This window comes from Carassius gibelio, chromosome A13 (assembly GCF_023724105.1).
Source record: "Carassius gibelio isolate Cgi1373 ecotype wild population from Czech Republic chromosome A13, carGib1.2-hapl.c, whole genome shotgun sequence".
Taxonomy (NCBI): domain Eukaryota; kingdom Metazoa; phylum Chordata; class Actinopteri; order Cypriniformes; family Cyprinidae; genus Carassius; species Carassius gibelio.
In genome coordinates this window covers 6,136,027-6,189,243 of record NC_068383.1, presented here as the reverse complement: position 1 = coordinate 6,189,243, position 53,217 = coordinate 6,136,027, and the positions used below count along the sequence as shown (strand labels likewise).

General features: G+C 36.0%; 3 protein-coding genes and 1 long non-coding RNA gene across 5 annotated transcripts; 2 read left to right on the top strand and 2 right to left on the bottom strand.

Annotated features, from left to right (window-relative positions):
• Nucleotides 1–3,415: 3,415 nt before the first annotated feature.
• Nucleotides 3,416–16,520, bottom strand: LOC128025975 (uncharacterized). The gene is made up of 16 exons (XM_052612620.1): nucleotides 16,281–16,520; nucleotides 12,636–12,709; nucleotides 11,141–11,221; nucleotides 10,877–10,933; nucleotides 9,196–9,387; nucleotides 8,960–9,085; nucleotides 8,246–8,294; nucleotides 7,584–7,674; nucleotides 7,360–7,501; nucleotides 7,152–7,256; nucleotides 6,524–6,602; nucleotides 6,101–6,134; nucleotides 5,902–5,976; nucleotides 5,706–5,808; nucleotides 5,458–5,561; nucleotides 3,416–5,313 (listed from the first exon to the last, which is right to left on the bottom strand). The coding sequence occupies exons 1-16, from the start codon at nucleotides 16,333–16,335 to the stop codon at nucleotides 5,187–5,189; spliced, it is 1,494 nt and encodes a 497-aa protein (XP_052468580.1). The 5' UTR covers nucleotides 16,336–16,520; the 3' UTR covers nucleotides 3,416–5,186.
• A 673-nt stretch (nucleotides 16,521–17,193) lies between these two features.
• LOC128025973 (pyridine nucleotide-disulfide oxidoreductase domain-containing protein 2) lies at nucleotides 17,194–25,698 on the bottom strand. 2 transcript variants are annotated; one of them, XM_052612617.1, is made up of 16 exons: nucleotides 25,518–25,698; nucleotides 24,297–24,316; nucleotides 24,116–24,209; nucleotides 23,826–23,899; nucleotides 23,380–23,535; nucleotides 23,054–23,207; nucleotides 22,843–22,904; nucleotides 21,969–22,066; nucleotides 21,740–21,881; nucleotides 21,483–21,617; nucleotides 21,051–21,123; nucleotides 19,781–19,937; nucleotides 19,457–19,611; nucleotides 18,311–18,417; nucleotides 18,011–18,131; nucleotides 17,194–17,848 (listed from the first exon to the last, which is right to left on the bottom strand). In XM_052612617.1, exons 1-16 carry the CDS (start codon nucleotides 25,633–25,635, stop codon nucleotides 17,778–17,780), a joined length of 1,737 nt encoding a protein of 578 aa, XP_052468577.1. In that variant the 5' UTR covers nucleotides 25,636–25,698; the 3' UTR covers nucleotides 17,194–17,777. The 2 variants fall into 2 exon arrangements, with proteins under 2 accessions (XP_052468577.1, XP_052468578.1); XM_052612618.1 differs by lacking the exons at nucleotides 24,116–24,209; nucleotides 24,297–24,316; nucleotides 25,518–25,698 and having other exon boundaries at nucleotides 23,380–23,578; nucleotides 23,826–23,898.
• A 5,126-nt stretch (nucleotides 25,699–30,824) lies between these two features.
• On the top strand, nucleotides 30,825–37,790 carry LOC128025972 (mitoferrin-2-like). Its single transcript, XM_052612616.1, has 4 exons — nucleotides 30,825–31,332; nucleotides 34,416–34,644; nucleotides 35,547–35,603; nucleotides 36,514–37,790. The coding sequence occupies exons 1-4, from the start codon at nucleotides 30,967–30,969 to the stop codon at nucleotides 37,050–37,052; spliced, it is 1,191 nt and encodes a 396-aa protein (XP_052468576.1). The 5' UTR covers nucleotides 30,825–30,966; the 3' UTR covers nucleotides 37,053–37,790.
• Nucleotides 37,791–42,198: 4,408 nt separating this feature from the next.
• Nucleotides 42,199–46,429, top strand: LOC128025971 (uncharacterized). Its single transcript, XR_008186307.1, has 3 exons — nucleotides 42,199–42,822; nucleotides 44,478–44,582; nucleotides 45,985–46,429. It is a non-coding gene; the product is annotated as an uncharacterized LOC128025971 (long non-coding RNA).
• The last annotated feature ends 6,788 nt before the right edge of the window (nucleotides 46,430–53,217 follow it).

The following is a 53,217-nucleotide window of genomic DNA, read 5'->3' as shown; positions in this document are numbered from 1 at the left end:
GTGGGCTGCACCTCAGCAACAATTACCATAACTTCCATGTACAGATTTAGAAATAAACAAAAGAAAAATTGTAAAACGTTAGGGGGAAAATGCTGTACCATCTTGCGAGAATATTTAAGTTTCCTCAGTCACTTAACCTCTGTTGTACATGTATTCATTGTGAATAGAAAACTAGCAATTAAGTTGTTTTTGTGCCAAAGTTGGTGTGACCGTGTGCTTGAATGCAGGTCCCTCCCACTGGGTAAACCAAGACAGGAAGGGGGATCCTGTTAGAGCAGCTAATAAAAGAGAAACCTTGCAAAATGACTGAAAGAGAGAGGAAAAACTGCCAAAAATATACATATAGCACCTCAAATCAACAAGACTGCCATTACTACCAATATACATTATGTGACTCATGGGTGGCATTCTTGACATTCACTATACCAGCCAAAAAAATTGGACACACCTAATCATTCCTTGTTATTACGGTTTTTCCACATTTTATAATAATGGTACAGTCATCTACAATGCTAACTGAATTATGTAATGACAATAAAAAAATAAAAATAAAAAAGTCAACCCCCTTTATCAGAGCTTCTATAGCTTTACTCACTCAGGATTCAATTTAATGAGTAATTATGAAATAGTCAGAGTGAGAGTCAGATTGTGAATTATAAAGTCATATGTACAATTTAAGTCACATTTTGGGATATAGAGATGCAGTTGCAATTGTGAAATAAAAAAAAAAACAGATTAGTAAATATAAAGTTAGAATTTGACAAGATTTTTTTAAAGAAATTAACATACAAGTTTGGGGACAATAAGGTATGTACGTATGTATTTAAATTTTGATTTAATTTTCATCAAATTAATTGATTTTAATGGATTTTATTTATTTTTATTAATACTTTATTAATTAATTATTTTAATTTACTCTGCAAGGATACTCAGCAAATGATCAAAAGTGACAAAATATTTCTATTAAAAAATGCTGATTTTTTTTTTTTTATTCATTAAAGAATTTTTTTTTAAATTCCATGATTTTCAAAGAAATAAATAAAATACAAAAATCACAGAAATAAATCATATTTTAAAATGTATTAGTAAAAAAAAATTAAAAAACTACTGTTTTTACTGTATTTTGATCAAATAGATGCAGCCTTGGGGAGCGTTCTTTAAATAAATACATATTTTACAAATCCAAGGCATCATTAGCTGAGAACACAAGTGACAACTTCAGCAAGATGATGGTTCTTCAGCAAGTGTATCTAATGGATGTAGACGAAAAGTCCTCACTGGCTGTGTGTGTGTGTGTGTGTAAAGGAAAGGCACAGGCTCTTATGTGGTGGGGCGCTGCCTCGGCTTTGTAATTACCCAGCGAGACCGGGCTCTGCCCTTAGCCACAATTTGCGGTGCCATGAAATAAATACATGCTCTTCAACAATAAACAACTGCCTTTTCAAATTATAGCACCTCCTCCGGTTTACCCCACCATCACCTCCTGTTTTCGCTCTCTTTGCATGAGTTGCGAGTTTCATAACGCAGGCCATTATAGAACAGCCCCGCATATCCATAAAGGGCAGCACAGTCTGAGAAAATACTACCATTGTTTTCACAAAAAAGCAAACAAAAAAAAGCTCTTTATGCTGCATTTTTTTTATACTGCCAGAAAACAGAGTAAAGCAGTGAATTACAATTTAGTAATTATACTTGTATAATCCAAGTTTAACAAGAAAAAAGTTGTGGCAGGAGGTGGGACTTTATTTTACATTTAATGCATTTATTTATTTAAAAATATATTTAACAGCAAAAGCCTAATTCAACAAAAAGAATAGTTTAATAAAAATAGCTGCAAATGTATCACCCTCTGGCCACCCAAGACATGATGAGTTTTTTTCTCCATCAGAACAGATTTGGGGAAATGTACCATTACATAACTTGCTCATCAATGGATCCTCTGCAGTGAATGAATGGGTGGTGTCAGAATGAAAGTCCAAACAGCTGATCAAAACCTCCCAGTGTTTCACAATAATCCATAAGTAGCCTAATCCACATAACCCCAAATCAGATCCATAATCAAGGCATTTTAACTCTAAACTGTGGTGAAATGTCCATCCCCTTGTTCTCTCACATTTTCACTTGTAGACAGTGCTTGTTCAGTGCATATTTCTCTCCTGATTCAGACGTGACAACTTTTTCACTATAGAGAGAGCATTGTTATGGATAGAGGAATACATTTTTTTTTGCGAAAGCAACTGTCTGAAATAAAATAAAAAAAACATCATAAAAACAGGATTTGTTTCTTACAAACACACAGCTTTTTGCTTCACTAGATGTTAATTGATGGACTGGAGTTGGGTGGAATATTGTGGAACACTGTGAGGTTTTTATCAGCAGTTTGGACTCTCAATCTAACGGCACCCATTCAACTGCAGAGGATCCATTGGTGAGCAAGTGATTTAATGCTAAACTTCTCCAAATCTGTTCCGATGAAGAAACAAACTCATCTACATCTTGGATGCCCTGAGGGTGAGAACATTTTAGCAAATTATAATTTGTGGGTGTACTATTCCTTTAAATGTTTTAATGTTCAATAAAATGTCAATTCAGTGTACACATTTACTGGAAAGGGCTGACTTAAGTCACAACAGCTGTTTTATCAATAGATTTTCCTAAACAATACATACAGGCCAGAAACCACTGGCTCTAGGCCACAATAGCAGGCTGGAAGTCCTACACGCTCTGATAGAGTGAAGGCTTGCTTACATATCCAGCAGTATTTTCCCTGAATCTCATACTCGGTGTGCCATGTGCTCTTCATTTGGGATGCCTGCTCACACTAACCACAGGTCACTTTCAAGTACTGCTGATGAAAGAAGAATTTTGTGATGGTTCAGTTATTTTGGATGTCTATAGCCTGATGCTCTCAAGACATACTAGATATTTGTACAAATTATAGAAACGTTAATATTCAGTTACATTATATTAAGTCTGTTTATGCTGAAATTATGGAGTTTAGTTTACTATTAGGCATACTAGTGAATTTATTGTGAATCCTCTGAAAGAAGGCCATCTAGTGTCAGTTGACATATACACTTGAATTTAGACTTTATTCAAGGAAAACGGAAAAGGATTCTGGCTGCACTGTGAAACATTAGCACAATTTAAAAAGATAACTGTTTTCAGCAAAATCTTTCTAATATGCTGTATATATATATATATATATATATATATATATATAATAAAATCTCACTGACCCCAAACTTTTAAATGGTATTTTATATTTTTAAAGGCATTTATTTTGGCATCAAAAAGCCAAAAGATCAATGCTAAATAACTATTTTTTCAAGAAAACTAGACAGTAAGCTAGTATTCCAATACAAACTCAGCCTTACAGTGAATAGCACCAAAAAAGAAAAGCGGATGAGGAAAATAAAGTTTCTATACATTTATTAATGACTTTTTCCCAAAGCGGTGCTAAATAAAAGTAAAAATACATTTTGAAAAGAATACGGAGCATGAATGTGACAAAAGTGTGAACGATTACAGAAGAAATATCTAATGAAATTTGACAATCACTGCAAAAAGAGAGAAATTTCTACATGTGAGTGATGAATGAATGACTGAACTATTAAGGGCTCTTTGAGGAAGTGAAGAATTGTTCAAATAAGTCACTTCCCCTTTGTTCATGGAGGACCTCAGCTTAAATATTAATGCTAAAACAACCGATCTGATAAGAAAGCAAATATTTTCAATGCACTCTGGACTGTCACATAGAGTCAAAAGAACCCCAACTAAACTAAAGGCCCTAGTGTGTCTACAGCATAAAACTGAGGAAAAGACATTAACAGACACAGCGTAAATAGTTTAATGTTGAAAAATAGCAATGTGTTTGTCTTTGGTACACTAGGTTAACATTAGTGTTTCTTTGGTTTTCAAATGCACTGAAACGAGAGTACCGCTTGATGAACTCATTATCATACCAATAATAACTTAAACAAAAAATGTGCATGCTGTTCTACAAGAAGATGTCATGAGGTGTCCTTCTTATCCACTAAACCCAGAGCAAGAACGTTAAATAAAAGAGGAAATGATGATCAACTTTGCGCTGACGGCATGAAAAGTGCCAAAGCAAGAGTTCCCTGTGTCTCGGAACTCTTGCATAAGAAAACCACAAGATTTTCTGCATTTTGAGAAGCAGCATGACATGATCGATGACCGAAAACGGTGTTTGTGATCACTTTGTGTCAAACTATTATTCCACGTTCATATTTATAGATAAATGTAAATAATATCTAAATGGCATTGGCATGCCATTGGAAAATACAATGAAAAAAATAAAATACTGATGACCACAGATCATCAATACCTTCAGCGACAAAATTTTGACCACCTAAGAACATCCACTCATCTTAGGTGAGGAGGAAAAAAAAACAACATCCATCATGTTTTTCACTCGAGGAACAGCCTAAAGCTCACTATCTGATACGGTAAAGTGCAAGACAGCTAGAAAAATCTAAACGAAGAACTGAAAATCATTTATCAAGAGACTTAATTTCTTTTAAAGCTTCAAATTATTGCGCACAGCCCTTTGCAATACTGATATGCCCTCAAATGTCTCACATTTCGAGGCGCTTGAGAGAACTTGCTGGAAAAGTCCAATTAAAAAATCTGAAGGAATGACTAGATTGAGTGGAATCAAAGCTAAACACACAAGTCAAACTAAATAAACTCTTTTTTTCCCTGAATGCCTTTTCTCTTTCTCAATGTAAAATCCACATATGGCACAGTATTATTCTTTGGTATGATCCTCCCAATCCAAATTTTAAGGGTTTGTGACCTCAAGTACAGAACTGAAGTCATTCTCTTGGGATGAACTCAAATGTCAGATCAGATCTACGGCTCTTCTTTGGGTTGGTAGTGTTGGCACAGGAAGAGAGAAGAGGGCATACGATATGAGAGGCCGTGTAAACCTCAGCAGGCGGCGATGCGGTGCACTCTGCACCACCCAAACCTTACCTCAAAAGAGTCCTGTCTGCTTTAAAACCCTGTGAGGTTCGGAGTCTGACAGTGAAGAACTCTGACCTCAAGAGAGCTGTTGTAAGACTCTGATCCACAATACTAGTCCTGACCTACAGTTAATCAAAGTGAAGTTTACAGTCCCTACAGTCATGGAGTCATCTCCCAAAGAGGCTGGCGTCGACTCAAGGTTGCCAATCTTTTCCTCGATGATCGGGAATGTGCTTAAAGCGACACCTATCTCCAAAATGACAGCCGGTGGTCCTCCAAAAGTAACACTCATCTTCGTTGACAGGACCTCTGCGTCTTGGCCTGGAATAACCACGAATTTGTTTGGACATCCGTGTCTCTTTTAAAAAACATTTGTTTTTTTTTATAGAAGACAATAAGTGCTGTTGATAACATCAAAAGCAAGCACCATTACTTCTCTCATTAACAACAAAGAGACTGAATTACCCAGCAGCCCCTGCAGGTTGTTGAATTGCAGGTGACGGCAGGACTCTCTGAATCCGTCGATCTGGATATCGAATCACTAGTCGGGTATTCTCAATAAAATGTCCCTGAGAAGAGTGCGTGTTAATACATAAATATATATTAATTCTTTTATATATATATCACATCTTTATAAAACAAAAGATACTTGATTAATAATGATAACAATAACAACAACAATAATACTTAATTATCATCAAGGTTACCCTTACATGGAGTTTCTCCATCGCACGGGAGGCCATGTTGGCATTCTTAAAGTTAACAAACGCACAGAAACGTTCGTGCAGAACCCGAATGCTGTCAATTTCTCCATAGCTGGCAAACATCAACAAAAATGAAAACACAAGTCATTGCAAATCGTTTTAGAACTCCAATTTTGTAAAAGGACAATGTGGATTCGAATCTCACATTTTGAAGAGGTCCCGCAGATGTTTCTCTGTCAGTTCTGTGGTCACGTTTCCCACCCACAAGGAATTGCAAGGACTTGTGAAAGAGAGGGGGAAAGACAGAAAGGTAAATATGGATACAGAATTAATTGGAGAGAGCAACATTTCAAAAATAAATAAATGCAAAGATTTAAACTGAAATTAGTTAAATGATGGCTTACCCTGGCTGGAGGAGAGCACAGTCCTGATTTGAAGCTGTATAATAAACATCAAAAATTAGCCATGAGAAATGAATTGAGTGTGGCGAATTATCAAAAGGGTGTTATGCACAATAAAGCAGAGTTTAGATGTTTATGTTGGCAGAGAAAGATCATGTGACACTGGAGACTGGAGTAATGGTGCTGAAAATTCAGCTCTGCATCAGGAATGTATTTTATATATTTAAAATATATAAAATCAGAAATCAGTTCTTTAAAATAAAATTTCTGTGTTCATTGTTTTGTGTGTTACAAAACAACTTCTACTGTAATTCAAGATTGTGGTCAAGAATAACTTCCGATGTTTCTAATGTAAATCAGTGTATCAAGAGCACCCTCGTGTGGCTCAATATAAAATTAGGCAAAATGAAAAAGGGCTCTGCTTACCCTTGGCTGCAACAACATCCTGCACGGTGTTGTATTTTTCCAGCAACTGAATACTCTGTTCCTCATCATATCCAAGCTCCTAATAATGAGAACACCTTTTTCATCACTACACAACTTGCATTGTCTGCAAAGTGACTAAATGTAAATTACAGGCCACAAATTATATTTCGGTGTATACATTTTAATGGATTGCAATATTTTTGCTTCCAAATAAGTATTTTTTTAAAGCTGACCCCGTTCTAAACTAAAATACTTCACTCAAACATGAAATTATTCTCATTCTATTGTTATTCAAAACTTGTTTGACTTTCTTCTGTGAAAAAAAAAAAAAGGAGATCCTTGGCATGTCTGAGCTGCTTTTATTCCAACCAAGGTTCTGTAGCTCCAAAAATATGGGTGAATCATGGCCGAGTGTCATTTTTTCCCACTGATCTTTCATTAAAAAGAAAACAAGATTTGTAAAAACCCTGCAGAGGCTTTGTACGAAGCAATTTTGTCCATTCTGAACGTACTAATTTTATGAGCACGTTCTATAGTTTGTTCTCTGGTCCTCGATCCCATAACCTTGTCTTTGCTAACTTTGTCCATGCTCTACTAATTTAACTAAAGTGAGAAATCCTGTCCTTACCATAAGTTGTTGCACCTTACAGTACAAGAGGTCATTGACTGCTTCTTCACAGTCTTGGTCCAGATTTAGCACCTGTTCCATGGCTTTCTCAGCTTCACAGTACCTCTATTACAAACAAACCCACATACAGATTCACTGATACACAGCTATACGCAGATTTCCTCCATGCACAGGAAGAAAAACACATAAATATGCCACTGGTCCATACCTTAAGTCCCATTAGTGCACTTCCGCTACGGTAATAGCCTTTAGGCCAATTGGGAGCCAATTGGATGGACTTCTCAGCATCTGCGAGGGCCAGAGGATACTGCTCCAGACAACAGTAGCAGTAGGAGCGATTTCCAAAAAACCTGATTTCCAAAAATAAGTCAATTAATAACAACAAAAAAAGAAAGATATGTGGATATGATTTCACACATATCAGTGCATCACCTGTAGTCTTTCGGGTCACACGTGATGGCCTCTGTAAACAGACTAAGAGCTTGCGTGTACTGACCCTCCTGAACAAACCGAATCCCTTTTTCTGGAGTGAAGAAAAAGGAGGACTCATATGGAAGAGATTATGGAAGAAAAATAATGACATATGTCTTTGAAACAAAAAAGCATGTTGTGTTGCAGTAACTGACAAAATAATGCACTGCATTAAAGGTGCTTAAATTTGAATGCCTTGTAATTTCAAAAGACATTTGTCTTTATTTTTCTTGTGTATGTGTATAGGTAAAGAATAACAGGACAAATGTTTGACTATGATATTCCTGTTTAAAAACAGTGTGAAACTTAAATGTGAAAGCTTGTGGTTTACTAAAGCATTTGAAATATTGCTAAAAAACAGATCATCTAAAAATGAAACTCAGTTCATTAATTCTCTTTCAAGTCTTTCCAAACCAACTTCTTTTTGAAGTACATCCTGAAATACATTTCCAATAATGAATGTGGACAAGTCTTCTGAAGCCAAATTATGAAATTTAAGTTTGGAACAATGACCATTTTAACGTTAGGGTGAACTACAAAACACACACACACACACACACTAGACATTCCTCCCTTCTCTGTATCAGAAAGAAATGTATCAGAAAGAAAGACATTTTACACACCTACTAGTAAGGCACTTCTTTTAGTGTTAGCATCTGATAAGCCAATGACCTGTATATAAAAAAAAAAACATTATTTTATATTACTGGAATATGACAATAGTACACTACCATAGTACACTGCTTTGAAAGAAGTTTCTTATGCTCGCCAAGGCTGCATTTTTTTTGTTACTGGGGACACATTATTATTAAATATTTGATCAATTTAAGGCATCCTTGATTACATTCATTTTTTTAAAAAATTTACTATTACCTATTTTTGAATTGTAGTGCACACTAAATGTAGCCAAGAAAAACCAAACAAACTAAAATGTGAAAGACACACAGAAGTACTTTTCACAACAAAAAATTACATGTAGGAGATGCAGGAAGAAGTCATGTGCAAAACTACACACAGAAGTTATATATAAAAAAAACGTGTTTACATTCAACATGTTCTAAAAGCACAAAACAATTGACCTCGGCGCATAAAGGCAATATCTATAGTAAAGTGAAACATGCAATCCATCAGGACAGTTGCAGTACTACCAGCTGAAAGGAAAAGAAGCCGTCATATAAGCCCAAAGTGACAGCACCAACAGATTTATGAACTATGTTAATAACCAAGAATCCCAACGTTCAGCATTTATGGGCTCCACCTTTACCACACAAGAGTATGGGAAGCTGGCACATGGTAACAGACCACAGGACATTATATAAACCATTACAAAAACTCACTTCTCCTGGTCTGCTTTCATTTTCCTTGTTCTCTTTCGACTTGTGAGCTCCTTTACTTTTAGCTTTGGGTCGAATATGACTGACGGCATTGGCAACAAAAGCACTATTCACATCCCACCCCGGGTCCTAAAGATGAAGAAACAGTGTCAAAGTAAGTCATTTAAACAATTAAACATTCAAATCGAAACTCTCAGCATCCATCAGCGGGAACAGTATAGTTGGCTCAGTTTTCGTACCTCCTCACTAGACCGGGCCGTCGGCTGCCGGTTGCTTTTGTTCCCTGATGCCAGTGGAGCTTCAGATGAACTTTTACCTAAAGGAGTAACTGGCTTCTCTTCCACCTTTGAAAGGCCTATAGCTTCCACCTCCTCTGGCTCAGACTCCTCAGACTCGTCAAGTTCAGAATCAGCTCCGCCATTCTCCTCCCCCTGAAAACAAATATATACACATTTTAATAATTATTGTTTGTTTTTATTGCTACACCAGCATCTATGGCTATTTTCATGGAAAATCTATGTAAATTAAAAGAAATAAATAGGATTATAATACAATAGTAATAAAAAAACAACAACTAGCAACCAACAAGAGAGTAAAGACTTTTACACTGTTACAAATAAATATTTCAAAGGAAGCTGAATTAGAATGATTTCTTAAGGATCATGTGACTTTGAAATAATGGCAGCGGAACATTCAGCTTTGGCATCACAGGAATAAATTACATTTCCGAAGATATTCAAATAGAAAACTATTTTTATTTGAAATGGTCATAATATAAAAAAAATATTACTATTTTACTGTATTTTTGATCAAATAAATGCATTTTTAGACCGTGTGTGTGCAACAAAAACAACTATTTTTAACATGCTTTCTTAAATACCCAATAAATATGGTTGTAAGTGACATTTCTGAACATGATGCACTGATTTGTAGCAATTAGGGGTGGACAATATAACCAAAATCTTATTTTATTGCATGATCAATTTTATATCTCATTAACTATATATAACACGATATAGTTTTTTTTATTATTATTATTAAAAATAAGACAAATAAGCAAAGTACAAGCAAAATAGAACAAATAAATATGAAACAAACTTAATTTATTTAGCTTCAGTAGGCTAGGTTTAACTTAGTAATATTACAGAATAAAGTGTATAAATAAAACACTGCATAATCTTCACTGCATCAATCAAACATGAACCGATTCTTACTAAAAATCCAGTGATTTAGTCAAATGCAGTGAATCATTAACATTAATAATGACAGACAGAAGCAGGTAAATAATGGTGCTGTCCCTTTAAGACAAGCTGAATTTGTCCAATATACTGAAACACATCCGCTTTTCACACAACTGTTTATGTTCATTTAACACATAACCGACTGCGTTTACGTGAACACTCCACACGACGAGCATTTTGACAATTGTGTGTGTCAAGCATCATGAAACATGAAAGAGATCTGTTTTTGCGAACACACGCTGTCTGAGAGAGGGGCTTTCAGTACGCAAGCTTCGGCTGTGTGCTAGCCGCACGAGCAGCAGATTGAGTTCTTTTTCACTGCTTATTGTGCTTAATAATTTGATTAAACATCATGCACTTCCCAAATTGGTGATTGCATGCTGTCTGGGAAAGGTGCTTCCTGAGTGTGTGTGTGTGTGTGTGTTTGTCAGTCAGAGAGAGCACCACACAGAGTTCATTTTCACTGCTTATTGTACTTAACACTATCAAGTGCGTCACACTTTTTATTTTCTCACTCATGCATGTTTCCTTGTCACTCAAATGTGTATATAACCTTTAAGTAGTACTCTCACGCAGATATATTTGCATACCGGGGAATACACAATATAGAAAACTCTCTAATGATATTCTGTCTAAGCCCTCTCACACCATCCTGAGCCTTAAACTAGTTTCAATTTACCTGTTCAGTACTTTCATCCTTTTTACCCCGCTCTAGTTTCTTTCGCTGACGATGACGCTAAAAAAATAAAAATAAAAAGACAAATTAAAATGTATGTTTGGCAGCAACACAATGCATGTAATAAAATCTACTTAGGGCTCTATTTAGGGCTCTGTTCACAATAAGAAAAAAACACAATGCTCAATAGATCTACCCTGACAGTCAGCTCTAGGTTAAAGTGGATTTATTCTTGTACATAGTGTGTTAAAGTTCAACTCCTCTCACCTTCCTCTTGGCTTTCCGCCTCTCTGCTTTCCGTCTGGCCCTCTCTTCCTCACTGAGACCCTCCTCACCAATTAAGACATCCTGTAAAGCACAAATGTAATATTATCAGCACATGCAGGTACTGCTTTCAGAAGAGAAAAAATATTGTGCAAAATAGCAGCAAACAGTGCAGCAAGTCCCTTATTTAAGAGGTTTAAGAAGGTAATCCTACTGTACCCTATTCAAAATAGATTTCTTTAATTATATTTGATTAAAACAGTTACAAAACCACTGTGGAGGATTTTGGCCTCTATAAATCCATATGCAGATTGATAATATACAAGTGAATGTCTTGCTCATTCTGTGAATGGTTAACCATTTCAAATGCAAATCAAAGCTTAGGGTATATCTTTTTACCATTTAGTTTAGTTTTAGTTAGCTTAAAGACGACCGCAGTGAAAAACGTTTGGGTTAGAACAGAAGACATCTCTTACACTCTCTAATGTTACTCACTGAAAGAATGCACACTATCAAGGGCCGATAATGTTTCAGCATGAATGTGAAACATTCACCAAAATAATACACCATGTAACTTGGAACAAAAGAGCCTCAAAGCAGCTGCACAGTATATGCTGGGAGTATCTCTGTTTGGAGCACACTGACCTGACCTTAACCCAACTGATATGTTGAGGTATGACTAGAAGATAATGTTCATGCACTAACAAAAACACCAAAGACCCAAAGATATCTACTATGGCCCAACGAAATATGGACACCTAAAGCCATACTTCATCAGTATCAGTGGCTTTCCATTACACACAAATATTATTGGCATCTGGAAAAGCTGAATCTATTGATTTCTCTGAACAGTTTTTTTTTTTTTTTTTTTTACTCATTTGTACTATTGATTTTGACCAACTGGTGATTTTTAGTAGATAATAGAAGCGAGTTTACCTCAATATGCAAAAAAAAAAAAAAAAAAAAAGGTTTTAACTGTATGTATTTACTTCCATCAAATGTTTGGGGTTGATACGATTTTTAAAGATTCTTATGCTCATAAAGGCTGCACTGATTTGATCAAAAATACAGTGAAAACAGTAATACTGTGAAATATTATTATAATTTAAAGTAACGGATTCTTTTTAAATATATTTTTTAAAGTTATTTATTCATGTGATGCCAAAGCTGAATTTGTCACATGATTGTTCAGAAATCACTTTTTTGCCAATGTTGAAAACAGCTATGCCACTTAATATTTTGGTGGAAAGTCAACAACTAATCAAAGATTTTAGCATTAAAAGTTTCTTTAGTGGCTTTAAAAGTGTATAAATAAACTTAAACTTTATACAGTATACTCTCTAAGGTTATTGTGCAGAAATTGTGCAGGAATAGTTGCCATAGTAGTTAAAAAACCTTAATTAAATAAATTTCACACTTTATTTTCAGATTTAATTTCTGACATCTGCAAGCAGCTGGTTCAAAAACCAGCTAGAACTTATACCCACTGTTCTTGTACCTGTGAGAGTGTGTGGTCATTCTGCTCGGGGAGGGCACCCGTGTCCATCTCCTCTGGCCTCTCATCACTGGAGCCTGTGGAAAGATAAGAGAGAGAAAACAATCAATAAAGTCCAGTTCAAGCCAAGAGAATCAGTCAAGCATTAGTCAACATCACACTCTGTGAACAGAGTTAAAACGTTCAATAAGGCAGAAATGTAAAACACAAGCCAATTGTTTTGTATTAGAACAGTCAAATCACAACATTTACCATTTCCTATAGTCCATCCCAAAGCCATACATTTGTGACAACACTTTAAAACTGCCAGAAAGTCATTGCAATCAGAGTGCTACAATTACAAACCCATGAAACTTTCACAATCAAGTCTGGGTTTTACTTCTAGATCTGCATTAGTTTCTCTACTGTACAGAAATTCAAGGTCTATGTCAAGGGTGTCAAACTCAAATCCTGGAGGGCCAGAGGCCGACAGAGTTTAGATTCAACCCTAATTAAACACACCTCATCCGACTAATCAAGTCCTTCAGGCTTATTTGAAAGCTATATGGTATGTGTGTTGGAACAGGATTGGAACAGAACTCTACAGGGCTCCGGCCCTCCGGGAATTGAATTTGACACCCCTGGTCTATGTTAGAAAATTTTAAACTTGATTTTAAATTCACATCACCTTTGCCAAAAAGGACCAAAATCCAGGGCAAACTGAGTTATCAGTGAGAAGAAAACTGCACTCATAAATTAGTCAACAAACATGGAACCCAAAGTCCTTGCAAGATTGTAATTCAACTGTCAGAAAGCCTAAAGTTTCCTTTGCAGTGGTAAAATTAGACCTTGCAGTCATTTCTCCAAGCTACACGGTCTCACATAAACTACACAGCTCAAAACATTCCTCAAGAAACCATTTACACTGCTGCCTTGTAAAACGATGCTTTCTTTGAAGATCATCCAACAGCCGTGATTTGGATTTTGCCATCAGCTAATATAAGCAGATGGTTTTCAGACAAATTTTTCAGTTGTTTTCTGTTATGGGATTCTTGACAATTCAGTGATAGTTTTATTCTTGATTCAGCCCGGAGCTTTGATACATTACAATAAGCAACCATCTGCGGAATGTCCAAAGTATTGATTTTTGTTTGACATAAACAGGAAAGAATCACCAAGTCCCACATTTTTTTCCACAGTTGTTACCCAAACACTAGAATTCCTGTTCAGAAAGAGATTTGAGTCTTTATATGCTTGTTAATTGATTCCTTATTAGAGAGACACACTCTAACCACACTCTTAATATCCCAAATGCAGAAAAGAGTTGCAAACAGCTTGCCTTCGGTTTCAAATCATAGCAAATCTAACACCACAAATCTCAAACAAATGCAGATCCAAGCAAGCTGTGATCTGAGGCGTGATGCATTGGCTAGCACACTTCCCTTAAAGTTACTCATCTCACACTTTGACAGCCTTGTGACAATGGCGGTCCAAAAAAATGATTTACCTTAGATAAAGAAACCATGTGGCCCTGGGCTAGTCACATCTTCCTCGGATCATGCAAACTGTTCCATGCAAATGATCCCAACTGATAGTGTTTTCACTGCTGTGAGTCAGTATACGCAATCCATTGATTAAAACTGAGAATCTTGATTCATACTACAAATAAGTACTGCACGCAACAGCAGAAAAGACAAGTGAGGACTGTAAGGATGTTACAATGGTAACAAAGACATTCATTTCAAAACCAGGAATGAGGTTGAAAGCTATTCGAAGCATCTGACAAAACATCTGAATGTTTTACTACAAAATGCAACAGACAAGTAAATAGCAATGTACAGCAACAGGATCGCTGTAAAAAAAATATTTACACTTTTTGCATTTTATGGTATTGGTTCTTGTTCTGCTTATGAATATTACATTTCTACTACAAACTTTAAAAACAGCCCAATATTAGACAAGACTAGCAGTACTTCATGTCATATAGGAGAACCTTTAAAAGTTCCTCAAATAATTTTCATTTTCTTTGTAAACCTGTGGGATCGTGCTCTAATGCAGGGGTTCTAAATTCCAGTCTTTTTTACATCAAAAAAACATTGTAATTTACAATAGGCTATTCCTGCCCTATTTTGAACCCCTCGTCTGAACGCTCTGTTTGAATAGGCATGGGAGATTGTAGACTCGGAAGTAAACGCCCACTGGGATGATTAGCTAACAGTTGTGTATGTTTGTCAGCCTTCATCCTACACAGATAGACTCTGCTGTGATTCGGGTTATAAACATAGAAATACCAAGTACATATCAAATGATCTGTAATAACACACAAAGCAATAGGGACCACATAATAAAAACAACTACTCACACTTTTGTGGTACGACATACGGTCTGATCCAATATAGTCTGCACAGCATCGTCATTTAGTTTAAATCTTTCAGAAAATCCTGTGTGGAATTGTTCCTTGTTTGTAAACGAATCACGGGTAAAATGAAATGAACAAAGTACCAAATTCTTACTGGATCTTCATTAAAAATCAAGTTTACCCACTCTTTCCTAATATTGGGATCAGAAGGACGGCAATGCAAAGACTGTGTTTTTCCACAACTTGGCACTGCACAGCGTCTTGTTGTCTTCTGAGTACCTTTATCGTTTGATTTCTGTGTAGACCTGCGTTTGTCTCTCTTGTTATTTACTTAGAACATGCACAAATTGGCGGGCGGGGCTAAACAGGCAGTGCTGTAGAAGCAGGCATTGATCTTATGCGGAGGCGGGGTTTAGCCACACTATTACATCATAAAGTGGCACATTCCTGTATGTGAGTTGGACCAGGGTTGGAATAAAAATCTGGAACTAAATTGAGTTTGACAAAATGAATATTGCCCACCTTAAGCAAGATGATATACTAGCTTAGAAAACCAACTTTAAAAAAAGTTCCAAATAACAGCTATAAGCTTGTATTTTCAAGGTTAAGAACTTGTGTTAAATTTCCAAAGAACCATAGGAGTAACTTGAGAAAATCCAAAATGGTTATTGATCAAGTTTGTTGCTTATTGTTAAGAAAGAAGAACCTTTATGTTTATATAAAAAAAATAATAATAATAATAAAAAAAAATCCATGTTAGCCCTTGAGGCAAAAAAGACTTGAGGCAACCTTTAAAACCTCTGAGGCAATCCTACTGAAATTATTACAAATAATCACTACATTAGGATGCAATCTGAATCGGTCTGCAAACGTTTAAAAAACACACTCAAACAGGTAATGACCAGCTGTTAAAATCAGATTTAGTGTCTGTGTGATTCAAAGGCCTGCTGCACATGATTTATACAGTATTTGTATTAGTTTTAACAATAAACCAAACTGTATAATCAAAACGCCTCACAAAGAAACTGAAACTTATTCTTTTACTTTTATTTTTCGTAAAATGTTTATATTGATTGCAACCGCAGTTATGTGGACTTAAACAACATTTGCATAATTGACATGATATATTTGATACATTTTTAATATATATATAAAACTGACTGGTATAATAAAACAATATATCACTGTCACTAACGCGCGTTAAGGTGAGATAAGCGGGTTATGACGTGTGTTTTACAGCTCTGGTTCGTGGAAAACTAACTTTACATCTCGGACAGTCAGAAACAAAGTTTCCATGCAGTGAAACTCACCGCTGAGCCCCAGTAACCGGGAGAAATCCAAACTGAACTTCATTAGTCCAACCATCCAGCATTATTATCCTCAGTACCGCTACAACAACGTAAACACGATAAAATACACGTCAAAACAACAAATGAATAGTCATATTTAAAGTTGCGGCGATAGATGTGTGGTTTCTCTTCCTGGGCGTCGAGCGGAGCGTCAGGCGGCGGGTGTGTTGAAATGAACTCAAGCGCCTCCCAAAAACCAGCGTCTTAAAGGGCCGCAGGAGCCTGGAGTCCTGGAGTCACACTCCTCTCGATAACATAAAGCCGCACCTTCATTTCATATTTCGTTGACTACTATGAAAAAACACATTTTATATATATATGTATTTTATGATCTTATATATGTACAACAAAGCACTCTATTTAATGTTAATGTTAATGTATATATATATATATATATATATATATATATATATATATATATATATATATATATATATATATATATATATATATATGTGTGTGTGTGTGTGTGTGTGTGTGTAAGTATGTATGTATGTATGTGTGTATATATATATATATGTACACATTAACATTAAATAGAGTGCTTTGTTGTATACTCCATATTTGGCCTTTGTACTTTCCTGGGTCATACAGGTTAAAATAAATACAGAAAATTTGCATACTACGCAGTTTACATACTACTGTATATATATACTACAGAAATAGTAGAAGTTTTACATAAGTTAGCATGCTATAATGAACAGTCTTAAATTGTTTTGTTTTCTAGAGTCCTGAAATTTATGCAAATTAAAATTCCTTCTAATATTATTTTATGTAATATATTTATCAAAGGTGAATTCCGCAGTTCCGAATTAGCATCACCCTAGAGAAATGCTAAAAAGTGTAAAAAAAAAAAAAAAAACCCACAGCCCACTTTCATAGCACCAAATTAGTTTTTTTTTTATTCTCAAAAAACACAGCTCATGTCACAGCTTTTTGTGAGAACATTTAGTGTGGTTTCTAGTCACACGGTACATCACAAGTTATATAACCTGCAAAAGTAGCCTATTCCTTAGTCTGGTTAGTCACCATATTGAATTTAACACAAAATGAGGCTGTGAGGGATACATTTACAGTCTTTACAATGGTACACACTGTACTATGGTCCTAGATCATGTAATTATTACAACTCACAAAATTGTCTCTGACGTTTTTGTCTATTTTTTTTTTTGTTTCAGCAGCTGAACAATTGCAATGTTGTTAGATATCACACTGTACTGCAGTCCCTCACAACTCACTTTCATTCCTGTCAAAAAGCAAATATAGTGCTACCTTGACTCAAGTACATGTATTAATTTTACTGAATAAATACATGTCATATTATAAAAACAGATCATGGGAGTATTTAAAATATAGAAGAAAACACATACAATGTTAACAACACTTATCATTTGTCTTCATCTCTCTTTTCATTAAAATATCCCTTTGGAAAATTAAATTCCCCACTGAAGGCCAAGATCAAAGTTGCTTGAAATCTGCTAGAACTTTGAGAGCTGAATTCCAGCCAGCTGCACCCATAACACCTCCACCTGAAAGAGACAAACTCACATAAATGCTGGAAAACACAGAGGAGGTTATGCATGTCACGCTCAACATTTACCTGACCTGGATTTATGAAACATGAGATCACACTGATGACATTTCTAAACCCAATACGTACTGTTTTAGCTTTTATTTATTCAGGAACAGACCTGGATGGCTGCCGCTGCTACATAAGTACAGTCCTTTGACTGGTGAGCGGTAGTCTGCGACAGAGGGCAAAGGCCTCGCCAAGTAAAGCTGATCCAAAGACATTGAGCCATGAAATATATTCTGCGGCATAAAAAATGCATGCAATGAATGTTTGGAATGATACGGCGTGCAAATATACCACAATTAACTTTATTCAAAAATCATTCAAAATCATTTATTAGATTCTGAATGCCAGTGAGAAAAAGTTATAAAGGTACAAAAAGTCCAGGTTCATGTTTATTAAATTTAAATATTCATACCCCTCCAGTGAGACCAAAGACCCTCTCGAGATCAGGAGGAGTCAAGACGTCTTTGCCAACTATAGACTTTTTAAATCCTGGTGCGTAACGCTCAACCCAGTCGAATACTGTGAAACAAGAAACAAAGGACCAATTACAACAAAGATCTTATTACTTTGAGGCATCTGATATCCCTGCGCTAGCAGTGTCACTGTCTTCAAAACTGACTTGTTCATGGCCTGCCTGTCTATCAGAGTGTGAATATTTGGATGGTTTAAGGGAGAGGAAGGGTTTGGCTCACCTAATATTGGGGGGTCATAAAGAAATGGATACACTTGGCATAAACTTGCGTATTTAAACAGCTCATGAAACAAGTCTTTTTTTAATTACAAATATAATATTTTATATTCATTATATATAAAAAACATTATTATTGTGTAATATTATTGCAGTTTGCTGATTTCGTACCTTATTAATAATTTAAAACAATTTTAAGTGTAAATTTTGAAAACTTTTTGGGGAAATCGTGAATCTTTTTTTGGTTTTGTTTTATTTAAGCAGAAAGTTGAAAAGAGTTTATTTAAAATGGAAATCTTTTGTAACATTAAATGTGTGTTTATGGTCACTTCTAGTCAATTTAATTAACCAATTACATAACTTTGGAAAGGTAGTTTATCATGGTTTCCACAAAAATATTAGACGGCTTAAACATTGATAAGAAATTTTTCTTGATCACCAAATCAGCATATTTGAATAATTTCTGAAGGATCGCGTGGTACTGGAGACTGGAGTATCTATTACAAAAAATCAACTGTGCCAAAGAAATAAATTGCATTTTAAATTATTAAATTATTTTTTACTGTAATATTATTTTGCAATATTACTGTTTTTTTTCTGTTTTTTTTTTTATCATTAATGCAGCCTTTGTGTGAGGCTTCGTTCAAAAACGGTTATATATTATAGTTATAATATGTGTGTGTGTGTGTGTGTCACTTTTATTGTTGTAAGTCACAGTATAATTCACACATGGCTTGTCTATGACATGCTGAACTCATTAAACCTGTCTGGATTACACTTTGAAAGACCTCCAAGACCTTTTACAAACACAAGGCTTATAATACCCGTGCACACAGACAACACAAAAAATGCAAATAGGACACTAGGTACCTGTGTCAGCAAATCTATCTCTGTCCTCATCGGTCCAATCGCGGTGACCCTCCAACAAATATGGCGTAAACTGGATGAAGAGAGACACCACATGACAGCCGGGGGGCGCTAGAGTCGGATCCAGCACTGAGGGAATGGTCATTTCTATCATAGGCCTACACAAAACCACCAGAAGATGAATCAGGTTATCATGTAAATCGCTGTGGTTTGGTGCACTGGAAAACCATCACCATACACCCAGTCCACGGGCAACAGATGTGCTTTCTGTGAAACTCTGGTCATGACTTGCAAATTCAGATAAGCACAACTGCAGGTTTTTCCCACCTGGAGGACGGGTATCCCTGCTGGCCCTCCCTGTAGGCCTCCTCCAGCACCTCCACACTCTCACAGTTCAGGTGGATTGAACACTGATGATGTGGACCGGGATGTCCATCCGCACTATTCGGAGCAGCCAAGAAATTAGGCAGCTTGTCTATAGCCACTGTTCATTTGCAAAGGACAGAGACTGATAATTAAAATAAATAAAAAAATGTACAGGAAAAAGACTAATTGAACTCCATTAGTTACACTTCTTGCAAGGCAGCACCCCAGCTAACAAAATTATGTTCTAATAACGTTTTGCTAATGTTCTCATTAAGTTATGAAAACATTATTTCTTATTGTTCTCTGAACGTTCAAAATGTTTTTTTAAATGCGAAGAAAGATCTTTTACACTGCAAAGAAATTATTTCATTTCTCAGTACTTTTGCTTTGTTTCCAATACAAATATCTATAAAGATCCTTAAATAATAAAAACATTTACTGGAGAAGCAAAATTACTTGAGATATTAGTCCATTAAAAATAATAATTAAGAACGAGTGATTTCATGCTTAAAACAAGAAAAATATCTTTCAATTTAATAAAAAAAATCATATTTAATTGTAAAACTAGTTTATTATCCTATTGGCGGACATTTTTATATGTATAAAAATTTATCATTTTGATCATTTTAAGAAAAAAACTAAAGACTTGTTATCTTATGAAATTTTGCTTATGCAATTGAAACTTAATTCAGGAATGTTTTAATATTTGAAAAACAAGACAAAAATACTGAGGAAGAAAATATTGTTTTGTAGTGCAGCAACTAATTTAGACCAAATTGCTTAAAATACAGGCTCATAGATAATTTCCCAGTTGTTTTGTTTTTAATTCATTATTTAAAATTATTTGAATAATAATTTAAAATCATTTGAATAATTATTTTAAATTATTTGAATAATTATTTTAAATCATTTGAATAATTATTTTAATTACTGAATTATTCATTAAAGTACTGAATGTCATTTTCCACCACTTAAACGTAATGATAGTGATGATGTCATCATAAAGTTTGGACTCTGAATTCCAGCTGGAATACTCTAATGCTCATATTAGCATAATGAATTATCTTTGGTCTTATCTTGCTTGCTTATTAAGTGTCAAGACAACACTAAAAGTTCCTTACACAGGACCAAAGCCTTAAATATTAACACTCTTCTTTTGCTGCTTTGCCAGCATTGTTGAAATGCACATTTAGTTTGATGAAGTGAAGCCTTAAATTCTGTGTGATCTTACCATTTATCTTGGTAACAGGAGAGGTGTAGTCAATCTGATCTACAGCCTTGATGAATGCCTCTGGCAGGGCATCCTTTACCGGGATAACCACAGACATAAATTATTCAGAATTGTCATTAACGTTTAAGTAAATGGTTGTTAATTTTTCCACATTATTATAATTATATTGTTTTCACCTTGGACTAATAAAAACAGGTTCAATAGAATTCTTAATTTTTTTTTTAATTTATAGATAGATAATCCTACTTTAAACTGAACTAATTCACATGTGAACACTGTTGAGAGTCAAAGAATGGGGTCACTCCTTCAGTAAATACAGGTAAAATGACTCCAGCTCAAGGCACAACAGAACAGGATGAAATGAACAGTAAAACATTTCGAAACATCTAAAAATGAGCAGAACTGACATGGTCTTGGGATTCAGGTCTGTACCTGTGGTGTGAGCTGTTTGAAGGTGATGTAGGGAGTGGCGTTGGACAGAACCGCTTTACTATGGACTTCGGTTCCGTCTGTCAGCACAACACCCTTGGCAGTACCATCCTGACCAATAAGGACCTGTTTAACGTCCTGCAGGCGCCCAGGAAAGCACTAGATTAATATTAGTAAGACAACCGGTTCTTTTGAATGAATGTGCCAAGCACAGAAACAATGGCTTGAGAAAAGGTTACACCTTCTTCCTGAAAACTAACCCTGTTTGTAAAAATATCTGCTCCGAGAGAGCGGGCGGAGCTGGCGATCGATTGAGAGACTCCACCCATTCCTCCCTCCACGTAACCCCAGGCACCTTTCTCTTTCTCCAGCTCACCCATGACATGGTGCAGCAGGACGTATCTACAAGATTAAGCATACAGTTTCCACAACACCAAGCACAAGATATTCTGAATTAGTTCGATCACATAAAAGTCTAACTTTCCTCACCCACTTCCAGGATTATTTGGGCTTGTGTTTGCACCAATCACAGAGTCGGTGGCTAATGTGGCTCTCAACGGCTCCGATTCAAACCAGCGATTGAGCACCTACAAAAAAAAAAAAGACTTTAAAAACTGAAATTTTAAAAAATAAGGCTGCTAATACCATGAATCACATTCTGAAACTCACAAATAATGAATTTTTTTAAGCAATGCTCAAAAGCAGAAAATGATTGATTCATATTTTGATGTGTATTTTTAAAAGACATTTCTTATGCTTTTAAAGGCTGCATTTATTTGCTCAAAAATACAGTGAAATAGTAATATTGTGATATTGTGCACTGGTTTACAACAAAGGGCATTGTGAAAAGTGCTAGATAAATAAATGTGAATTGAACCGAATAACTGTTTCTATTGTAATATATTATGAAATGTAATTTATTCCTGTAATGACAAAGCTGTCTTTTCAGTAGCCATTTCAGTCTTGGTGAGCATAAGACACTTTTTTTTAAATTTTTTGAAAAAAATCTAAATTATTCTACACTTTTTACTTTCAGTGTAGGTGCAAGCAACAATAAAGTTGCCAAGCTTACAGTGGCAGATGTTTTTAACCTGAGCACAATCCAATAATCAGAGAACAAAATAACTGATTGCATTATCTGGAAACTGAGCAAATTTAAACTGCAAATAATTTACAATTCCTGACCCTTAGGGGGCAGAGTCCCAAAGTTTCACAGAGACCCTCAGGCCACTATTAGTTTTACTTCTCGTTTGGCTTCTTTGCTGTCAAATTTGATCTTCACGGGGTCTGGTACTTTTTTGGTCAAATATATTCAAAAATTACATGTATTTCTTTTCTGTCAAGGGCAGGAGGCATAACCCACCTTCATAGCTGGAGCTGTAACAAGTTCATAGAAATCTGGTATGTTCTTTCCCAACTTCAACCCTTTAAACATAGAAGCACGTGGATTGTCTTTAATGTAGCAGTTGTAGAAGTCCTATTCTAATAAGACTCTCTGTCTTATGTAAGCAGCAGCAGAACAACCAAGGAAAATCTGGTTTAGTATGTGTTATATAACCATGAAGTATCATTACCAGACTTCACCAAAGGTTTCAAGCTCCCTAGGGCAGTTATTTTCTTTCTCAAAGAGCCCTGAGTCAGTCTTGGTATGTCAACGGGTGGAGCGTCTAAAAGAGGGTGGATGGCACAGGCAAGTCTTTCCAAATAAGATAAAAAATCAGGATAGACCTTTAGTGATAGGACAGAGAAAAAAAGCATATAAATTATGTATATTTAGTTCATTATCTGAGGTAGAAGGGTGTGTAGGCAGTTTTCACAGTATTTTTATTTCTAGTGTCACATGCGAGTTTATGAAAGTGCTCTTGCAAAAATCGAATTCCTCTAGTCAGTGATATTGAACCTTGGCGTCTTTCTCTGAGAATTTGCCAATCTCTTGCTGAGTCTTTGCCAAGTCAGCTCCAAGCGTTAAAGACCGCGGTGGCTGCCCTCTTACACCATCCTCCAACATGGGGGTAAACGAATAGGGGTCCCTCATGTACACCTTCAAGCCGTGTTTCTGCACAGAAAGACACACTGTGGAGAACTGCTGTCATTTTAGCCTGAAAGGGAAAAAGTTATACAATATCTGCCACTTGTTTCTTATCATTCTGAAAATGAAGTGTCCTTCAAATCTTAAAAGTGTATTTAAAAAATTGTACTTGCAGATAATTAAAAAGAGAGTACAATTTAATGACTATGTTTCCTAACACACTTAGAAAGTATGTAATAATGTCTGATTCGGAGGCGATTGGTATTTAACAAGAACGAAAGAGAGAATCTGGCATGTAACATCAATGAGAACATCACCTTGAGCTCCAGGTCCTGGTAGATGTGTGGGCGCAGTAAACTGAGCAGATAGGAGGCCCTGGAAAAGTGGAACCCTGAAATCAACAGACAAACTACATTGATTCACAGCTGAATTTTTAGACATCGTCAGGGTCAACCAGCAATCTAGACTTAAAATGCTTAGACTACATGCTATATCTATTCTCAAATTCAAATTATTGATGATAAAAGAGTGTTTTGAGAAACTGATCTTTGGCCAATCTGTAGGGGATTTAGGGAAGCATGGTCTGGTGATAAACTTGAACTTGCACCTGGAATAATCTCTTCAGATACAGCTGCTCCTCCGAGCACATGCCTGCGTTCCAGGACTGCTGTTTTCAGGCCTCCCTTCTGCAGATATGCTGACTGGGCAAATCACAACAGGTGGTTTTTAGAGATGAAACTGTTGTGCAACTGGTCAAACACATGAGAACACATTTGGTGTGTACTTACAGCAATAAGGCCATTGTGACCTGCAAATAAAGAAAAGCATTTTAGGTTTGTTCGAAGGAGTCAAAATTCTACAATCATTTATAGATGTTGAATAATAGCTGATCAGTGAAGCATTTTCTCATGAAACATGAAGGTTACAAAACAAAGTATGACTGTTGTTCAAAGTTTGCAGGAGTGTGCAACAAACATTTTTACATATAATAAAAAGGACACAAATAAAACACTCTGCATGTTTTTACAGTATAACTTTTACTCCTGCAGGAAAAGCATGTAAGGTTCAGCAAGGTGAATTCCTATATCTATAGTCTTTGGTGGAGCTGTATTAAACATTTTTTATTTCACTGGGACATTTGTAAACATAATATCATAATAATTTAAAACTATTGTGTGTCCCTTGGACTCTACTGGGCATATAACCGTGTTGATTCCTCGTCTTCTGCTGCTCTCACCTCTATAGGTTAACCCCAGTGCCAGCTGATGTTCAGGAACATGAACATGAACAAATAAGGCAAATTAGGTATCAGAGTAAACAGAGAGTTCATCCCTTATCTCAGGAAAATTACATAGAAAAAGGGCAATCGAAAAATACATTTTAAATATCTTCAATTGATATGTTACAAAAGGTAAATTATCTGCTAAAAACTGCATTTATACCTGTGAATAATTTTGTAAAGTGTTTATTTTACTTTATTAGAAATATCATATTTGTATGGTAATGCTATGCCAAGATAATTAGGTTTAAGCCATTTGGATTTACATGGAGGGTCCGACATTAAAGGAGCTTGTTACAAAACTGTTATTAAAATGTTTGTCAAAAAAAGGCGAGACCATTTACAAAAAGTTTGTGATATTTTTACGTTTTAATTATTATTAAATCTGAGATTTTAGTTAAGATTATTATGCCACTGGGAATAGCCTTAATTAATTTGTAAACTTCTCTTTCGTCACTGGTCCTTCCTGGCCAGCGTTGAGAAAAACAACAGGGGTCATGTGACCACGTTGTCTGCGCGCTGCTTTTAAAGGTCTCTGAATAATAATTTATATCTGTACGACACTGATAAATGGTCATTAAAAATACAATTGAAACACACACTGAAGAGGTCACGTAAAATAATTATTATTTACATAGTCGAAGAAAAGCCCCATTTAGGCACTCAATTTCGTTCCATGTTACATTTTTGTTGTGTGTCTTAAGGCCGTGAATGAATGCCTGTAGCCTACCTGCACCAATAACGATCGCATCATATTGAGGTTTGAGGGCAGTGGTGCTGTGACTGCCGCGTCGTGTCACTGAAATAAAGCCCCTGTGCGCGCGACCTGCCCTGACAGATGCAGCCATGACGAGTCCTGACACTGCTAACCCAAAGCTCAAACTCCACAACTGCGCCCCTCTTCACAGTGTACTAGGGGGAGTACCAAGTTATTTTTCTCTCCTTGGAAAACTCCTCCCCCACATAAAAAGAAAAAGGGACCAGGGGTCCTCATTGGAATGCTAGGAGAAAAGTTTATAAATGACTGAAAACACAGATAATTCTATGATGGGGCATGGTCGTGGGTTATTTTTTCAACCCAAATGCATGGGTTGAGCTTTTGGATCTTTTTTGTGTGTGGGGGGGTTGGGGGGTTAAGTGTTTGGGTAGTTTTTGTGTCACCCGGCTCTTGGGTCAAGACTTAACCCAGCAGTTGAGTTATTTATCGCAGGGTTTTTTCATCCTCTTCTGAAGAGAGCAGTTGTAAGTGTCATCGATTTTGTGCATTTTTCAGTAAAGTGCAGGTTTGTGTAAATTTTATTTTAGATAAAATCGTTACTGTGCTGCGCATCGTTCAGTTTAATGCAGAGCAACATACAGGGGAGCGGAGTGAATAACCTAATAGTTAAACCAGTGTCGCATCTGTGTTTTCATGTGATGGAAAGGCCTGATGCCATGCATAAAATAAATTATTTTATTCATAAAGAAACAGAATATAGGATGTTAATATATGTCCTCAGAGCTGTTTACTGTTTGTTTATGGGCAGGTTATGCAGGCAGTCACAGCATATTTGGGCTATGAGTGAAACACAGGGCGGCGGTCTGAAGGCAGTTACCCACCAAACACGATTCCAGCTCAGGCACGAGGACCAGCGCTGTTACTGTTGAAAAAGAATAACAGAGACTTCTAATGTTTGTTAAGCCAGTTTAATATGCATGGCCTACGTATTAAAAAACAATATAAACAAAACTGTAAATGAAATAAATAAAAGGAAAATAAAGGAAGTGGTCATGCCAACCAGGGGTTAATTGAGAATTTAGAAAGAGTTTAGAGAATTTAAGTTAATCTGTAACCATTAATTCATGTATGAAGTAAAAACATAAGCTTGTATTAGGCCTATAGTAAAAATAAATCAACCCAGTTTGCTGTAAAATTAACCCAAAATGTGTTCTGTCCAATATTTGCCCTGGCCTTGGATTGAAAATAACCCAAATTGGGTTCTTTTTAACCCAGTGCTTTTTATGCTAACAAAACATATCATATTTTTGGGCATTGCAATTGCATTGATTCTGCTGAAAAAGCACGTCTTTTGTTGATTTTATTGTGGTTTTTCAGTGACAGTTTATTCATCAGTCTAAAACATCTGCAGAATAGAGCCTTTTTTGCACTTAATAACTGGTATTGAAGTATAGAGAAGCGGCTGCAGAAAGTTCAGTTATAGAGTCACTGTAATAGCTACAATCTCTTGGTAAATCTTTATACCACATGGTACATGGTTAACTGTCTGTTGTTTTTCATGTCTAGATAACTATTCAAAGTGACAACATCTTGCATTTTGACAGTGTTAGACCAAGGTCCAAAGAAAGATTTATGGTCAAAGTGTTGTTTAAAGAAACCCAGTCTTGACATTAACCTATAAGACATTAACCTTGTTTTATAATCTGTACTTGATAAAAGGGATAGCAACCTAAAGGTATAGGTCTCAATATAAATACTTAACAGAGTGAGAGTGTTCCACTCCTTTAAAAGTGTGTGATGAAAGCACATATCAAGACAAAATAAGTTATTTAAAAGAGCTTTGTCTATAACTACCGTGCTACTTAAGGCACAAGGAAAAATTCAAAGACAGAGCCAAATGATCTCACATCAGATTCACAGTAGCTCCATTGTATTGAGCTGTTTGCTTCTTAAAGCTGCTTTACTGAGAAGACTGTGAAAACTGATTATGATTAAGATGAACACATATCACCTGTTTGTGGCATGCCTGTGATCTCAAGGTTTGTGAGCATGTTATCAACAAAATAAAACTAGACACAGAAGTACAAGCTGTTTACTCTATCCTCATCATTTCTGTATCTTACACTGAGAAGTGTGAGATATCTTGTGTTCTCTGACTTGTCCTGAGAAATCCTGTTTATGAGACAAAAAAGAGAAGTGAAATGACATTATATATATATAAACATGAAAACTTTAACAACCTGAACATAATTCCTAATTTGAAAACTTATTTTTGCATGTGATTCAAAGGCATTCTGCATTTAAAAAAAAAAAAAGAAAGAAAGACAAGTGCCGAGATGATATCAAAGCCACATTTTATTCCAGTAGGTGGCAGCAAAGACTTTGGGTTTTCATACAGAGGACGGGCTCATTTCTTTATCAGAAACAAATATAAAAAATAAATACGAATTCAGATAATTTATCATTACAGGTAGACATAATCATTACATAATTTTTATGTAAACACGCATAATAATTAATGCATGATTTATTGACACTTCATAATTTAATGTCAATAGTTGAACAATGTACAATACAATCTACAGTGGTCATCCAATATTTATTTACCAACCAAAAACAATCATATTTTAATAGATTGTCAAAGATTTATAAATGCTGCGAAAATATTGCTCATGTTAGCTAATGCATTAACAAACGAAGACAATATCGTAAGGTATTTGATGTATTATTTCTGTATCAGCCTTTAACTTTAATTAATATCCTGCTAACATGAATCATTGAATATTTAAGATTGGAATGTCAGTTAATTCAAAGCCATTTGAATATTATTTGTTTCCATTATAAGACACTCAAATACTTAAGAAATATTCTCTTCAGCTAAGAGAAATCATCTTGACTGAAGAGCCTGTCTGAAGAGATCATAAGTGGTTCTCTCTCTATGCTAAATATGATAAGAGATGATGTATAAATGTCATGCTGATGGGACTGCAGACAGCTTTTAGAGACACATTTTAAAAGCAGGAGGTTTGTGGCTTTGTGCATTTCACTCAAGTAGCCGAAGATAACCAAAGGTTAGACCTTAAATGAATTAGCACCTCAATTTGAGTCTATATTATGTGTAATTGCTGTGACACCGTATACAATATCCTTTAACTTTTATTTGTTTTGCTTATGCTGTGAAAAACAACTCCTATTGATTCAGGTTCTCAGAAGGAAAAGAAATAAAGTAGCCTGCTATTAGACAATCTGACACCTCTATCAGAGCATGTCGTCAGGGAATTATGGTCAAGAAAGAGATACTCTACAGGCACGCCAGCTTGGCTTTCCTTGAAGGAACGCATCTGGACAACACACAGTCAACGTTAATTTGATCAAGGCCAGGGATTTTTGTTCTTGTAAGCGAAAATTAACACTTCATTGCCTTTGTCGGCAGAAATTCTACACCGTGGACTCACGGCCAAAATGAAATTAGCTGAAAATGGTCCTACTTTAAAGTATAATTAGCTCATTATTGAGAACCCTAGTTAATTTTCTTCCAGAGAGCTAGCTTGCTGGCATGGGATGATTTAAGCTGGTCTCCATGCCTGGTAAAACTACAGCTGGTCAGTTCAAACCCTGACACAGACTGGCCTAATAAAGCTAAGAAACCAGAACCATCTTAGACTGGTTTCTGTTGATATAATTTGACCTTCAATGCTAAAGCAAACATTCAAATACAGCGAATTCCTGAAAATAATGTGGTTCTCAATCATTTTACTCCATGGCCCCCTATAAGGAAATATTCCAGGGCCCCCTCACAAGACTTTTTGACCTCAGAGAAGCATGAAAGTGATTAAAAACACTTTTTAAAGATAGGTGCAAAAGTGGTTGCCCAATGATTATGAGCCAATGGGCCATTTTTTCTGCTTTTTAGCACCACTTTTACAGTGTTTTTTATCCATATGCCTCAGTTTTTTTAATTTATAACCTGACTGAGGCACCTATAATTATACAGAGAAGTCGTGGCCTAATGGTTAGAGATTCTGTTTCGTATGTGAAGGTTGCAAGTTGTGTGTCGTGCGTGCATGTTTACCATGCATGCGTGCACTTTGAATGGGTTAAATACAGACCATGAATTCTGAGTATGGGTCGCCATACTTGGGTGTGTGTCACAACACTTTCAGTTTTTTAATGTTATAGCTGCAGCTAATGTGAGTTGAATCTTTCATTGAGCTGGTCTGAACAATGGATCAGATCAGACTGAATCACAGATGAAGACCGATTAAATATTTAAAAAAATACTTTTTTTATGAATGTTTATGCAGATTATATGTGACCCTGGAACATAAAATCATGCTTAAGTCACTGGGGTTTATTTGTAGCAATAGCCAAAAGTACGTTGTATTGGTCAAAATTATAGATTATTATTTTATGCCAAAAATCATTAGGATACTAACTAAAGATCATGTTCCATGAATGTATTTAGTAAGTTTCCAACCGTAAATCTATAAAAACTTAATTTATGATAAGTAATATGCATTGTTAAGAATGTGAAGAACTTTAAAGGCAATTTTCTCAATATTTAGATTTTTTTTGCACCCCAAGATTCCAGATTTTCAAATAGTTGTATCTTAGCCAAATATTGTCTTATCTAACCAACCATACATCTTGTATGTATAAATATTAATTTAGAAAAATTGTACACTTAAGACCAAATAAGTGGTCGAGGGTATTTTATTAAAACATGCAACAACAAAAACACTTTTCAGTCAAGAGATGTAGACTAAATTCATTTTGGAGATGTTTATAAATGCAAGTTACATTTATGGATCTAACTATCTTAATAACAATTGAAATATTTTCAGGTATTTTATACATCGTATCTCCATATTGTGTATATGGTAGCCTACTTTCCACACATAATTGACAATTTATTACCCTAATTTTGTTCCATATAGCAAGAAATATGCCAAGCCAGGAGGTCAAGGGCCACTTGATGATGAAGTACTTAAGACCAGCTGTTGTTTTGGAACGATTTTTTGACACAACATGTCCAAAAGAGTGAAAATGTGTTATTATTATTATTATTATTATTATTATTATTATTATTATTATTATTATTATTATGCCATACATTAAACAATACATTAGGAACATTAACATGTTAAGGAAAACATTAATATGAAAACCGGGCCAGAGGGCAGTAACAAAAAGAGTAAAAATGAGTCGGGTTTCCCTCTCTCTAGCTGCGTTACGTCACCGTATCCCTTAAATAACAACTGCGCGCGTCCTGATTTGAATGACAACGGTTTTCTCCAATCAAAGCGCAGGACAGAGCGAGAGGGCGTTTCCGTTTCCCCTTGCGGCCTGTTCTGTCGGTCACCTCCTGCTGCGCGGTTCTCGTTTAACGAGACGCGTCCTCTCCCCGGTGCGTAGGAGGGAGAGGCCCGAGCTAAACGCGTAAACACTGGGCGTGGGACGCATGATTTTAAAGGACTGGGTGCAGCAAATGGAAGCGGGTGGTTTTGTGCGCAGGCGGCGGATGACAGCGGACACATCAGGCAGCGATGCCGCGGTGGCCGGAGCTTCCGCGGGAGAGGAGATACACTGGCTCGGCGGCAGGTTTTGGGGTGTTTCCGAGAGTCTAGTTGGCACTTTGACACCTCGGATTGCAGGAGAAACGGAGGTTACTGTTGGACATTTCTATGGTTCCCAGGAGGCCAATGATTTGTCGGAACCGGACTATGAGGGTTTGCCCCAGGGCGCCTCCACCAGCACGCACATGTTAGCAGGAGCAGTGGCAGGAATCATGGAGCATTGCCTGATGTTCCCTATTGATTGTGTGAAGGTAAATAACGCAGTTGCAAAACATCAAGGGTTTTATGAAGAATTCAAGCAAAGTTTAAATGACCATCAGGCCCTTGAAAGATCCGCCAAGCTGGCAAGGTCGAGTTAACGTTAGTTCCCCTGTGTGATTTCCATAATAACTTTTATATTTTAGTCTAACTTACATGCTTTGCAGACAATATAAGTTTCCATCTGCTCCGTTCTCTGATTTTAGTTGTCTACATATAGAATTAACTGTTGCACTTCATATTCATTGCAGGAAAGTTAGTAATGTTAAGAATAATTTGTAGTCATGTAATCTTTCCATATGGACTAATCTAGTAATAACTAATATAAGTCCCAAGCATTAAATTGCACAAGCACCTGCTTGGTTGTAATTTTTTGGTGGATTATGATATGATTGTAATCTGTCTTTGTACTACCTGTCTGTCAGCGAGGTGTCATTATGAAACATGAACATGAGATAGGAAGGTCACGTGGCTTCTGCGCTTCTAATAAACCACATGACTTGTTGACGCATGCGCATTGGGTCTGTAGTTCAAATGCAGTCTACTGAGAACTACCATAGAGGCAGTACGCTAACTGAAATGGTTTTATGTTTTTTGACATACACCATAGCACATCCATAGATATGCTACCGGTTGTGTAACTACTAGGCAGATATTCAGACTGTATACTTATCACTAGTGTTTCCCTAAACAGGACACTTCAGGTGTCATTGACACTGCTTTACATTTGAAGTGTATACGGGAATTGCACTGGTCAAGATGCATTGGCAAACTGTGAGGTAGTATAACTTTAAATGCTCTGCTGCTCTTGTCAGGATGAAGTGAAGGGTTCTTTTGAAACAAAGAGTTTTGATTTATGTCTTTACAGCTTTTCTCTCAAATGTGCTTTTAGACTTTTGCAGTCTGTCTCCATACAAAATATGTCAATTCTGTGCTGAGATTGATTCACAGCAGTGTGATGAGGAAAGGTAAAGCTAACAGTAGATTCTGTTTTAGGGCTGCAACAAACAATTATTTTGCCAATCAATTAATCTAACAATTATTACAACGATTAATCGAGTAATCATCAATGATTTCACAGATTAACAAATAGGCTTTGTTCTTTTATTCAGATTTTACAGTTAGCTAAAAATATTGAGTTACACACATACTATTAAATAAACAAGAGGCTAATCTTAAACTTTGTCAGACAATAATATTGCTATTGTACTATTGATTCTGTTTAGAAGAAAAAATGGATGGGCTAAAATCTCCTGGCCTCTGCCAGAAAGTTGTCAATGGGAAGAAGGTTTCCCTTCCAACATGACAATGACCCAGAGCACACAGCAAAACTGAGCACACAGTGATTGAAGGAGAAAAATGTGAATGTCCCTGCATGGCCTAGTCAGAGCCCAGACTTTAACCCCACTGAAAATCTGTGGAATGACTTGAAGACTGAAGTCCACAAATGCTCAACATCAAATTTAACTGAACTTGAGCAGTTCTGCAAAGAAGAGTGGGTAAATATCACAAAGTCTAGATGTGCAAAGTTAGTGGACACAGAGACCTCTCCCAACAGACCAAAGGCTGTAATTAAAGCAAAATGTTGTTCAACAAAATTCTGACACAAGGCAGCTGATCCTTTTTCCCACTCAGGGATTCTGTCTGGATACATCTTTGGTCCTTAGATTTCCCAAAAAGAAAACATAGGAAATATAATTAAAATGGAAAGTGCAGATATAATTAGTAAATTACTGAAAACAAATAGAGTTCTACTTCGTTTCAAACCCATTGGGGGATTTATTATACAAGCATTTAAACATTAGATTAGCATATGATAAAATGTAAAAACTTACTGATACTGTTGATTTGGTTTATTATCCTTGATTATTAATGCCTGATTATATAGTGACTATATGATTAATTGTAGATTCTCTTGTTTGGGTCTAAACTGACAGGGGAGTGAGGAACTACAACCTCCAACAGGAAGTTTCAAGATTGAAACTTCTTTAGACACATATATATGATTATTTCCCAGGCCATTTATGGAAGTATTGTTTCCTTACAGGAATACTGTTACTCATGCAGCCACAGCAGGCATCTTAAATTTCACCACATTGCAGGCTTGCAGCTGTTGTTCTGAACCTTTTCAGCCTCTCTGACCATGTCAGTTCAAACATGACTTTTGTGGTATAGGTTCAAGGCCGCAATGTAAATCTACAAAATGTGTTGTGCAACCAAGTACATTACTAAGTACATAAACTTTTCCCCCTGTTCAATCAATGCCAGTGTTTCTGTAGAAGCTGGTTACAGGTAATTGCATCCACAATTCTCATGTATGTCAGGTGATACTGTAGATCTGCTGGGAAAGCGGATTAGGTGGTTAGATTATGTCCCTGTGTGACCGTATTGCTGCAAACTTCCGTTCTACAGATCCAATGACTTGGATATGTGATGCATTGTTTGTGAAGCTTTATTCTGTCATGGTTGTCATGTTGTTTTAAACCCTGTTTTTATGATGTGTTTTAAGTTTAATTACTTTCAATGTAAGATTCACAAATATTCACACTTAAATATTTTTTTTCACTATGCTGTGTGTATGTGCGCGCGCACACACACACACACACACATATATATATATATATATATAAAAAGAGGATAATCTTAAACTTTGTCAGAAAATAATATTGCTTATATATATATATATATATATATATATATATATATATATATATATATATATATATATATATATATATATATTTGTTGCAAGCTTGAGATAATAAATTAAAAAGAAATGAATAGAAGGAAACTTTTAAAAAATTAAACATTTTTCTCTCTTGCAGATTTAAGTTTTTATGTGAAATACAGTGCTGCATTGCCATTCTAGCTAATGTTTTATTATTATTATTATTATTACTGCAAATGTAAACTTTTAAAGGTTTTTATGAAAAAATGGTGGAAAATGAAGCATACAATTTTTTGCAGTCCATGAACATCTGAACTGAAAATCTCAGTTTTTAATGCCTGTATTTATACTATTACTTTAATCTACATAGTAAGACTTGTAAGGTTAAACAATTGTTCTTTGTTGCAGACGCGCATGCAGAGTCTTCAGCCAGAGCCAGCTGCACGTTACCGCAACGTGATGGATGCTTTGTGGCGAATCATGAGGACGGAGGGAATCTGGAGGCCAATCAGGGGTCTGAATGTTACAGCTGTAGGGGCGGGGCCAGCCCATGCACTTTACTTCGCCTGTTACGAAAGGTTGAAAAAGGTCCTCAGTGATATCATCCATCCAGGAGCGAACAGTCATTTGGCAAATGGTACCAGTTTTCCCACCCATCAGCATTGCTAATTCTCTCGCCAGCACGTTTCTACATAGTGCAATCAGTAAATCTGTTCTTTAAAATCTTTGTTGATTTTTCAGAAGGCCTTTTCAACTTTATTTATTAGTTGCTAGGACAGCATCAAAATAAAGTGAAGTTGTGGCAGTGGTTTGAAGCTATCAACATTCTGGAACTAGCTATTTGGCAGTGACTATGTTATTTGTATGAATCATGTACTACTCAAACATCTACTGTACCTCTTTAAAAATCTTCTAGTATGAGGTCAAATCCAAAAATAGCCATAAATGCCTGAACTGAATAGCATTGCTAAGCTAAACCCACAGTAATGTCACTATGCCAACTATACTGGCCTGCTGTACATCCAAATCTAATCTAATATAAGCTTTTCTAAAGACATCACCTTTTCATTATCTGTATAGTAGTAGAAAATTGTTATTGATGTGTTATGGATATATATATTTTTATTGCATTTGTCAGATTGTGCTGTTTCTTTCCTCCAGGTCAGAGTGAAAGGGTGGTAAGTAACTGCTGCCATATTACTGTTTATCAGTAGAATTGCCTGAAAATTAATGAAAATGATTATTGAAGCTGCATCAGTTTTTGCTTCTTAATATAAAACAGACATGATGAGTGGAGTAAATGCCAGTATCCTGAACAAAAGGTTCTTTTTCTCCTGACTTTACATTCCCCAGAGTTTATCCAGTCAATCCTTAACCTCTCTGTTGAATCATATTTGGTGGCTGTTCAGAACACACTGTTTTTAGTCTGACTGTCACCTGATCCGTCCGTATATCTTATTGTTGTATTTCGAGTCCAGTCACTATCCACTCTGTGCATGCTCTAATTTTGGTGCTAATGTCTGAGGGTATGTGTTACAGGGGCCGCTGGATGTGTTGCCACATTGCTTCATGATGCTGCAATGAATCCAGCTGAAGGTATATTTGCTTTAATCTCCACTTTATAAAAATTAATTATTATACCATTCACTACTATTCAAAAGTTTGGGGTGAAATACTTTCTTTTCTTTTTTGAAATAAATTAATAACTTTATTCAGCAAAGATGCATTCAGTTGATCAAAAGTGACAGTGAATACATTTTGTAATATTACAAAAGATTTTGGATTCAGATAAATGCTGTTCTTTTGATTTTCTTTTGATTCAGTTTCCACCAAAATATAAAGTAGCGCAATTTTTTTTTCATCAATTATAGTACTAATAATAATAATTCTTGAGCACATAATCAACATACTAGAATGATTTCTGAGGGATCATGTGAAGAATATAATGTTCCAAAAATGCACAAGTGGAGTTGTTGCAGCCCTACCAACCAGCAAACCTTGACTCCTTTGGTCTGGAAGGACATTGTGTGCTCCCAGCCAGGAGATGGCAGAAAAGATCTAATCTCCTGGCTATTTTCATAAAAAAATAAAATAAAATAAAAAACATTTCCAAAACCCAGCCTTGTGGGAGCAGATTGGCCTTGCTCTAATTAACAGCTGTGCAATGTTGAAACAGTAACATTAGCCGAAATTCCCCAGTGGGCCAAATCTCAGTCTGACAGCAGTGTCTGTTTCTGCACTCTTGAGGCTCAAGGTTAATCAGCGCAGGTGCCAGACTAAAACCTTGCATAGACACCTGCTCTCATTCACCTCCTCTGTTCCCTGCAGACCGCTTGACTGTAGGTCAGACAGGAGACGCGTTTGATCCACCCATGTCCGGACATTTCTGCTTTGATGGGGCTACTGTATTTCAGTCATGACCTGACTTCTTGCACTTGCCTAATGTTCCCCTTCCTGTCCTCTTTTGTTTCCTGTCTGACTGGCTGCGACGACCACCCTTATTCAGTGGTGAAGCAGAGGATGCAGATGTATAACTCGCCATACCATGGCGTTCTGGACTGTATACGCTGCGTGTGGCGGCAGGAGGGGGCGTTGGCGTTTTATCGCAGCTACACCACACAGCTCACCATGAACATCCCATTCCAGGCATTGCACTTCATGACCTACGAGTACCTGGAAGAGCTGCTGAACCCTCAAAGACATTACAACCCCTCCTCCCACATGGTGTCGGGCGCGCTGGCAGGTGCCATCGCCGCCACCGCCACCACGCCACTGGACGTTTGCAAGACGCTGCTGAACACACAAGAGTCTCTGGCACTCAATTCCATCAGCCGGAGCGGAAGACACATCACAGGCCTCGGCCATGCCTTCCGGACGGTCTACAGGTTTGGCGGCCTTCCCGCTTACTTCAAAGGCGTTCAGGCCAGGGTCATATACCAAATGCCCTCGACTGCCATCAGTTGGTCTGTCTATGAGTTCTTCAAGTATGTTATCACCAAACACCAGCACGAGAAGCGCAGGATCCAGAGGGACGGAGAGAAGTAAGCTCTCACAGCTGGCCTGACCTTGGCTGTCTCTCGCATAACCGACCAGATAAACACTCGAGCTGCAAAGGGACTAATTTAATAAATGATACGCACATATAGAGTCCAAACACTCATGTCTGTTTACTTCCTTTCATTTGGCATTTAATACTTAAACTTTCCTGTGTAATTCAACCTTATAATCATGACCTAAGATCTCTCTGTGAAGGCTCAACTTTTTATTCAAGACATCCTACTTAACACCAGTGTTTGCCAAGTTTGTGGTTTTCCTGCGAGTTTAAGCTATCCCAAGTGAATTTTAGTCCCTAAAATGCAAATTTTACAAGGGGAATCCCAACAAAAGTGTGTATTTTACCCCACCAAAATGTGACTTTTACATGGGGATCCCCCTCAAAACATGATTACACTGGTTTTGAGCAATTGGGCAGGTTTCCTTCAACCCTGCTTAACACTTAACCCAAAACACTTAACCCAAAATTATACCTCCCACAAGATGGCATCAGAAGCCTGTTTAGGCGGTATATGCTAATGAATGGGTGGTCTTTAAGTTTGTGGGAGGGGTTTAGAGCTTTTAAACTTCAACAAATCCTTCTTTCTTCTAAACTGTACTTGGAACAGCAAACCTGACTCTTACTTTTTTGATAATTTTCCAGCCAAAGCCACTACGCACAATTAAAGACACATCTGTACATTCAATTTGGGATTTTGAACATCATTAAAATCATGTGTTACAGCAGAATGTAGACCTGTACAGTAATTTATTGCCTTCATTGGCTGAATGGCACTCAGAGATAATGAAAGCTATCTATGTTAGAGGTATTTTTGTAGTATTTGGCGGTGGCTTTTCCTCAGCAGTTGTGGGAACAATTTCTGCAGGTGATCCAAAGTTCTAAGATCGTTGCCCCTTCATAACTTGAAGAAATAGTTTTGCGGTCTCTAGGGGACACCACATATAGATCTGTATAACAGCTTTAAGAAGACACAGTCATTTCTCGCCAACATTAGTATTATTCAGTGAACAATGCCTTAGACATGCAGATCACATGAGTGTCATTAAAAATATAGATTCTGATTTAATCTGTTAAGGTCTGAATGAATGAAAAGGCTTCATTTATTTGATCAAAAATACAGTAAAACTATAAAAAAAAAAAAAAAAAAAAAAAATTTGAATATGTTTTAAAGTGTAATTTATTCCTGTGGTGGTAAAACAGTATTTTCAGCATCATTAATCCAGTCTCAGGGTCACATGATCTTTCAAAAATAATTTTAATATGCTGATTTGGTACTCAAGAAGTGTATTGTATTATAATAACTAATATAATATATAAACAGATGTATAATTAATATAACTTTTATATATAACTTAATATAACAGTGTACATTTAAGCATTTATGCTGAAATAACATGCATCACAGATTTCCTTTTAAAGTGCATAACTGAACATAGCTAAGTTCAGAGACTTGTTAATTACCTCCTAGGATGATTAATCAATACTCAATATCGGAAAAGCTATCTATTACATAGACCCTTTTATTTTTGTTATTATTGTAAAAATCTGTTATTATTCGAGTACATTTTACAAGAAAATATTATTACAGTCTTTCTACTTTAAAATTTTGTCTTTATTTCAATGTGTCACAATGTTTCTTTGTAACTAATTGTGAAATTTCCTGGTGATTTCTGAGTGAAAAGCAAATCCTACACCAGATTTTTTCCAGTGTACATGACTCAAGTATTCCTCAGTGTGTACTGGAATTCTTCTGCCAGTGTCCTCGGGAATGAAGGAGCAGCACCTCTAAGCCGTAAGAGTTGAAAGATCTCTGTTGGTGGCAAGTTCAGTGTTTGGTCTAAGACACAGGTGCACATGTGACCTTTGACTTCAAGTTTCCCAACAATTGGCAGCAGTGTGGAGGAGATCTCACTTTACCTGCCTGCTAATGTCTGGACAGGAGAGTTCAATGTTTATTTTATTATGTTGGCAAGCTCTAATGTGGTCCTAAAAGTATTTGAACACTGAAACTACACTTTTTCTAAGAACTAACCTATTGTGTGTTTCGCTTTCATTCAAATGGTGTCAAAGTCATTTTCAGTAGATATATGAAGTCAGTTGCCCTCAAGTTCACACAGGTGTAATTTATCTTATAAGCTATATCATATTAACTACTATGTATACGTATACATAGTAGTTAATATGATATAGCTCATAAGATAAATTACACCTGTGTGAACTTGATACATACACACCCACACACATTTGAAGCTCTTAAGAAAAACGAGAGAAAATACTGTCAAGTTCAACAGTATGATGAATAAATATTAATGGTAACACTTTACAATAAGATGCCATTTGTTAACATTAATGTATTAACGAACATGAATGAACAATGAACAATACATTTATTACACAATTTATTAATCTTTGTTAATGTTAATAAAAATAGAGTTATTAGGGGTGTGGACCACAATGCATTAAATGCATTAATGCATTAAAGCAACTGCCATGTGATTGGTTGATTAGATAATTGCAGTAATGAGAAATTGAACAGGTGTTCCTAATAATCCTTTAGGTGAGTGTATACTGTGTTTGCATACACACACACACACATACACACACACATATATATATATATATATATATATATATATATATATATGTGTGTGTGTGTGTGTGTGTGTGTGTGTGTGTGTGTGTGTGCAAGTGTGCAAAAGCTGCACCATATCAGCATATTATAATGATTTCTGAAGGGTCATGTGATACAGAAGACTGGAGTAATGGCAGCTGAAATTTCATCTTTGCATCAAGAAAAAATTACACTTTAAAATATATTAAAACAGAAATCAGCCTTGGTGAATGTGAGACCTGTTTCATAAACAATAAACGATCTTAATTATTTCTAAAAGTTTGACCAGCAATGTGTGGTAAAAAATATTTAAGTTGCAAATAAGACAATACAATTACAATTTCAGATTTCTGACATTGTGATGTTTTTTTTTAATATATATATATATATATATATATATATATATATATATATATATATATATATATATATATTATATATATATATTGCTTTGGTTGTTGTTTATTACGTCATAATCATTTTATGTTACATATTTTATTTTTACATATTAGATCTAGTTTTTATTGAAAATGTTGAAAATACATGTGTGCTGGTTTGAGATTTTCCATTTTACATGAATGCAATAAAATTCATAAATTGTTTAGTGTATCATATGTCCAAATACTTATTAGGGTCGTATGTCCCATTTGTGTGTGTGTGTGTTTTTTTTTTTTTGTTTTTTTTACCTAGCTGACACAATTATTTCCTAATAATATAACATGTAAGTAACAACATGCCACAGATAATAGGGTTCGGAAATTTACTTTACTTTACCTTTGTACTCTAAAGGTATGAGAGAGAGCAGATGAGAGATGAAGAACCATCATCAGCCCCACTCCTGAGAGACACAGGCTCAGCCAGCTGAATGTGAACTTGACAGTCAGTCTGCCAGGTGGGCTGTAATGGAGCTGCTCATGGACATAGCTGCAAGCAAACCTGATTCAAATGCCCAAGACAAGGGGGAAAAGGAAATATTCTCAATGCAATTTCATACTTGTAGGTCAACAACTGATCAGAATGATCTTAAAGTTCTTGCACAGTGATATTTATTTTATTTTATATTTTATCTTGATTAACCAAAACTTAGAATGGTGATGTTGTCTTAAGTTTGTCATTTCTAAGCACTTATTTGATTTGAATAGAAACCTGACATGGAAATCAGGTCTGGAGAAAACCTTTCTATCCTTAGATGGCTCAGTGGATAGACAGTCTAACGTCAGTCCTACCTTATGGGTTCATGTCCTTCAACTGACTTTCTATTCTATTTGCAAAAAATAAAAATAAATAAAGCAATAAAACACACAGTGGAGGACATTGAGTTATTTGTTTTTGGAAATGATCTATATCATCTTTAAAGCAATGCAGGATTTAACGCTCCTTGCAAGCTTAGAATCAGTGAGAACATCGGGTAGCATTGTAAACGTACAAAATGGTAGACAAAATACAAAATCTGGGTGGTTTTGCTACTGGTTTAGTTTGCAAGAGGTTTTTTAATGCAGTCTTTATATACTCTTCCAGACATACTCTTGTCAGATAGACATCTGTTCAAACAGGGAGTGTTAATGAACACTCTCTGAGTGTCTGAGAGTGTGTGATGGTGTGTTTAACCCCACCCTAGCATTCGTTTATGTCTCTCCTCCCATCCGTGTCGCGGGTGGCCCGAACGAGCTTGCCCACAATGGTGCTGATGAGCCTCCTCAGTAGAGTCTGTAGGGGATTATGAGGAGGTGTTTATGCTTCCTGATCCATCCAGTGATCAGCCCTGCGCAGTTCTTTAAGGAGTCAGAGATGGTAAATGAGGTATTTGTAGGGAATTATGTGATGTTATTGTTGTTTTAGAACATGTGCCTGGGCTGATGTTTGATCAGCTGAGTCAGAGAGGGACTTGGAGTAGTTTAAGTGGGAAAATGTGAGAAAATGTGTGTTGCTTTAGTTTCTGGACTGCTAACAGACAGCGGAGTGTTTGCTTTCTCTTCTAATGCTATTAAAGAGCTGGTTTGGTAGAGGATGTGTCTCATGAGACACTTGTTTGTTTGGCTTTTTCTCTATTGCTTTGCCACACACACACACATGAAGAACTTTTATTGAATTTAATATTCAGTGTTTTTGAATAAGTCTTACCACTAAATTAAACCCATGACCTTGTGCAATGCAATCCTATACCAGATGAGCGACATTAACCTGGTCCAAAACTGTCCATAACTCTGGTTCTGTCACTGGATTGTCCTGAGCATTGAAACTCCATGTTTGTATTCTTTTCTAGTTGTTCAGTGATTGATGAAAGTGGTGGATGAAATGCAGAAGTAATTTACATGACTTAAAGTACCATTATCTGTAATATTACCCTATTAAAAATATACATTTATATATTTTTGCTAAAGTAAAAGTTAATATTTTTGAATATTTAAAGGGATAGTTCACCCCAAAATTGAAATTACGTCGCCATTTACTCACCTTGAAGTTGGTACAGACCTGTAAGAGTTTATTTTTTAATGGTAAACACAGATCATTTAAAGAATGTTGGTAACCTACAGTTGTTGGTTGACTTCTATAGTAGGCCTATGGAGGAAAACTGAAGTAAAATATGAGTTGCTACGACCGAATCATTGAATCAGTGAGTTGTTAATCACTGTCAACTTGTCCTTGTCCTTGAAAAAATTGTCTCAAAACAATGATTAATTTATGGATCATGCCTCGGTTTTTTGCAATGGAATGTGGTAAAATATATTCTGACAAAGTACAAATACGCGAAAAATGCATTAACAGAGTTAAAAACGTACTTTAATGATTGTTTGAGATAGGAGCTGTTCACCTGAGATGACGCCTCAGCAGGTCTGATATGAAGCTCGCTTTCCCTGAGGCTGACTTTCCAACTGTAGTTGACACATTGTCATATCATGTGAACTGACAGCTGCTTGTTTTACCCTCCTAACATTAACCAGAACCTTCAGGCCATTTAAATGATCCGCAACAGCCACTTATTGCAGAGAACAGGTTTTTTCAGCTGTGATTTATACTAATTGGTCTTGTGCTTTGCCATTACAGATGTGTTTGTGTGTTGGTTGACCCCAGAGGCCTGATTACAACTGGGAGACCACTTGACTGTGAACTTTGACGTGGTGGTCATCTTCTTCTGGCCTTTTACCGAGGTCCTCCACCTTTGTGTCTCTGTAAAAGCACACAGTCTTCCCTAATCTAAACTATTTAGTCTGGCTGTAAATTCCTCTCAGGATCAGTGCTATAATACAAATAATGACTACTTTCTGGAGGTTAGAGATATTTTATTCAAGATAATACTAGGGCTATCAATTTAATTTATAAATCTGGTGTCATACCATTCCTAAGTTTGGGGTCAGTATAGTATTTTTTTTTTTTTTTTTTTTTTTTTTACAGTAAAGACATTTATAACATTAATAAAGATTAATTAGGTCTTATATTTCGAAAGATTCATTATATCTCCGTTATATTTCAAATAAATGCTGATCTTTTGAACTTTCTATTAATCAAAAAGTTGTGAATCGGTTTCTACAAAAATATTAAGCAACATAACTATTTTCAAAATTGATAATAAGATTTTTTGACCCCCAAATCAGCATATCAGAATTATTTCTGAAGGATCATGTGACACTTAAGACTTTTTATTTAAAATAATAATTGTGTTTAAAATATTAATATTTTTAAAAACCCTCAGCTATAGGATAAGTGTGCTTTTACTTTTTTGGCATTAAAGGGTTCATATGATTTTTTAAGATCATTATTTTGTGTATTTGGTCTAACAGAATATGTTGACATGCTTTAATGTTCAAAAAAACACTATTTTTCAAATACTCTCAAACATGTCGTTTTCTACAAAGTTCTCCTTCCAACGAGAGCAGTCTGCTCTTATTGGCCAACTGACCCAGTAAATTGTGATTGGCCGAACACCACAAGCACTCGTCAGAAATGTAACGCCCCTTTCCATTATCACAAGCTTCATCTTTCAAAATAAATGTAAATAAATGTAGTTTTACCATCAACTCAAGCCCGAAAGGGGAACAGAGACAGAGTAGAGTGACAGAGACAGTGATGAAGCTCGTATGTGTTTGCAGAACACAATCCACAAAACGGTCGTCCATAAAATGCGTGCTGTTCTGTTGTAAGTAATCTTAAAGATTCCTTAATGCATCTACTTTCAGAAGACAAAAATAAAGTGCTTTTGCTTTCGCCTAGAAACACACAGCATCTCCCTGACATGACTGCTTCAACACTAACTGCGGTTACTGAAACCACACCTTCTTTCATTGCGTGAACATTTGGGCGGCATTACGCAAATATTTCCACATAATGACATAAACATGTAGGGCGTGTTTGAATGAGCTGTTTTAGGGGGCGTGGCACAGTCTTAACTTTGATAAAGAATATCTCTTTGGATTTGAGACTTTAGTCTTTGCAACTTTACAGATCTTCGCATGCACCAAGGGCTTGTAACACTCCAAAGAGAAAGGAAAAAATGAAAACACATCAAATGACCCCTTTAACCAACCTCAAAAGCCTCTGATCTTGTTTTTAGATATAGCACCACTTAGCAGTCATGGTGAAAGGCATATGATTAATCAGATAGACACACTCTTAGTTCTGACAGCAGTAACTGGCAGGCCTGCAGGCTTTGAGGAAGCTCTTGTGTTTATCCAGTTTTCCATCACAGATCTGCTTTCAGACCCACACTCAACTCCATTTGTTTTCATTCCCTACAGCTGACACCTCAGCTCTCCAGTCAATCTCTATTTTCTATTTTCTGATGAGCTCTTTTGTTTCACTTTTACAGGAGTCATGAAAGTGCTCATTCCTCGACTGATTTGTGTCATTGGGCCTGGAGACTTAATAAACAGCTAAAAGACCTGTGGTGCTTGTGGTACCTTTGATTGTTCAGGTTTGTTCCCTTTGTGTGTGATGTGAAATATGTGCTTCTGTTCTGTATAGTGGACCAAACATAGCCAGATTAATACAATGGCCTTGGAAATAACCAGTTTGTGTCCCAATGGTTTACTATTCCTATGATGAACATAATCAGATACATTTAGCTCTGTAGTACTACATTTAATGAGTTTCATAGATTAAAAAGAAGTTCAAAATAAATCTAGACTTTATTCAACTATGTTTTGTTACAATGAGATAACAAGACAAAACAGTGATCATTGGATATGATCCATACGGGGAAAACCAGACTGTATTTACAGACCTCAAGTTAGAAAAGATCTAAAGTTACCAAATCTAACATTCACAGACATTTATGTATATTTAATATAGAAGCCATCTCTTTATTCCAGCGCTTTCCATTCACCAGTGTTATATGCAGCGATGGATTGTGGATTAAATCTAAAATTGGTAGCTTCTGTGCTAAATGTTTTTAGGGACCTGGCTAGAACAAATCCAAGGATCTTAGTTTTTCTTGGAATTTCTGTTCATGTTTTTGTATCCACTGCCATTTACTTTGTCCTCTTGATTGCCATAAATATGGTGGATGAGTGATAAATAGGCCTACTGTTTCAATATTTCAACTCTAAAATTGTAGTTATTTTATTTCAACTGAAGTAAAAAAAAAAAAAAAAAAAAAAGAAAAAAAAAAAAAAAAAAAAAGTACAATTATTGACTGTGAATTAAGTGATCCAATGAAATAAAGGTTGGCAAAAAAAAAAATTAAAAATTAAAGAGAAATTTTATGGTGGTTTATTTGTTTGTTTATTTATCTTAATTCATTCATTCATTCATTCATTCATTCATTCATTCATATTTTATCACAAGGTAAAAACAATACTGAAATCACTTAATTCAATTCATTTAAATTATTAAAACATTAAGGGTTATTTCTTTATTTATGTATTTGTTTACTTATTTATTTATTTACATGTTATATTTATAATCTAATTTGTATTATAATTTATTATAAAGGAAAACCAAAACAGAGTGACAAAAAAATATTATTATTATTATTATTATTATTATTATTATTATTATTATTAAATAGCTTAATTCCACACTTACCAGGTTGAAATAATTCTATACTTTAGGTTTAAATTAAGTAATGAAAAATAACTTTTGGTACTATGCAAGGCAGTAACAGGTAACCATATATAGGATGAGGCTAATAGTTCAAAAATAGTCCATATTCATTGGACACTGGCAGTGTCTGTGGCTGAAGTGGTCTAATATGATTTTTTTTTTTTTTTTTTGAGTAATTCCTGGTTAATGTCTAGCTCTCATGTTAAATCTGATGGGTGAGAGGCAGTCTTTCCTTTGGCAAGGTTTTTGATCATATCATCCTTCTCTCACAGAGAGCGTATTTTGGATAGACAGTATGGCGCCCGGTCGCTTCTGTGTACATTACGGACAGACGTGAAGCTCTCAGCTGCGAGGGGAGACTTGTGCTGGATCTGAATTCTCAGAGTTGCTCTGCTGAAGAATCCCATTGTCTGGCTTCCCGTGAGTAGAGAGTGGTTCCCAGGACTTGGCTTGTCTAAATATGCCATGACAGAGTGGACTCCCTCCTGCAATAGCCTCTCTGACTCACTTATCTCTGGCAGACGAACTCTCAACACAAACCAGTGCCGTCTCTCTGTCACACAGCCTAATCTGTAATGTCATGGTTCACTGAAACACTCCCCTCTCTCCAAAAACTGGCACGACCTCCTTCAGCACTCTGATAATCCAGTATGATTTACACACTACCGTTTGAGGTCGATAAGATTTTTATTTTATATAAGTCTCTTTTGCTGAACAAAGCTGCATTTATTTGATCAAACGTACAATAAGAAGTGTTATATTGTGAAATATTATTAATAAATGTTTGTGTGTGTGTGTGTGTGTGTGTGTGTGTTTTATTATTTTTGTAATGCAATTTATGATGCAAAGCTGAATTTTCAGCATCATTCCTCCAGTCTTCAGTGTCACATGATCCTTCAGTAAACATTCTTATATGCTGATTTAATGCTCTATCAGCATTTATTGGAAATAACATTATCAATGTTTTCACAGTCACTTCTGATTAATTTTAAAGCATCTTTACTGAATAAAATGTTTTCTTAAAATCTTACTTGAGCAAATAAAAAATCTTCATTGCATTAGATAACAAGATATCAATATGTTCTCCATGAGAGTAATAAAATACAAAGTTAATTGAAACTTTTGTTATTTATATCTCACAGTTTCTCACAATTGTTTTTATCTCTTAATTTGACTTATTTCTCACAGTTGTGACTTTATTTGTTCATATCAGTGTTGTTTTATCACTGAGATACTAATTTTATAAATAGTTTTTAAATATGTGTATATTTTCAGTTTTTTATTCTAGTTTTGATAATTTAGTAGATCAAATAAAGCTAAATGACAATTCCTTGGTAACTTGCTAAAAATAGTTTTGAATTATTTTTAGTTTTAATAAAAAAAGCTATTTTAAAGTTGGATAGCTTTGCAATTGTAACCCTATATATATATATATATATATATATATATATATATATATATATATATATATTCAAAGTGAAGACAAAGCGATTCTGAGACTTCTTTTTTAATTATTTGTTTGCAGACGCCTGATATTTTTTCATCTAATTCAATGAATTTTCTTAAGTGTGGCTTAATTGTTCAAATAGTTTTGGCCAATTCTACTTGCTCAATTACCAAGCAATCATTTAGCAGTAAGTCTGTTACATTATACAAGCCACACGTGCACACACGCACGCACACTCTCTCTCTCAATCTGTCTCTCTTCTGTTGTGTACCTAAGCCGATGTTTTGGAAACATAATCTATAGGTCAGAGCCCCTCAGCGTGTGCACCTGTGGAACAGCCCAGGTAGAGTAAAACCCCATGACAACATGCTCCACACCTAAAAAAGAGAAAGCAGCAATATCCTAGAATCCCCTGCTGATACTGTTGCCTTGCTTTATAGAATCTCTGTTGACATACAGCTTGTCTGGTCTCATGTCTATTGGCCTGAAGGCAGTTCTGCAGTTTATTTACACACCAGTAGTCAAACATTTTTTCTATTATACTGTTGACAATCAGGAGACCGTGAATCATTTTGTTGAATATTAAGCTTAAACCTGACAAATTTGTTTATAAGTCGCGCTGTAACTCTCGCACGATACTTCCCAGGCGAGATATGCACATGACAAGTCTTCATTCTGACAGATTACCTGAAGCTTTGTGGCTCTGTGAGTCAGGCAGAAACCCTGAAAGCTGTTTGAAAACACACCTGCCCTGACTTTCCCCCGTCCTTCCCTCTGCCTGTACTGAAAGCTGCTATATGTCTGTCTCTCTCTGGTTTCTCCTCAGTTTGAGAAACCTCGTGGTCAAGCCGAAGGACGTGACAGTTCCTTAGTTCTTTGAGTTGGTTTGTTATATATAGGATAAGCTGTCTTTCTGAAACACTAAAGTTCAAAGCTTTTCTCTTATGCTCTAAAAAACTGTGTTTAGTCAAAAATAACATAAAAACAGTAATATTGAGAAAAAAGACTACATTAACTATTTTCTATCTGAATATATTTTAAAATGCAATTTATTCCTGTGATGCAAAGCTGTATTTTTCATCATGTGTTATGTGTGATTTAAGTTTTTAAATAATTGTTTGGGCCACTGTAACTTTTTTTTTCGTCTGATGGAATTAGAAATCATTCTCATGTCATCACTGTAAAGATCACACGCATCCGTAAAGCCTGAATAATACGGGGCTCATGGTGTCTAAATTGCATGTTCTTCATCTGTGTGCCTAAATATACACCCAGCGTGTGTTTGGATTTAGTTATTTCATGTTTTCATGTTTTTTTTCAAGTGTTTGAAGGCCTGTGTTGTTTTGCGTCACTAGTTAAGGCTTGCGAAACAGGATATTTCACACCTTCCACGAAATAAAAGAATCTCATGCAAGGCTTGTTGTGAACAGAAAGCTTCCCCTAATAAATCCAGATGTTTATAGTTCCGAGACACTCTTAATGGCCTCTAGTCTTGAGAGCACAGTGCACCATCTTGCACTCACAAAAGTGATATATTAATACCACACAGAGTGTTGGCATTTACGCATGAAGACAGTTGTGAAAATAAAAGAAGGGATTGGAGAGGATGGGCTGGTCTTATTTATTCGAGATCACATACAATTAATCCATCAGGAGAAAACAAATGAAAAGATACGACATGTTTGAAGTTATGATTTTAATTTAAATATGCAGTTTGCATGGTTATATCGACTTCAAATTAAATTGAAACATCTAATAAATAAAGAATGGTTCACAGAATAGTTCATCCTGAAGTCTTGTTATCATTTACTCACCCTCACAACTTTTAAAACCTGCATGACTTTTTGCTTGCGTGGAAGGCTAGAGGTGTTATTTATAGCTGAAAGTCATTTGCTCTTTCCTATGTAGTGAAAGTAAAAAGAGACCAAATCTGTCAGGCAAGATTTCCAATAAATTTCAAATTAGTGCTGCATTATCTAACTTCATTTTGTTCGGAACTGAAATAATGAGCGAGTACATCATACAACCGTCTTCCAAAACCAGTTTCTGCCTTACCCTAAATCAAAATGGTAAGATTATAACTTTATATTTTAGAGCTAACTGGACGGATTTCGCGGGAACCAGCATATCAGTCTGTATGTGTATGTTTATTTATGTTTAACCCCTTTAACTCGAAGCTGCCTGGTACTGAGCAGACAGGGGGCGCTGCAAAGTTTGGAATAGTTATATTGCTTCTAAACCACTTGCTTGACCAGCACAAAATAGGTGTCATTTTAAAGCTTAGATGATTGGCTTTACAGTGAAGATGTGAAGGAATATGTGCAACTGTTAACAAGTGCTTTTAAAATCACTGAAAAATGAGAGGTGCTTCATTTTCATAGCATAAAGAAAAAATGTCATCATACATAACAGCATCATACATAACAGATAGTCTTGTGTTATATATCGTTGAAAAGGTCTCAACTACAAGAATACAAAAAGCATATCTGTTGCAACTAAAAATGTGCTGAAGCACATGTAAACAGAGATTTGCACCATGCTTTGGCTTATAACTTAGTAAACTACAGTAGATCGGATATCTTTATTTAGAGCAGGTGGTCTTAACTCAATTGAGCCAACATGCAATAACACGATACCTAAACCATGAGAAAATCCCCACGGAATGACATTATATGATGCTTTGCTAAAGCTATTGGACTTCCTGGATCTAAGTGTTCTCCAACATCATTTGAAAGTTCAAACAATATAATCTCATCTTGGGTATAGTGATTGGGTATTGTGTGTAGAGAACAATCTGTCACCGTTTACAGCGGGAGCGTGCTTGGATTGGGCTGATCGCTCGGAATGACTGCTCTTGCTTCACCATGCGTCATAGATCAGGAGTGCTCAGTGACGGGCATTGGAAGATCATCAGGATCTTATTAGTTTATTGTGGCATTTACACATGTAAATAGTACTTATTTTCAGTAAAACGGTCAGATTTGGAGAGGTTCTCGGACTTTTGATAAAAAGGCTACCTTGGTTCAAAATGCCTTAACTTTTCATTGCTTTCATAGATCAACACAAAATTAGTCGCAGGTGCAGTTGACATGATCGTGAACCAGCCCAAAATTGATTTTATGACCAGTCACATATGCTTTCTATGTCAAACTTGAATAATTACAAGATAAATAAACAAATTGCATTACATTTTACTGGGTGTTGTGACGTCTTGCCTCCAAACATGATGATCAAAATATATTTTTTTATAAAATTTTAAGACGGGTTCTATTATATGAGACCAACTTGTTGATTTCTTTTAAGTTATGTAAAGTTATAAGCCGCAACTTTTAAGTAAATGTTGAAATCATTAAAAATGCCTTCAGGGTGTAAAGGGTTAATACAGAAAAGGACAGACTACTACTAGGCTGTAAGCAGTTTAAGTAGACTGAAGCCAAAACAAATGAGCCTCAAACCGAAAAGCGTTAGCAAGCAAAAAAAACTAAAACGACAGTTCCCGTAATAAAACACGAATCAACATAGTTTGCATAGCATCAAATGAGCTCTGCACTGACTAGGTTTTCACAAAACAATGTTTTTGTTGGTTTCAATGCCAATCTCTCATCCAATGCTTTGGTTTATTTGCCTATAAATAGCCTATAGGCAGGTTAATAGTTACCACCAAATTACCTTATCTGATATGAATAGCGATCGTTATGTCTAATATCAACACTGCTAAACTTTTGTAACAATGCATTTAAAGAGGCATTTCAGCCACCTGCCCATAAGGCCTTTTTTTTTGGATGTCCGTTACCCTTTCGTTACTGATATTCACTGTGATACAATGGTGAACCTCAAGCCATCAGTCACATAATTCAGACACATGTAGGCTAATGACCAAAAGCAATGTCAAGCCATTAGATTCACGTGATTCAGACCCATGTAATAACAAAAACATGTCCTCTGACTGAAAGTAACTTGCAATTTTATTTTTCATTAACTAGATGCACAGAGGTTACATAGTGTAGCTTTAAATTAAATTTCCCATGCAAATGGTATTCATAAGTCTTGAAATATAGTGCACAAATTGTATGGAATTTATTCTTATTGCTTTTTTAGAGCAAGTACCCATTCACTTTAAAGATTGAACATTCTGCTAAATGTCTCTTTTTGTGTTTCTTTCGGTTTTGGAAATGATAACAGGATGTTCATTTTTCACTATACCTTTTAAAGGGGTTCATATGATATTGCTAAAAAGAGCATTATTTTGTGTATTTGGTGTAGTGCAATGTGTTTACGTGGTTTAAGGTTCAATAAATAAATTATTTTCCACATATTGTATATTATTGCTGCTCCTCTATGCCCGGCCTTTCTGAAAAGAGTAAATTTTTGCAAAGCTCATCGTTATGAAAAGCGAGGTGTATGCTGATTGGCCAGCTATCCAGTGCATTGCGATTGGCTGAATACCTCAAGTATGTGACGGAAATGTTACGCCCCTCACCATACTGTGATTCCCTATCCTGGGGCAAAGAGACAAAACCAATAAAACCCCTTAAAATCGTGCCATTTGTTGCATCCATTGGGGATAAATTTACACAGTATAATGACTTATACTGTCTTTTTACATGTTGCTTTGTGTATCGCACCACGTACACATAAAACCATGTCTGCATTTGTGATCAGAGATACGACAAACAACAAGTGCTACTCTACACTGCTCAAAACTCGCGTTTGAATCGTCAGTGACAAATTCTTTAAATATGAAAACATACTTACATCCTGTGAGTCAGAAAAACCAGACTGTCCTTGCAAAGTTGGAACTGCCCCACTTTATAAAATCAGCCTTTGTGCACAGACGGCATTGTAGGCTATTCTCCCACATTTTGAACTGTTCTGGAACAGTGTTGTAAATACAACTTAACCAATGATTTCTAGTCGTGTCCTCTTTTGGAAAGCCAAACAAAGTAGTTTCGCTTTCACAATGAAACACTGCGTGTCCATGACATGGCGAATATTTGGGTTGTGTTATGCAAATCTTCCCACACAGTGACGTAGACATGTGGGGGCGTGTTTAAACTGGGTGTTTTAGGAGGGCGTGGACGAGTCTTAACTTTTATAAAGAATATCTCTTTGGGTCTGAGACTTTAGGCTTTGCAACTTTAGGAATCTTATCCATACACAAACAGATTGTAACACTCCAAAGAGAAAGGAAAACTTGAAATTGCATCATATGACCCCTTTAAGGCCACAAAGGGTTTTCATAGTAAGCTGATTTTGTGTGCAGGTGTCCAAAAGTTTCTCTCTTTAGCCTGGCACCCCTCCAGCACAACTCTTTTTTCTGCTTTCTTGACAAATGCCTGTCAGAAAGTAAACAAGGACATAAAATATCCTGTCAAGAGCCTCAAAGGGAAGTGTGTATGCTCTCACTGCACAGCCAGCCAGTTGTCAGGTGACTTCTCTTCCACAGGTGTGGACAGGGCTGAGCGAAGAGGAGGGATCTCAGCCTGTTGGACAGAACAAAAGCGTACCGGACAGAGCTGTCTGCTCTATGTTGACCTTGAGCAACAAACAAAAAGCTGTTTGTCATTGAGAAATTTCTTTGCTTGCCTCGACTGGTCATTCCATGACCTGTTTAGTGAGATGCTGTAAATTTCATGGCTAGTCACGGTCTAATTTGTTCAGATAGCTCAAAGCAGTGGATGCAGACCTTATTCCCGAAGCATTGCAGACTGCACATTTTGGATGTCTCCTTTATTTAACACCTGATTCAGCTCATTAACAGAGGCTCCATGACTAAAACTTGGTGTGTAAGATAAGGGAAACATCCAAAATACAGTGGTGTGGGAAATTCTTGTGAAACACTAACTCAAAGCATAGTTGTAGCAAATGTAAAGCGTATATTTAATAATCACTGCATTTGAGATTATTTTACTGACTCTGTCCTTTGAGTCTCGTCCAGCACAATTAACAAATCTTTTGTTATTTCCCTAACACATCTAGTACTTACGGACACGTTGATCACACTACAAACAATACAAAACTATGAGAATAAGAAAATATTAATTTGTTATTTACCTGT

What these genes read in the sequence shown, in the direction of transcription:
- LOC128025973 (XM_052612617.1), bottom strand. Translation starts at nt 25,635, where the DNA reads ATGGCTGCATCTGTCAGGGCAGGTCGCGCGCACAGGGGCTTTATTTCA. An exon ending in GAAACCTTTGGTGAAGTCTG is followed by an intron (nt 22,905 to 23,053) that starts GTAATGATACTT and finishes CTATGTTTAAAG; the next exon opens with GGTTGAAGTTGGGAAAGAAC. An exon ending in AGATAGATTTGCTGACACAG is followed by an intron (nt 18,418 to 19,456) that starts GTACCTAGTGTC and finishes CTTGTTTCACAG; the next exon opens with TATTCGACTGGGTTGAGCGT.
- LOC128025975 (XM_052612620.1), bottom strand. Translation starts at nt 16,335, where the DNA reads ATGGTTGGACTAATGAAGTTCAGTTTGGATTTCTCCCGGTTACTGGGG. An exon ending in TGTGACCCGAAAGACTACAG is followed by an intron (nt 7,502 to 7,583) that starts GTGATGCACTGA and finishes TTTGGAAATCAG; the next exon opens with GTTTTTTGGAAATCGCTCCT. An exon ending in GTGCACTAATGGGACTTAAG is followed by an intron (nt 7,257 to 7,359) that starts GTATGGACCAGT and finishes TGTTTGTAATAG; the next exon opens with AGGTACTGTGAAGCTGAGAA.
- LOC128025972 (XM_052612616.1), top strand. Translation starts at nt 30,967, where the DNA reads ATGATTTTAAAGGACTGGGTGCAGCAAATGGAAGCGGGTGGTTTTGTG. An exon ending in GAACAGTCATTTGGCAAATG is followed by an intron (nt 34,645 to 35,546) that starts GTACCAGTTTTC and finishes TATGTGTTACAG; the next exon opens with GGGCCGCTGGATGTGTTGCC. An exon ending in TGCAATGAATCCAGCTGAAG is followed by an intron (nt 35,604 to 36,513) that starts GTATATTTGCTT and finishes ACCCTTATTCAG; the next exon opens with TGGTGAAGCAGAGGATGCAG.